The 68,995-nt window shown below is 57.8% G+C and overlaps 3 protein-coding genes across 5 annotated transcripts; all 3 read right to left on the bottom strand.

Moving 5' to 3' along the window:
• Positions 1-605: 605 nt before the first annotated feature.
• On the bottom strand, positions 606-7,398 carry QPCTL (glutaminyl-peptide cyclotransferase like). Its single transcript, XM_050928100.1, has 6 exons — positions 7,177-7,398; positions 3,218-3,505; positions 2,527-2,679; positions 2,241-2,340; positions 1,541-1,657; positions 606-833 (listed from the first exon to the last, which is right to left on the bottom strand). Exons 1-6 carry the CDS (start codon positions 7,396-7,398, stop codon positions 688-690), a joined length of 1,026 nt encoding a protein of 341 aa, XP_050784057.1. The 3' UTR covers positions 606-687.
• A 14,521-nt stretch (positions 7,399-21,919) lies between these two features.
• Positions 21,920-45,006, bottom strand: FBXO46 (F-box protein 46). 3 transcript variants are annotated; one of them, XM_050928091.1, is made up of 2 exons: positions 44,902-45,006; positions 21,920-25,977 (listed from the first exon to the last, which is right to left on the bottom strand). In XM_050928091.1, the coding sequence occupies exon 2, from the start codon at positions 25,891-25,893 to the stop codon at positions 23,914-23,916; it is 1,980 nt and encodes a 659-aa protein (XP_050784048.1). In that variant the 5' UTR covers positions 25,894-25,977; positions 44,902-45,006; the 3' UTR covers positions 21,920-23,913. The 3 variants fall into 3 exon arrangements, with proteins under 3 accessions (XP_050784048.1, XP_050784049.1, XP_050784047.1); XM_050928092.1 differs by lacking the exon at positions 44,902-45,006 and adding an exon at positions 35,653-35,673; XM_050928090.1 differs by lacking the exon at positions 44,902-45,006 and adding an exon at positions 33,949-34,249.
• A 4,995-nt stretch (positions 45,007-50,001) lies between these two features.
• On the bottom strand, positions 50,002-66,231 carry GIPR (gastric inhibitory polypeptide receptor). The gene is made up of 13 exons (XM_050928099.1): positions 65,994-66,231; positions 65,451-65,550; positions 64,464-64,571; positions 63,971-64,092; positions 63,499-63,602; positions 62,687-62,843; positions 61,806-61,965; positions 61,308-61,368; positions 59,311-59,380; positions 58,736-58,824; positions 51,426-51,564; positions 50,961-51,002; positions 50,002-50,481 (listed from the first exon to the last, which is right to left on the bottom strand). Exons 1-13 carry the CDS (start codon positions 66,048-66,050, stop codon positions 50,104-50,106), a joined length of 1,587 nt encoding a protein of 528 aa, XP_050784056.1. The 5' UTR covers positions 66,051-66,231; the 3' UTR covers positions 50,002-50,103.
• Between the last annotated feature and the right edge of the window lie 2,764 nt (positions 66,232-68,995).

The raw sequence follows: 68,995 nt of genomic DNA, 5'->3' as shown, positions 1-68,995 counted from the left end.
GCCCACTAGGCAGTGCTGCCTCTCAGTTCAGAGGGAGGAGATGGACGGAAACAAAGGGGGCGCTGGTTCTTCACGGGTTACACAGACAGGCTTGGCAGCCCTGAGCTGAAGGAAGGGGAGGGGAGCTGGGGTTTGGTCCTGGTGATGGGAGCTGGGGCTGTGGGAGGGGGCCAGAGCAGAGGGAACAGCCATGCCAGCCCCACAGTGCCCAGGGCTGCCTAGCATGAGGGGGAGCGGGCAGCAGCCCTGATGGGGCAGCTCTTTGTTATGAGAGTCGTTGTGGAGCAGCCCCCAAGCTAGGCTGGGAGCCTGGTGGCCTGGGGCTGAACGGGCCCCGGAAACAGGAGCAAACTCTGGTGGGCCGGCAGCTGGAGGCCCCCGGTGTCCTGTCCCCAGCACAGTTATTCCTGCCTCAGGAGGTTCAATCAAGAGGTTTCGCTCCTGGGCCAGCCGCAGCCTCTGAACAGACTCAGCGCAATCTTCGTTCCCGTCCTCTCTGAGGCACCAGAATCGTAACAGCTCCCCCAGCCCCTGTGGGGCTGTAACAGCCCGGGCCCGCCAAGCCGCCTTGCCTGGTCCCTGAGGTGTTTTGTCCGCTGGCCCCATGGAGCTCAGCCCAGGAGGGGCAAAGGATCCCACGAGGCCCAAGGAGAGGTTCGTCCCCTCGCCTGAGGAGGCTCTGGGCATTCACAGCCACAAGTACTCAGCCAGGAAGGCAACCAGGATCTTGCACAGGTTCTCCACGGTCGGGGGATGCAGATTCTGCTCCGTGTCCTCCATTGTGTGCCAGACCCACGGGAAGGGGGTGGCGATGAGGTGCAGCACAGGTACTCCTGCGGCCAGACAGATACACAGACGGTCAGCAGGGATCCAACCTGGGACCTGCAGCGCTGCAAGTACCGGCCTCTACTGCTGGAGCTACAGGAGTAATTCCACTAGTGTCCGCAGTAGTAGACTATTATCCCTATGTGGCCCCGCCACTAGAGGGCAACGTGTGACACAATCTATATCCACACACTGCCTCCGCAGATGGAGCCAGGCCCTCAGGCATCCGGGCACGACCTGACCTTATATCTAGGAGCCCTGTGCTCCCCTGACATAGCAACGAGCAGCTGGCTAGGTGCATTATGGGAACCAGGTTGGCCAGGGACATCAAACAGGTCAGGGCCAAGTGGCGAGATAGCAATGATGTGTTTATAAAGTCTTTCACCCCCAAGGATCCCAGAGCCTATGTTTAAAATGCAGCCACCTCTGGGGTGAAGCTTGCCAGGCATGCAAACAACATCTATAAAGCATTTTACCCCTGTAAATAACAACACTTAGCTCTTGTATAGCCCTTGTCCTCAAGGGATCACAAAGCACTTTACAAAGAGGGTCAAAATGATTCCCCCCACTTAAATGGGGAAACCGAGGAAAACAGCAGCAAAGTCACCCAGCAGGGCAGGGGCGAAGCCATAGCTCCTCCAGGGAGGCTCCCCCAGCTGTCCATCCCACACTGCTCTGCGCCTGGATGCCCGGTAGCCAGGGTCAGGGCAGGTACCTTTACGGAGGAAGGGGACGTGGTCGTCTTCAACAGCTCCATACACAGGCTCTCGCTGGAAGTATGTCTGCTCCCGGGGGTGGGATTGCAGCAGGCCCAGTTGGTGCAGACGCTTCTCTGGGCAACACAGAGCAGAGGGTGAGGAATGGGCTGGTTCCTGGGACCTGCGAGGCTGAGGGCGCGGCAGGACGAGACCCACAGGGGGCCCTGCCTGGCCACTCGCACCAGAGCTCCCGGAGGACATGGAGACGCTGCTGTCTCCGGGAGCAGGCAGGGGAAAACACCGGAGAGACAGTGGGGATTTCAAACCTGACATGTCGTGTTTCAGGGAAATAAAGTGTTGGTGAAAGATGTCAGGTCAACAGCCCCGGGGACTGAATCCCCAACTCCCAGCTCTTTCCCACAGCTGGGGCTAGAACCCAGGAGTCCTGGCTCCCAGCACTCCCTGCTCTAACCACTAGACCCCACTCCCCTGCCACTGCTCAGGATAGAACCCAGGAGTCCTGGCTCCCAGCCCCCCTGCTCTAACCACTAGACCCCACTCCACTCTCAGAGTTGGGGCTAGAACCCAGGCACTTTTATTCATTGTCAGACAGATGCAGGCCCATCAGGACTGTGGGGGAGGGAGATAGCTGTTCCGCTAGGGGTGCCTGGAGGGGCAAGCCCCCTCCCACCCTTGGAAGGAAGGAAGGTTCGGTACCGATGCTGACGAGTCGGTCGAACCAGGAGGCGGTGAGGGGGAAATGGTTCTGGATGGTCGGGTTTCGGGCCCCCAGCAGGTCCAGCAGGACAAACAGGCTCTGCAAGGAGGCAACGAGGGATTAAATCTACAGGGGCCCAACCACCCCGGAAGGATCTGAGGTAGGGACAGGTCCAAGATCCAGTGCACAGAGTGAGCCCCCCTGGCCAGGCAACCCCTCAAACCTCTTCAGCCTAAAAGCTCCCCTGTGCAGAGCTCCCCAGAGGGGCAGACGGGAGGCTCTCACCATAGCCTGGAGCTGGCTGGTGTCCGGCCGGTGCTGAGCCTTGGCCATGTGCTCAGCCAGGTGGCGTGCCCCGTACAGGGAATCACTCTCACTCCACTCCCCAAAGGCCTCCTCGCCGTCCAGGAACAGCAGCTGCAGCGTCACCTCGGAGCCCTGGGGAGAGACACGGGGCTCGCTCAACCCTGGCACTCCCAGACAGGTGAGGGGACTGCACCAGGACAGCAGCAGAGCTGGGCATAGAATCCAGGAGTCCTGGCTCCCAGCCTCCCTTCTCCAACCATTGGACCCCATTCCCCTTCCAGAGATAGAACCCAGGAGTCCTGGCTCCCAGCCCTCCTGCTCTAACCACTAAACACCACTGGTTTGAAGCAAGATTTTTTGCTTTGAGGCAGAAGAAAAGAGATAGTTTAAAAGTTTAGGCTACTGTGTTTCTGAGGCTTTCCCCCCCCCCCCCCCCACTGGCTGCTTGTAAGCTATTAAGGGGGGCCAGCAGTAGCTTTTACACCTCCCAGAGATAGAACCCAGGAATCCTGGCTCCCAGTCCCCCTGCTCTAACCATTAGACCCCACTCCCCTCCCAGGGCCAGAGATAGAACCCAGGAGTCCTGGCTCCCAGCTGCCGCTGGTTTTATCCACTAGACTCATTCCTTTCCCCAGCCAAGAGTAGAACCCCCAACCTGGGAAGCGCTCACCTGCTCCTTGGCCTTCAGCAGCGATGCATCCAAGGCCGTGGCCAGTTCCAGCAGGATGGCGCAGGGCACGGCCGAGTCGGTGGCCCCCAGGAAGATGCGGCCCTGCCGGTCGCGGGGGAAGTACTTGGAGTCATAGTGGCAGGCCAGGACCAAGCGCCGCCTGGCAGCGGGGTCCAGCGTGGCCACTACGTTAGCAAAGCTCACGACACCCCGCGGGGTCCGGTCCTCGAAGGCATCCAGCTCGACCCGCCAGCCCGCAGCCAGCGTGGCCAGGCTATCCACAATAAACTGGGACAAGATGGAGAAGCTGTCAGGGTGCCGGCTAGGGGGAGCCTCAGGGGGCAGCAGTTTTGGGGCTATCAGCAGGCAGGCCCAGGGGGGAATAGGGGGAAAAGTCTCACCCTTCTAAGGCAAGGGGCAGGGGTGGAGAGATGCTCACCATCTCCAAAGGGATCTGCCCAATGCAATGGAGCTAGGATGCTCCGAGACGGACCCCACTCGCTGCCTGACAGGGTCAGAGCGACGGCCCACCTAGCCTGGCATCCTGCCTCCGATGGTGCCCAGCACCAGCTGCTTCAATGGAAGGCAACAGAACCCTGCAGTAGCAGCTGTGGGATGATCTGCCTCCCACGACTGGGCTCATCCTGAGTTAGAGATCGGCTCGAGCCCTGGCGTGGGTTCACTCTCTCTACCAGATTGTTGGTCATGTCCACCCACTGCTCTGCGTATCTTGTTCTCCATACAAATGTCCCGTTCCTTTGTTAATCTTACTAAGTTCTGAGCCCCAGTGAATTCCTGTGGCAGTGAATTCCACTGGCTAATCACACATCACAGGAAGCAGGGTTTCCTTTCACCAGATTTGACTCCCCCACCTTTTAATTCCCTGGAACATCCCCTTCCAGGCACAGGAGAGAAGCATCCTACCTCCCCTATCAAGTAACAACTGGTCTGGAAAGATGGCTGCCATGATCCCTCTCGCTCATCCCACTCCAGAGTAAGGATCCCAGTCAGTCCCAGCTACACCCAAAAGGTTTTCCAGGCTCTGTTCAGTCTTGTCCCCCGTCTCTGGACCCCCTTTGTTCAGTGCTATGCCATGTGAGATGGGGACCATTCCTGAGCGTATCCAGCTGGGTTAGCACCCGGGAAGAGTCGGAGGCGTTTGCATTCAGCGTGCGTTACGCTGCCCGTCACCACTGAATTCCATCGGCATCACGTCACCCACCCCCCAGGCTGCAGGTCTCTCTGAAATTCCTCACGGCCCTCTCTGCTCCTGGCTACCCTCAATAATTTTGCTACTACCCCAACTTCCAGATCATTAACAAAGATATTAAACAACACAGGACCTTTAGCCATGACTGAAACTGACCATGTGAGGTACGGCTTGTGGCCTACAGGTATTTGCTAGGTACAGCACAGGTATACAGCGATGAACATACAAGCCTCTGGCCTGAAAAACAATAGCACTGCCAAACAAGGCACGCGGGCCAAGAAGCTAGTCAGGAGTAACCCCAGGCCAAGATCTCACAGGACAGACCACTGGAATACCTGAACAGCTGACAGCTGGAGATGTTTTAAGACAGGAACACCGGTAGCTGTCCAACCATAGGAAACCAATGCTAACTAATTAACATATATGCTAATAGATTTGAGGTAGAAGGCCTAGTGAACTATGGGAGAAGGGCACCCTGACATTAGATGGGTGAGGAAATACAGATGATGGCCGTCGGCTTAGAGGGAACTTAGGTCACAACTATGCATGTCGGGTCTTAGTCATTCTAACCACTCCTTGGCCTGCTCTTGGGCCAGGAACCCACCAAACCTCAGCACAGTGGTTGGGAAGATAAATAGTCAATCTAATTAATACACAATCAATAGATGAGGGACCCAGGCCAGCTGACACCGGGTCATGAGGCTCAGACTGCAGGGCTAAAAGTTGCCATGTAGATGTTCGCTCTTGGGCTGGAGTCTTGGCTCTGAGACCGTCCCTCTTCATGGGGTCTCGGAGCTGGAACATCTGCATGGCAATTTTATAAATCCACAGCCCAGCCCGTGTCAGCTGAGCCAGGCCCCGAGTCTTTCATTGCAATGTAGACATTCCCTGAATCCCTTTGCTTCCTGTCTCCTGGCCAGTTTTGCATCCAAAACAATATTTTCTCTCTCACGCCTCAGTGACTTAACTTCTTTAGTCCAAAGTGGTGCTTAGAAGTTGAAATAATCTTCTCCATCAAGCAACAAGACTCTGAAGTCCTCTCTGCTTGCCTGGAACCAGTAGCCTCTCCAAGAAAGCTGGTACTGAGGCCTTGACCCCAGCCTCCTTCCTATTTTCCGCACCATTGCTACCAACGTAAACCATGAGCTCCGCCCCAGAAACCCATCTAGTCTTCTCATGACCTTTACATCTGGCTGGTTTCATGTTCACCAGCTCCCTGCTGTCTACATTCCCGACAGCCCACTATCCCACAGCCCATCTTCTCCTCTCTGCTGCAATTTCACCCCCTGGAGCCATCTCCACTGGGCAGGAGAACTTCCAGGCTTCACTAATAGGGAAGCTTGGAGGGTCCCTCACATCCGGCCTCAGGGTCTGTCCATCATGCGATCAGATGATGGGGGAAACCAGCCCAATCCCCAGTATCCTCCTCCTTATTCCTCTACAACCAGTTGGGACATTTCCGACAAATCATTTTTCCGTCAAAAAACACCAATTCATCCAAATTTTGCGAAACAGGGTCAGGTTCAATGATGCTCCCGCCTCGAAAAAATGTTTCAACTGTCCACGTAAAACGTTTCGATTGCTTCAAACAGTCCAATTTTCTGGGTCAAAACAATGATTTGCTCTGAAATTTCAGCTAATCGGACTGAAAAAAGGTCAAAACTGAAATTAAACATGGCAAACTGATCCAAACGAACCATTTCCATTGACCCAAACTGGCAAAGAAAAGGTCTTAGGGGGCTGCAAATACCTGAGATTTTTGTCCTGATTCGAGACAGGAAAATATTTGGAACTTTCAAAAATATTTGCAGAACAGGAAAACCAATTCTCAACGGTTTGAACGGCCGCATGCTGGGTCTGCAATGGACATGTCGTTCGCACAGACGCTTCCAAAACACACTGAGCTTTCAGCACCCACTTCAAACTGGGGGTAGCTTCCCCAAGAGGTCCTGCAGACCCAGCCCCAAAGATCTTCTGCATCTCTAGTTCAGGCCAGGGCTACTCCACAAACCCAGCTTTGTTGTCTGGGGTGAAAGAAAAGAAAAAACAGCCCCTAGCTGCCAAAACCCCCAGTGTAGACGCAGCTGTCTATGGAAGAGAACTTCTGCTGGCACAGCGTCGTTCAGGGAAATTGTTCCTACACGGGCAAAACTCTTCTGTCAGCGCCCACTGTGTCTATACCAGGGGGTGCTGCTGGGACAGCTATACCAGTATGGGGATATCTGTAGAGCTTGTGTAGCGTAGACAAGGCGGCAGACTAATCCTGTCCCCACCGCAGCTGGGGCCCTGTGGCTCCTTGGGGCTGGATTCTCCCTCGTGCAATTATAAACATCAGTGCCCTGCGGATACTGAGTCAGCATCCGAAGAAGTGTGCTGTAGCTCACGAAAGCTCATGCTGAAATAAATTTGTTAGTCTCTAAGATGCCACAAGTACTCCTGTTCTCTTTGAGTTAGCTGGTCTCTCACATTCACTTTGCACCAATGGCAGTGACTGCCCAGGGTCCTGGGTGCAAGGAAACAAATCCTCTGTTTGCACTGGAACCTGAAACAGACAAAGCTGCCCGAGAGCAAATCCTAGCCTCAAGCCACTGGCTGCAGCAGGGCAATGCCCTGGAGTGTGCAGGGCCTGAGCTTACACTGGGGTCCCACATTCTGGGGTGACCTTCGAGTCCAGGATGCGCCCCAGTCTCCAGCACGGCACAAGGACCGCACATCCCCAAGGCTTCGCCGGGCCACAGCCCACACTCACCTGCCGTACCTTCCTGTTCCCCGGGCTGCCCGGGTACCGCTCGATCAGCATGGGCTTCAGGAAGGAGCCCCAGAGACGCCGGAGGTCCACCAAGGAGGCCAGCCGCTTCACCTGGCTGCTGGAGAGGCTCCGGGGCTTGTGGTCGAGCTGTGGAAAGGAACAGCACTGGAATCCAAGGAACCATTCAAAACACCCCCCGCACCAGGAATGGACCCAGACCATCCAGGCGACAGCAGAGGGGTCCCGCGGTCTGAGTCTCGAGCCAGCGGCTGTCTGTTTGTACAGCGCCCAGCACAACGGGGACCTCCTCCGTGACTAGGGCTCCCCAGGCATCCTGTCCCCAATACAGGCAGTGGCTGCAAACGGGGGGTGTCCTCCCGCTGTGTCCCCCTGTGCTGCACGACCCCGCGAGGGTGACGGAGAACAGAGCACAAGAGCCAGTGCGAGTTAAAGGGCCTCTCCCTGCCCCCACCAGAGTCAGTGGAGTGGAGGAGGAGGGGAGATACCAGCACTGGTCGTGCTACTGCCTCTCCGAGGGCTCTGGGCACCCGCAAGTCACACCCAGGGCCTCCTCCAGCCTGCCAGCCCCTGGACTCAAATCACCCAGCCCCCCCTGCAACTTCTATGCCTCACTGCAACACCCCCCACCATCACTGGGCACCCTGACCCCACACCCCCTCCCTCTTGGGCACCTTATCCCATCCATACCTCACTGCAACACCTCCCCGCCCCCATTACCAGGCACCCTGCCCCCACACCCATTCTTCCCAGGCACCTTATCCCATCCTTGCCTCACTGCAACACACCATCACTGGGCACCCTGCCCACACCCTCCCTACCCCCAGGCACCCTGACCCACGCCCCATTCTTCCCAGGCACCCTATCCCATCCATGCCTCACTGCAACACCCCCCCATCACTGGGCACCCTGACCCCACACCCCCTCCCTCCCAGGCACCGTGACCCCACACCCCCTCCCTCTCGGGCACCTTATCCCATCCATACCTCACTGCAACACCCCCCCCCCATTACCAGGCACCCTGACCCCACACCCCCTCCCTCTCCGGCACCCTATCCCATCCATACCTCACTGCAACACTCCCCCCCGACACCATCTCTGGGCACCCTGCCCCACACCCCCTCCCCGTCCGTCCCCCTGCCCCTACGCACATCGTACTCCCTGCTCCCACTCCCCTGCCCCCCACACCCCATGCTCCCTACCCCAACTTTCCTGCCCCTTCCTGGGCAGCCTACCCCTCATGCTCCCTGCTTCCGCGTCCCCCCGGCACCTGCCCCTCACCTGAGCGCCGGGCGGGCCCCGCGGCTGCCCCCCACCGGCCCCGGACCCCCAGCCCAGGTACAGGCCGGCGCCGGCCGCCAGCAGCAGCAGCAGCAGGAGGAGGCGCGGGGGGGCGCGGCGCGGGGGGGCGCTGGGCTCCGGGCCGCCCCCTCCCCGGCCGCGCCGGGACCCCGCACCGGGCCCTTTCCGCATGGTGCCGAGCGAAGCCAGCGAGCCCCGCCCCCGGGGAGGGGCACAGCCAGGCCCCGCCTACGGGGAGGGCCCGAGACGAGCCCACGGCCCGAGGGGCGGGGCGAACGCAAGCCACGCCCCCGCGCGGCGGGTCCCATATAAAGCCCCAGCCGCTTGTGAGCCGGGCGATCCGCAAGGCCCACCCACAGGAGGAGGAGCCATGACGTGTTACGCCCTGTTCGGGCGGGGACACGCCCTTGGGGGAGGAGCTACGTCAGGAGGGGGCGGGGCCAGGTAAGGACAACTCATCACATAGCAGCATATTGAACAGTGTAACCCCTCCTCCCCTCATGCACCCCTGGGTCCCCCCCGGGTCCTACCCCCCACCATCATACCCTTGGGTCTGACCCCCCCTTCCCCTAACGCTCCCCTGGGTCCTACTCCCCCCCTGCACCCCTGCCCTGGCTCTGACCTCCCCTTCCCATAAACCACCTCTGGGTCTGACCCCCCCAACACACCCATGGGTCCGACCCCCCCTTCCCCTAACAAACCCATGGGCACACCCTTGGGTACAATCCCCCCACACTGCACCCCTGAGTCTGATCCCCCTTCCCCTATCACACCCATTGGTACAACCCTGCTGTGCACCCATGGGTCTGACCCTCTTTCCAGTAACACACCCATGGGTCTGACCCTCTTTCCAGTAACACACCCATGGGTCTGACCTCCGTCCCCCATCACACCCATGGAGCTGACCCGTCCCAACACACTTATGGGTCTGACCCCCGCCCAACACACTTATGGGTCTGACTCCCCACCCCAGGGCACCCATGGATCTGAATCTCCCCTCTCCGGTGCACCCAAAGGTCTGACTCCTCCCTTCAATGGGTCCCGATGCAATGGGGATAGATGCACATGGATGACAGGTCCATATGGACAGAGCAAGCACATGGAAGGACAGGCTGACTGTTGTGGCTGGGCCTGGAAAGCTGTGGGCAGGGAAGCGTACGTGAATTGATGGGTGACTAGATAGAGGGTGCCCCTGCCCCCTGAGCCCCTCAGTATACCAGCAAGGAAAACACTGCTTAGAGCCCAGCTGGCAGCAGCTGGATTGACCCCCCTCCCCTTGCTGCTGGCACACTGCCCGTCTGCAGCACTAATGTCGCTGTGTCGATAGCGCTCACGTTCTAACCTCATGGGTCCCAGTCCCACTGAGGGTGGTCCCTGCGTTTTCACCCTCCTGGGCTGTATAACACGGTTTATCACAGGATTTGTCCCTCATTTACATGGCCAAGAGCACAGTGTGTGAGGCTGTGTAGCACACACAGGGTGCTGCCAAGTGGCCAGTGTTTGAGGTTTCATCACAGTTCCCCTGGTATTTGGTGTGTCTCTTAAAGCACCAGCTCCCATGGGATGGGATGGAGTGAACTACCATTTTTTTTAAGATAATGATTTTTAAGCCCGTGGCATAATTTTGGGGACCACCCCACTGCTGCTGTTTGAATGCTTGGGACTGGCAATGCCGTGTTCTGACAACTCCCTGACGCAGCAAAATGTCCCAGGCAGAGCGGCTTGTGGATCCAAAAGTGTCAGAGAACGAGGGGAGAGGACAAGTGGAAAGGAAGGCTGGATATCCTGGAGCTCTCCAGGCCCGGGGCAGGCAGTCCTGGCTAAGGCCTTAGTACCACACAGTTCGCTTCTGAAGCGGAAGAGTGCGCCCTTTGGACAACCAGACGTGGTGCAGTTCAGTTTACACTGCAGACCGGAACCACGCTGCGGCCAACCCAAATGCAACCAGCGGCCTCCTTGAAATCCTTATTTATCATACAGATAATTGTAGTGCCTTAAAGTGCCAGTACCAGACCAGGATCCCTTGCGCTAGGTGCTGTACAGACACAGAGCAGTCCCTGCCCCAAAGAGCTGACGATCTCCAGATAAGACATGAGCTGACGGGTGGATTCAGACTGACCAGGGAGTCCTTGCTGGGCAGCACGACCGTCTATGTGCTTGGAGTCTTTCTTGCTACAGAGGCATCTACCATATGGAGCCCTAGTGCTGCTGGGGGATTTAAACCCAGACTGGATGCTGGGAGAACGGATTTCCCCCCCCCCCCCATAGACACTGGATTCCCCCAACTCAGCCCCGTGGCAGCGTCACCCATCAGCTGGCAGCAAGCAGGGTTCCCTCAGCTTTGTGCATGCTAGGGACCGCTTCCGCGAGGTGCTCAGGGATGGACTCCCACTTTGGGCCTCCACGCTGTTTCTCCATCTTACGCCCACTGTGCCGTCCAGGGCCATGGGGGGCGGGGGGATTAGCAGCTGCCGCATCCTCCTGTCCACAGCAGCAGCTCCCCCACCGCCCACACACACACAGTGGGAAGAAAGCAAACAGGGGTGCCAGGACGGGGCAGAGGAGGAATAATGGAGCAGGGAGAGGCTGGAGCTGGGGGGAAATAGGGGTGCGTGGGTGAGACCCAACGAACTCATCCCAGCCATTTCTAGCTGCTGGCCCCTTGGGCTGGAATCAAACCAGAAGAAAGGAAAGGCCTCCTGGCCTCTTACCCTGCAGGATCCACCACGCCCTTTGGAGGCCTTGGCTCTGGCTTGGTGCCATCTGTCACGGAGCCCCAGGATCAAGGCTACGCCCCAGCTTTGGAACAGCCTCTTGGAGGAATCTGTCAGTGGGCCAGGTCCCTCAGGAGGTTCACTCATTCTCCAGGGCCAGCCATGTGGCCTCCCCACCTCCGAGACTGAACCTCTGGGCTCCAGCCCCCCTACTGCACCCTGCGAGCTCTGCCGAGTGGAGCCAGCCAGGCTCCTGGGAGAGCCTTGTCCCCCCTGCAGGGACTGACGCCCCAGCAGCACTTGCAGGGACACTCGGCAGCACTGGCAGACTGGTCGGGTTTATTGGTCCCTGGAGCCCACCACGGGATGCCCCCAGGTTAGCTCGGAGACACGGAGGTTAAAGTCTCGTCCAGCCTGGACAGCCCAGGCCCAGCCAAGCTGGAATGACTCCCAGAGCCAGACTCTGTGTCTCTCCCCATCTGACCTCCTTGGTCAATTCCCAGGTGTCCCTTTGCCTGCCCTGAGGCAAACAGTCCCTTTCCCTTCCACTAGGTAACCATGAACACGCTAGGGGAAACTGAGGCACGCATCGGCATCATTCCAATATTACAGGAAATCCCCACTTTGTCACACCATCACTGCCCCCCATGCCCGGACGTTGGGAGAATGAGCATCCTGCCCCCTGCTGCCAGTTTTGTATTCCCACTGCCACCTCTCTCTACTTACATGGCCAGCGTTTAAACACCCCTAAGCCACACTGGCTCTGGAGGGGATAGCACCTTCCACCTGCCCTGCTGATACACAGCAACCAGCAGACCTCTGGCTTCCCCGGACTCATCCCACGCAAGGATCATGAGTCTCAGGGAGATTTGGCCACGCACAGCCACGCCTTCGAGTCACGTGTCATTGCATTCTTGTGCTCCACAACATAAGAGTGGCCAGACTGGGTCAGAGCAAAGGGCCAGTTGGCCCAGTATCCTGCCTCTGCCAGTGGCCAGTGCCAGATGCTTCAGAGGAAATGAACAGAATCGGGCCATTATCGAGTGATCCATCCCTGTCGTCCAGTCCCAGCTTCTGGCAGTCAGAGGTTTAGGGATGCCCAGAGTATGAGGCTGCGTCCCTGACCATCTTGGCTAATAGCCACTGATGGACCTGTCCTCCAGGAGCTTATCTCATTCTTTTTTGATCCCCATTATAGTTTTGGCCTTCGCGACATCCCCTGGCAGTGAGTTCCACAGATTGGCTGTGCGCTGGGTGGAGAAGTACGTCCTTGTGTTTGTTTTGAACCTGCTGCCTGTTAATTTCCCCCAGTGAGCCCTGATTCTTGTAGTAAGTGAAGGGGTAAATAACACTTCCTTATTCATGTTCTCCGCACCAGTCATGGTTTTATAGACCACTTCTGGGGTGACTCACAACAGCTATTTATACAGGAATCCTATCCGCCCCCACCAAGCACTGAAATGCAGCCACCTCTGGGGTGGAACACAGCAGCTGTTTATACAGGGCACAGCAATGCTACATTGCAGTTCAGGACACATCTACAATTTGCCAGCCTCTTCCCAAAGTCTGAGGTGCTCCCTCCTCCCAGATCTTGAGGCTCATACCAGACTTCCCCTGAGGCAGTGGGAAAAGTTTTTTTTTGAGTCATCTGGAGGCAGCAAGGTGCGGGTTATGTTTGTGGCTTGGGTGTGTGTGGAACAGGCGGAAAATCATACAAAGCAGAAGAGCCCTGAAATGATGCTCCTGCTCCCAGGAAAAGCCCCTAAATCCCCTTGGCTTTTATAGTCCCAGAAAAGCCTAAAATCAGCCCATGCAGGAAAGAGGAAACCTAGGTGAAGGGCAGACTGGCTCTGACGTACCTAGAGGGAATGGCAGATCGATGGGCCCAGCTGCTGTGGAGGGCTAATTGCCACAAACTCAGCCCCAAAAGGCTTGCGTAGGATGGCTGGATTAGGACCGCTCTGGGTTAGGACAGCTCTGGGTTCTAATCCTTACACTCCGGCATTCTCCTTTTGTGACATTTAGCCACAATTGCTCTGAGCCTCAGTTTACCTAAGGCAGATCATAGGGCTGTTGGGAGGGACCTGACCCTCCCCCCCTCCATGTGTGAGGCTCAGTGACAAAGAGGGGAGCTGAGAGCACTTAGGAGCTTGGCGATGCTCTGGGGTGGGGGTCAGGGCCCTGCAAGGGCTAGAATGTACCATGATAAAGTGTGAGCCAAAGGGTCCCCTGTTCTTTGCAAACAATCCTCACCCCAGGCCGGGCACGTTCATGACATCAAATACATTGCCTGCAGGGTACTTGCCCGTAAAGGGTAACACGGGGGGTCTCTGCTGGAAGCTGGCAATGTATCAACGCTCACAATCCTGGCGTGACGTGTGTAAGTGAGAGTTAAGTAGTGTCACTATATTGGCATTTATGCCCTTCTGGTCTTAAAGTGAAAAGGAGGATGGGGACAGTGAGATCTCTGGGTGACGGCCTGCTGGGGGGAGCTGCTACCTCCCTGCCTCTGCCCTGCCGCAGAACAGTCAACAGAAAGCCACCCAGGACAACCGCAGACAACCCAGACCACGTGGAGGTGGAAGGGAACATTGCGCCAGACAGGGGATCTGCCGGTGAATAGAGACAAACGACTGTTCAGTAGAACACAACCACTGCGTGGGGAGATGTCCTCTGCATCCATTCACTGAGGAGAGGTTTGGGGAGTGGGGTTTTTGTGCAGGTTTGAAGCCAGCCAGCTCTGCAACAGACTGAACGTTGGGATGGGAGGGACCTGGTGTGTTAGCTAGGAAAAGTAAAACGAAGGCCCCGTTGCCTTGAATGATTTTGTTTTGTGTTGCAGCCATTTGTTTCTCTCCCTCTCTTGCTAGTGGAACCTCTGTTCTTTCCTAAATCAACCTTCCTGGGGTTTGTTACAGGTGCTGTGCATCACTGGAGTGCTAGTTTGTTTAAACGGGGGCATACTGCACCTTTTGGGCACAGAGGAGCTGGGATTCCTGGTGCACCCAGAGTTACCCTGCAGGGCGAAGCCAGGGCTGGCATAGCTGGGAGGAGGGGGCTGGAGCAGCTCACACCCCATTACCAGCAGCCAGGCTCTCTCACGCTGGAGGTCGGGGGTGACTCACTGTTCTGGGTCCCCTGAGAACTGCCACATCAAGTGGAGGGTTTTTCATCTCCCAGGGGGCACTAGGTGGCTGGCTGCCTGAGAGAGGAGAGGGGGAGGCAGGCCGCTACAGTTCAACCCCCAGCGTGCGGCAGCCCCCAAGCCCCTTCGTTCCGCTGCTCCGTCACATGTACACCCGGATCCCCGTTTTCCTCGAGGTGGCCAGATGGACACGCAGCTGATGCTGTGATGAATCGGGGTGCCCAGCCCCTCAGGTCGCTTGCTGCCCACCCCACACACAGCATGGCGGAGCCCCCAGGGGCAAGAGCTTTTCCCCATGCCCAGCCTGAGGCACGGCCCGTCAGCCTGGCAAGGGCAGACCCCTCGACTCCATGCAGCCACGTGTGTCCATCCGCCGGTGGGGAGATTAGAAATAGTGCCCCCCACCACTGCCATTCCCCCTCAGCTTTGATTCAGGTTGGTTCTGGAGCCCAGGTGGGGAAGGGGAGTGTGAGATAGACCATGCAGCCCATGGAGCTCGCACGAACCAGCATGGCATGCTGCCCTCTGCTTGGCTGGGTAGTGCCATCTCCAAAGGCCAACCCCCCCCCCTTGGCATGGAAGGTAGGTGGCTGCGTTCTTATGCTGAATGGCCATGCCTGCTCTGCAAGGAGCCCAGAGGTGTTTCCACCCCCTAGGAACCTTGGTAGATCCGTCACGGGGGCCGGGCCCAGCCTGAGGAAACCTTTTCCATCTGTTTCCAGCCACCCGCAGCACATACTCAAGAGTCTGGGGCGTGGCTCAGGGACATGGTTGGCGGCAGCCCACTCCCTTGGACGCAGATGAGCTGCGTGTGGGTGCCAGGGCGGTTACATAAAGTAAGGGGAACTGGAACAGCAACCAGCACCAGCAAGTGCAACCACATTTTCAAACTCAACGCCAGAGGGCGCCAGCGAGCCAGAACTGGCAGAAGCAAAAGACAGCCATACCCAAAAGGCTCAGCCAGAGCCTGAAATACCCTCAGGTGCACCAGCGGAGAGCGGTTCACCAGCAACGGAAACAACCCCATCACCTACATCGCTTCCAGAGGGACCAAGCCCAAGTCCACAGTCTGAGGAAGAACTGGTGACCCCAGCCTCAAGGGAACAGTTCCAGACTGAGCAGGAAGCAGATGACAGCCTTCAGAAAGCTTGGGCGGCGGCACGGAGCACCCCACCGCCTCTCAGCTCTTCTAATCGATCCCGGTTTGTTATAGACCAAGGACTTTTATACAAGGAAATTCTTTCTGGTGGACACCGGGAAGAATGGCAGCCGCAAAAACAGTTGGTGGTTCCAACTAAGTACCGGGGGAAGCTCTTAAGCTTAGCCCATGATCATCCCAGTGGCCATGCTGGGGTGAACAGAACCAAGGACCGGTTGGGGAAGTCCTTTCACTGGGAGGGGATGGGCAAGGACGTTGCCAAGTATGTCCGGTCTTGTGAGGTATGCCAAAGAGTGGGAAAGCCTCAAGACCAGGTCAAGGCCCCTCTCCAGCCACTCCCCATAATTGAGGTCCCATTTCAGCGAGTAGCTGTGGATATTCTGGGCCCTTTCCCAAAAAAGACGCCCAGAGGAAAGCAGTACGTACTGACTTTAGTGGACTTTGCTACCCGATGGCCAGAAGCAGTCGCTCTAGGCAACACCAGGGCTAACACTGTGTGCCTGGCCCTAACAGACATCTTTGCCAGGGTAGGTTGGCCCTCCGACATCCTTACAGATTCAGGGTCTAATTTCCTGGCAGGGACCATGGAAAAACTGTGGGAAACTCATGGGGTGAATCACTTGGTTGCCACCCCGTACCACCATCAAACCAATGGCCTGGTGGAAAGGTTCAATGGAACTTTGGGGGCCATGATACGAAAATTCATCAATGAATTCTCCAATAATTGGGACCTAGTGTTGCAGCAGTTGCTGTTTGCCTACAGGGCTGTACCACATCCCAGTTTAGGGTTTTCACCATTTGAACTTGTGTATGGTCACGAGGTTAAGGGGCCATTACAGTTGGTGAAGCAGCAATGGGAGGGGTTTACGCCTTCTCCAGGAACTAACATTCTGGACTTTGTAAGCAACCTACAAAGCACCCTCCGACACTCTTTAGCCCTTGCTAGAGAGAACCTAAAGAATGCTCAGGAAGAGCAAAAGGCCTGGTATGACAGACATGCCAGAGAACGTTCCTTCAAGGTAGGAGACCAGGTTATGGTCTTGAAGGCGCAACAGGCCCATAAGATGGAAGCATCATGGGAAGGGCCATTCACGGTCCAAGAGCGCCTGGGAGCTGTAAACTACCTCATAGCATTTCCCAATTCCTCACTAAAGCCTAAAGTGTACCATGTTAATTCTCTCAAGCCTTTCTATTCCAGAGACTTACAGGTTTGTCAGTTTACAGTCCAGGGAGATGATGCTGAGTGGCCTGACGGTGTCTACTACGACGGGAAAAAAGACGGTGGCGTGGAAGAGGTGAACCTCTCAACCACCCTGGAACGTCTGCAGCGGCAACAAATCAAGGAGCTGTGCACTAGCTTCGCCCCATTGTTCTCAGCCACCCCAGGACGGACTGAACGGGCATACCACTCCATTGATACAGGTAATGCTCACCCAATCAGAACCCCACCCTACCGGGTGTCTCCTCATGCCCAAGCTGCTATAGAACGGGAGATCCAGAACATGCTACAGATGGGTATAATCCACCCATCTACCAGTGCATGGGCATCTCCGGTGGTTCTGGTACCCAAACCAGATGGGGAAATACGCTTTTGCGTGGACTACCGTAAGCTAAATGCGGTAACTCGTCCGGACAACTATCCAATGCCACGTACCGATGAGCTATTGGAGAAGTTGGGACGTGCCCAGTTCATCTCTACAATAGACTTAACCAAGGGGTACTGGCAAGTACCGCTAGATGAACCTGCCAAGGAGAGGTCAGCATTCGTCACCCATGCGGGGGTGTATGAATTCAATGTCCTTCCTTTCGGCCTTCGAAATGCACCCGCCACCTTCCAGAGGCTGGTAGATGGTCTACTAGCTGGACTGGGAGAATTTGCAGTTGCCTACCTCGATGATGTGGCCATTTTTTCAGACTCCTGGCCCGAACACCTACTACACCTGGAAAAGGTCTTTGAGCGCATCAGGCAGGCAGAACTAACTGTTAAGGCCAAAAAGTGTCAAATAGGCCAAAACAGAGTGACTTACCTGGGGCACCAGGTGGGTCGAGGAACCATAAACCCCCTACAGGCCAAGGTGGATGCTATCCAAAAGTGGCCTGTCCCACGGTCCAAGAAGCAGGTCCAATCCTTCTTAGGCTTGGCCGGATACTACAGGCGATTTTGTACCACACTACAGCCAAATCGCTGCCCCACTGACCGACCTGACCAAAAAGACCCAGCCAAATGCCGTTAAGTGGACTGATGAGTGTCAAAAGGCCTTTACCCAGCTTAAGGCGATGCTCATGTCTGACCCTGTGCTCAGGGCCCCGGACTTTGACAAGCCATTCCTAGTAACCACAGATGCATCTGAGCGTGGTATAGGAGCAGTGCTCATGCAGGAAGCAACAGATCACAACTTCCATCCTGTCGTGTTTCTCAGCAAGAAACTGTCTGAGAGGGAAAGTCACTGGTCAGTCAGTGAAAAGGAATGCTATGCCATTGTGTACGCCCTGGAAAAGCTACGCCCATATGTTTGGGGACGGCGGTTCCAACTACAAACTGACCATGCTGTACTAAAGTGGCTTCATACTGCCAAGGGGAACAACAAGAAACTTCTTCGTTGGAGTTTAGCTCTCCAAGATTTTGATTTTGAAATTCAACACATCACAGGAGCTTCTAATAAAGTTGCTGATGCACTCTCCCGTGAGAGTTTCCCAGAATTCAGTAGTTAAAAAGTGTTCTTAAAATGTAGAAGTCTGTTAGTTATATACTTAGGAGTATATGTAAAGGTGTATGTGTTGTATTAATCTGTTTATTTTCAAGTTCTAGAAGGAAATCGCCGCCAGTGAGCTTCCCCACTGTCTGCAATTTGGGGGGCGTGTCATAAACAGATAGCTAAGGGGTAATGTCTCTTTCACCTGAAGCACCTGACCAGAGGACCAATCAGGAAACCGGATTTTTTCAACTTTGGGTGGAGGGAAGTTTGTGTCTGAGTCTTTTGTCTGTCTGCCTGCTTTCTCTGAGCTTTGGAGAAGCAGTTTCTACTTTCTAGTCTTCTGTTTCTAAGTGTAAGGACAAAGAGATCAGATAGTAAGTTCTATGGTTTCTTTTCTTTGGTATTTGCATGAATATAAGTGCTGGAGTGCTTTGATTTGTATTCTTTTTGAATAAGGCTGTTTATTCAATATTCTTTTAAGCAATCGACCCTGTATTGTATCATCTTAATACAGAGAGACCATTGGTATGTATTTCTCTTTCTTTTTTATATAAAGCTTTCTTTTAAGACCTGTTGAAGTTTTTCTTTACTTCAGGGAAATTGAGTCTGTACTCACCAGGGAATTGGTGGGAGGAAGAAATCAAGGGGAGATCTGTGTGTTGGATTGCTAGCCTGATTTTGCATCCCCTCTGGGGGAATAGGAAAGTACTTTTTGTTTCCAGGATTGAGAACAGAGAGGGGAAGTCACTCTGTGTAGTTTCACAGAGCTTGTGTCTGTGTATCTCTCCAGGAGCACCTGGAGGGGGGAAGGGAAAAAGGATTATTTCCCTTTGTTGTGAGACTCAAGGGATTTGGGTCTTGGGGTCCCCAGGGAAGGTTTTTCAGGGGGACCAGAGTGCCCCAAAACACTCTAATTTTTTGGGTGGTGGCAGCAGGTACCAGGTCCAAGCTGGTAACTAAGCTTGGAGGTTTTCATGCTAACCCTCATATTTTGGATGCTAAGGTCCAAATCTGGGACTAAGGTTATGACAGGCCAATCCCCCCCCCCCCCCCCTTGGCATGGAAGGTAGGTGGCTGCGTTCTTATGCTGAATGGCCATGCCTGCTCTGCAAGGAGCCCAGAGGTGTTTCCACCCCCTAGGAACCTTGGTAGATCCGTCACGGGGGCCGGGCCCAGCCTGAGGAAACCTTTTCCATCTGTTTCCAGCCACCCGCAGCACATACTCAAGAGTCTGGGGCGTGGCTCAGGGACATGGTTGGCGGCAGTCCACTCCCTTGGACGCAGATGAGCTGCGTGTGGGTGCCAGGGCGGTTACATAAAGTAAGGTGGCTCTAAGCCCACTGGTCTGGCTAACGGGCGGGTGGTCCGTGCTCCAGAGAGACCCTGTGCATCCTAATGAAATGGCACCACCCGGTATGACTCCTCAACTCCAAGGCTAGCTGGGACCACGGTGATCTCCTAGCCTGACCCGCTGGAGAGCACAGAACTGGCCCCGAACCATTCCTAGAGCAGATCTGTTAGAAAAACCAGCCAACCGTGATTTAAAAGTGGTTTAGTGAGGGAGCATCCACTGTGCCCCAGGGTAAGTTGTGCAACTGGTTAATTAGGGGCTGTCCACACATTATATAAAACCGGGGGGTGGGGTGTGTCCTTAATTTTGCATGGTTCTTTCCGTGTTACAAGCAGGGCTTGGAAAATCACCCCCCAAATGTTACATGGGTTAAAACTTTCCAGTCTCAGTTCATCTAGCTTCAACTTCCAGCCCTTGGATCTCACCAGACCTTTGCCGACTACACTGAAAAGTGCCCAGGAGCAAGGTTTTGTTCCCCCGGTAGGTAGTTCTAGACTGGGATCAAATCACCCCTTAACTGTCTCTCTCAAACGGAACAGACTGAGCTCCTGGCGTCTCTCCAATCCCTCAAGGCCTCACCCACCCCATCCAGCTTGGTACAGCAACTGCTGGCCATAACAGGACCAGAAAGGGGGTTCGGGAAGCTGGGCCCCAGACCCAGTGAGCCCAGCCAGCCTGGGGCAACCTACCCATAGGTGAGCAGAGCCACCAGGGTGCATCGGACCAGGGGCTGCCCAGCCTGCTGGTGGCCAGTGCCAGAGGGAGGTGCAAAGATCCCTGCGGGGGGGCAGTTAGCGGATAACCTGCCCTCTAGGAATTCCCTCCTGACCCCTAGCAGTGGCTGGGTCCTGCCCAGAAGCAGGCTGGTTCACAGCCCTTCGGGGACTAGTTCAGTATTTGCTGTTCTGATTCAAGATGCTTGTTAGAAGCGCCCAGTTCTTTCCAGCATCTCCCTCAACTCTTGGGTCTCCGTAGCGTCATGTGGCAGGGAGTCCCACTGGCCAATGGAGCCGCGTGGGAAGCAACCTGGCCTAATCAGCTTTGAATTGACAGCTTAAAGTTGCCGCGACCCTCCCCTTGGGCCAAACAGGAGGGCGGGTGGCAGCTTACCCAGCACCGCCACCCCTGTTGTGTGCACACACAATTAAAGGCTCGACTTCACTGCAGCGTCATCCTGAGTTAGAACCTGAGCCCTGCCCCTCAATCACTTACCATCCACAGCGCAGCAGGTCTAGGAACGCCAGCTGGGCTAACATTCGCGTGAGCAAACTCACCCGCCCTCAGTGCCGACACAGGCTAGCTCCGGACGAGTCCTCCAGCACCTTCCCACCATCATCCCACAGGCCCAGCACGGCCAGCCGAGTCCTGCCACAATATACTGCGGACGGGTAGCATCCCCCAAAGCGCAGGGGGAGGGAAAATCTAGCCAGGGTGGGGGCAGGGACAGACCTCGCTGGCTTGGAAAATTTCCCCCAAAACTTGTGTTTCGGATGGATAATTGGGTTAAGTAAATGCAATAGTTCAGGCATCTGCTTCCTGCACACAACTTAGATTTGGTTCATCAAAAAAACCCAGCCCCCCACGCTCCCTTAGCAAATGATTTCAAGTCAGAGAGGCTCATGGGAGCTGTATGCAGCTGTCATTCCCCTTCACGGGCCGGACTTCCCAGCTGGACATCATCTCCCGCATTGCAGCCAGCGGCCGCCCTCCATGAGCAGGGAGCCTGGTGCACCTTGGAAGCAACTGCCCAGCCCCCAGCTCAGATGGACTAGGAGCAGGAAGCACCCAAACTACCACTCCCATGAGGCACTGCAGCAGGCCAGCCACGTTGCAATATTTCTGCTTTCCCCCAGGAGTTCCAAATTTCCCACAGCCAATTTTGGCCAAAATGATTTTTTACATTCTTATCAAAATTTCCCCAGCAATTTGCCTCTTGCGTCTCACTTTAGTTCTTCAAATTGGCACCGCTGCTCCTCCCACATGACCCGAGGGGAAGTGAGGCAGCCACTGCCTGAGTTTGCAGAGAGCCTGAAATAATAGTTCAGACATCCGGACTGCCGGTTTCATTTCAACGGGAGCTGCCTCCGACACAACGCCGAACGCCGCTAACCCTTTCATGCATGAAGACCGGGGCGGGGGAGCGTGCTTTGAAGAGCTATCCTAGGAAAAGGTCAGCATTAAGATGGTGAATGCATTACCAGCCTTTAATGCCACATGGCTGCATGGGTGGGGGGACATGAATCATTTTATTTTGGAGCAGGGAGCAAGCAAAGCAGAGGAGGCAATTTCTCTAACTTCCAAAAGCCCCTTTATGCCAGGGGATGGGACAAGGAGGGGGAAAAAAAATCACTCCCAGAGTCAGTTTTTCTGCTGTTTAATTTGTTTTCCACTCAACAGTCATTTGAAATGTCACACATGCACAGAGACAGGCGTATAAATACCAGGCGGAGCTGTGCCCGTGCTGGGGGATCCAGAACCGGATTGGCACCTGGGGACCAGGGCACCACGGGCCGACGGCCTACTTAGGGCAGGGCTGGGGGGGGGCAAATGGGCCCGACGTGGAGGGCAGGAGATGGCCCCCTCATTTCGGACCACGACACTAGCTGGGAATTGAGGTTCAGCCGTTGGCCACATGAGCCCAGCGACACAAGAACGGGGGCCGGCCCCACCGTACTCGTGCATAAGCCAAGAGACCAGGGCTAGGATTTCAAGGCAACTTGCGGTGGGGGAGCGGGGGTGGGGGAGAGGGGATAAGTTTTGTGGGTTCAAATGAAAAGGCTGCAAAACGGAGGACCGATCAGCAGCTGGGGGAGAAGACCCCCCCCCCGGACTCTGCTGATGGAAGCCCAGCCCCTGGCTGGAGCTGGAACAATAAGGGGATAAGGCCGTGTGTAGGGGGAGGGGATCAGGACCCCAGGGGTGAAAGACCACTCTGGCTGCTAGCCCCAGTTCCAGGCACAGGGGGGAGGCTGAGGGCCAGACCCCCAGCTGGCACGTCAGGCAGCATCAGTGAAGCCAATAGGCCCAGGCCGACTCACTCCAGCTGTGGGGCTGGCCCGAAGGTTACGGAAACGCCCACCCACCCCTGGCACTGGGCTACTCTGGCCTAGAGCCGGGTTCCTTTGCCCATCAGTCCATACAGGGGTTCAAGTTACAGAACTGGACCCCAAAGAGCCAGTGACACCGGCCAGGCTGGGGCTGACCCCCACTGACAATCCCCCCTCCCACAAGCAACGTGGCTAGAAGGAAAGGGGAGGGACCAGCCGATGGCTGGAGGGAGGCCAGCAGCCGCCACCCCCTCTTGCTGAGAACCCAGGCATCTCAGCGGCTCGGCAAAGTCAACTGGTGGCCACCATGCTAAGAAACCCACAGTCATGGCAAACTGCCAATTGCTCTGGAGAGGCTGCTGCATGTAGGCAGGGATGGGGACAAAGGGGGCGCTCTCTCTGGGGGGGTGCCATCAGGGAGGGATGGGGATCCCCCCCACCCCCAGCTCCCTTGCTGCTGTGACCCACTGGCTGGCTCTGAGCCCCAGCAAGCCGCGGATGGAGGTGGCCAGCCTCAACTTGACAGGTTCTACCAAGCAGCAGTGGGACCGCTGCCCCTTTCTCTCTCTCCCCCCGGAGGCTGATTTCTTGCCCCCCGATATGTGTTCGTGTGAACGGCTCGGATTGGAAACGGGACCCCCGGCCGGCATGATGCTCGCTGTGCCAGCCTGCGGGGCCGGGAGCAGACCACCCTCTCTTGGCGGGGCTAATCCCTGATTACACCAGGTGCGGTGCCCCCGAACGAGGGTGTGGCAGGAGCAGGCCCTAGTGGCAGTGGGGGTTTCACAGCTTCAGACGGCAGAACCTGGCTCCGATCTCGTGCTCTCTCGGGTCGCCGGGGGCTGCCACGTGTCCGCTGGCCGGACAGAGCTGGGCTGAGGGGAGCTCTGCTCTGGCAACGGGCTGGGGAAGGAGATTGGGGGTGAATCCACCGATGATAATCTAACAGTGCTCACCAAGCAGCTAGGAGCGGCGGATGAGAGGGGCTGGACACAAGTGTAGGCGGCTAGCAGGAGAATTCACAGCCGCTCCCCCCAGAGCCACCAACGACCTGCATTGCTGGGGCACAGCAAGGACCCCCTGCCCAAGGTAGGCAGGCGGGGCTGGAGGCTGGAGCGGCTGAGGGAGGAGGCAATCTGGCCCCGGCTCTGTATAGTTTTGCAGGTGGGTGAATCAATTTCTTTTGGGATGGGCTGCAGCTGAGATCAGCACCAGACAGCCAGGCAAACAAACCAAACCACACACACACACACACACACGCACGAGACCTCGTGGGCTCCCGCCCCAGCGCCCGTCCGCCCCACCTCACCTCCCATCCTCCCGCCTGGCTGCTCGGTCCCTCAGCATGTCGCAGGGCAGCACCCAGTTGTTGTCGTGCAGCCCCACCCGGCAGCCCGGCGTGTCCTTGTCCGTGCGCCGGCAGCACATCCAGTAGGAGCGTCCGTAAGGCAAGTCGTGGTGGTAGGGCTTGGGGTGCCAGCGGCACAGAGACACGTCCCCCTTCTCGTAGTGCTTCTTGCACTGCTTGCAGGGGTCGTCGCGGTACAGCGGGTCCCTGTTCCAGCGGGAGTCCGTGGCCTGCACGCCGAACGTCTCGATGATGGATTTAAAGTAGTGGCAGGTGCATTTCAAGGCGGCCAGCGACTGGGTGGGGAGGTAACTGAAGATCTTCACCATGATGTGCTCGGGGAGCAGCAGCATGTACTGGCGGGGCTCCAGCAAGCGCTGGATCTTAAAGCGGATCTCCAGGAAGTCGTGGGAGACGTGCCGGTAGAGGCGGCACAGTGAGGTGTCCGAGGCCGCCGGCTCCAGCCCGGGCCCATCCGTGCCCCCCTCGCCGTTGTTCTTGCTGTCCAAGAGGGAGCCGGCAGCCTCCCGGGTGTCCTCGGTCCGGGGGGCCTGGGCATGAAGGAAGAAAAGCTGGCCGGGGGGTGGATCCTCGCAGGCGGAGCACAGCCCGTCCGGGGTGGGGGTCCCCACCGTTAGACACACCGTCTCCTCCTTCATGTTCTTGGTGCTGTCCTTGCCGAAGAAGACGCACTGATCCACCACGCCCGTCACCACCACATCCACATGGAAGCCGGCCATGCAGTCCCGGGGCGTTGCCGCTGGCCCCCCCAGCTTCTCCCCAGCCCTGCCTTCGGGGCCGGCGTCCAGCTTGCCCGGCAAGGCCTGGCTCTCGCCGCAGCTCATCTCCAAATCGGGCGGCTCGCTGGCCCCGTCGCCCTTGGGCGCGGCACTGGACAGCAGGAAGTCCACATTGTTGGGCAGGGAGTCGCGGGAGGGGCTGATCAGCTGGTAGAGGTCGCAGGTGATCTTGTCCTTGGTATGGGTGCCGGAGCCGGTGGCGGAGCCCCCGGTGCTGCAGCTCATGAACATGCAATTGGGGCGGGTGCCGGAGCCCACCTCGGGGGGCGAGCGGGGGTCCCGGCTGCTGGAGATGCGGAAGGCGATGCGCACCTCGCCGGGGCTATGCTGGGAGTTGGCCACGCACTCGGCCGCCTCGGGGCACAGCCCGTTCTGCCGCAGGACGCTTCGCTCCTCCTGCTGCGACTCGAAATGGGCCACCACCTCCGCCACCCGGCTGCAGTCCTGGCCTCCCCCACCCCCAGCCACTTTCTTCTCCCTGTCCACCTGCTCCTGCTCCGCAGAGAGGAACACCACGGGGGAGGCCGGGGCCGGAGGCGCCCCCCCGGGACAAGGCCGCGAGTAGCTCTGCAGAGCCAGCGCCGTCCGCTGCTCCACCAGGGCCACCATCTCGGCCACGGAGAGCAGGTCTGTGTCGCCGCCTGGCTCGGCGTGGGCCTCCGGGCACAGGTACACATCCTCCGCCTCCTTGCTGCCGTCCTTGTCCTTCCCCGGGCACGGTTTGCCCTTGCTGGGGTCATGCGAGCGCCGCCGGCGCTTGGCCTTGGAGCTGTCGCTGCCCCATTTGCCCTTGACCTTCATGGTGCTGGCGCGGCTGCTGCTGCTGCACTGATGGGCCACGAAGAAGGCGATCTTCTCCTTGGTGTTGCCTGGCTTGATGACGTACCAGGTGTCCAGCAGCACCCGGCCCTCCTCCCCCTGGCTGGGGCTGGGGGAGACCAAGGGAGGCGGTGGGGCCGGGGCGGGCGGGGTGTTCTCAGAGCAGGCCTCCCCGCTGTCCTCCCCCTCCTTGGTTCTGCAGGCAAAGTCCCCAAAGGGCTTTTTCACCGGGCTGCCGCCACACGGCTTGTTCTGGGAGTAGGTGCCGAAGGGCCGTGGGCACCACAGCTGGATGTGCGAGAAGGTGTTCTGATCCATCCCGGGCTCATGGCACAAGCGGTGCCCCCCTAGCTCATGGCGCTCTGGTGCCGGACGCCGAGATCTTCACCGGCTCGGAGCCACCTGGGGAAAGGGAGAGACACACACGCATCAGCAAGGCTGGATGGAAATGAATCGGTTTGCCAGCCTGGGAACCAGCCTGGGGGGTCGCCCACCCCAGGCTCCAGGACCTAGGAGTACGAGCCAGCCCACAACTAATGCCACATGGCCCCCACTGCAGCCCACCGGCAAAAAGGGAGACTGACGTGTCCTGGCCCAGCACCAAACCCAGTTGCTGAACGTTCTGCCCACTCCCTGCCCCGGCTGCCCATAGCCCCTGGCTTTCCTCACAGAGCAGGTCTCTATTGTTAGCACAAGTTTCTGTAAGGGGAGGGGTGGCACTGGGGAGCATCCCCTTTCGAGAGGCGGCTATGATGGAACAATCATGTGAGAGAAAGCGGGTGGGGGCTTCCATTCGCCCAATCTCCTGAGACAAGGAGGACTCCAGGACTGTAAGGTCAGAAGGGACCATTATGATCATCTAGTCCGGCCTCCTGCACAACGCAGGCCACAGAATCTCACCCACTCACTCCCGTAACAAACCCCTAACCTATGTCTGAGTTACTGAAGTTCTCAAATCGTGGTTTGAAGAGCTCAAGCTGCAGAGAATCCTCCAGCAAGTGACCTGTGCCCCACGCTGCAGAGGAAGGCGAAACCCCCCCAGGGCCTCTGCCAATCTGCCCTGGAGGAAAATTCCTTCCCGACCCCAAATATGACGATCAGCTAAACCCTGAGCATGTGGGCAAGACTCACCAGCCAGGCACCCAGGAAAGAATTCTCTGTAGTAACTCAGATCCCACCCAATCTAGTGTCCCATCACAGGCCATTGAGCATATTTACCTGCTAATAATCAAAGATCAAATGCCAAAATTAAGCTATCCCATCATACCATCCCTTCCATAAACTTATCAAGCTTAGTCTTAAAGGCAGATATGTCTTTTGCCCCCACTACTCCCCTTGGAAGGCTGTTCCAGAACTTCACTCCTCTGATGGTTAGGGGGCAGTAGGCCAAATGGAAAGGCAGCACGTTCCTATGGGATCAGAGGGAACAGATGTTCTCCCGGTGTGCCGGGAGCCTGCGGAACTCTCTGCCACAGGACAATGCGAAGACCAAAAGCAAAATAGGATTGGTTGCTACCATGGGGAAAAACTAGTGCCCAGAGCTAGAAGAGCGAATCCTAGAACGCTAATCGTTGGGAGCTTGGGAAGGAACCTGACTGCCCTCAAGCCTTGAGGAGAAGAGGGACAGGGAGGGATCTGTGGGGCAGGGAAGCCTGGGCTGCCCCCAATGAGTTTTTTGAACCTTTCTTAGCAGCAGCTTATCCTGGGGGACACATCAGGGGGGTGGGGATGGGACTTATCAGGGGACACATTAAATTTTAGCCCATATGAACATCAATACGATCTTTAAGAGAGCCTTCATGGGAAGCTCCTGACTTCTGTGAACAGACACGATGCCTGGAGGACGGGCACAAGGGCACGCAGGGGGAATGATCCATGCAGCAGGCACATGGAGGAAGCCCAGGTTTCCGGCTGCGGGACCTGCTGCAGGGGCCAGCCTGCCACGCGGGCATGAGAGAGCTGGCAGAGTGCAGGTGGTGGCTGCAGTCTGAGAGCCTGCAGATTCTGCAGTGCGAGCCATGGGTCGCCTGCGCCTCGGCTGGCGGGGTCTTTCTGCAGCAGTGGGGGGGCAGAGCTCAGGGGAGCAGGTGGGAAAACCTGCAGCTGGCTGGCCACACGGGGACGCATCAGCTACTTTCGCTCCCTTCCCCAGCGGGTGAGATTTCTGCCTCTCCCAGGGAAAGAGACCTCAACTCTCGTGGCCCCGAGCCGCCCTGCAGAGTCGGTGAGGCAGGACAGAAACCGATCGTGCCGCAGCGTCTCGGGAAACCTCGCTCCCCTCCATTCCCGGCCTTCTCCGAGCACAACCTGCTGCGGCGTGCAAAAACTAACTCTCCGCCACTCACCCTGGCCCAGCGTGCCAGCCAGGGGGTGCCCCAGACTCGATCCTGCCTTCTCGGTGTCACTCCTGATTCGTACCAAGGCTCCGGACTGCAGCTCGGCGGGCCAGAGTCTGGGGGCCGCCTGGCAGCGCTAAGAGAACGGGTCACATGCACCCCTCTGTCTCAAGCTCTCCCGCCTCCCTCTGCTGACTCTCACCACCGTCCCCCCTCTACCACGGCCACCCTCTCGCTGTCCCAGGCTGGGTGAGGAACAGGACATGCCTCTGCTACGCTCTGCCACTGCTCCAGCACAGGGGGCTGCGGGCGGGCTGCCAGGGCTCCCCATACGCAGCTGGGAGTGGGCGGATCCATTCCATCATCATTTGGGTGGCTCAGTCCGACCCCCAGCAGCCATTGCGAGCTCCCCTGGCAGCACGGTCACTAACCCCTCGTCGCCCGGGCCACCCCCTTCCGGGCACAGAGGGCAGGAAATTCACTAACAAAGACAGGTCTTCGTGCCCCACCGAGCACCAGGGTAGCAGCTGGCATGGCCTGCCCCCTCTCTCGCTGGATCCGGACCCCTGGAGCAGCTGGTCCGTACGAACCAGCGTGGCCCGGGAGCACTCAGACAGGTGATGGGCACAAGCACACAGCACCACGTCGAGATCGCCCACCCCGTGCCCGTTCCACAGCTCCGGAGCAGCAGAGCTTCGGGCCACGGCACACGATGCCCACCCTTCGTCTGCGGGGCTGTCTCCTGGCACTAGGACAAGTAACGTACAAAACAGGACGGGGAGCCAGCAACCCTCGCAGCCCACGTTACCGTAATGACGCTCACCTGCAATGAGCACTTTGCAGGGATTACCAGCTAGGAAGATGCCTTCCTAGCCTACCCCACACATGCTGCCTGCCCCATCTGCCTGCGCTAGGGGGCCTTTCACCCTCCACAAGTCCCTGTGGTGCCTCTCAGGTCAACTCTTGCTCTTGGTTACATGCAGTACCCATCCCCACTGAAATGCAGCCGCCTCTGGGGCAGAACATGGGAGCTGTTTAACAGCACACAGCCACAGCTGGGATAGGAAGTGAAGTATCTCCTATCAAACTGAAATGGCAGGACAAGCTCCCGGAGGAACTAGTCTGAATTTTGCACAGACACTGACTGGGGTTAACCCTTCCACTTCACGCAAAAAGTGCAACGGATTTTTCTTTTAAACAGCCAAAGTCTCAGTTTTAGGTATTATCAGAAAGACGGTGCCTCCGGCGTGCAGCGGTGAGCCCAAACTGCCGGGAGAGAGCCCCCTACCGAGCCCACGTCCTGCTCCTTGCAGCACAGCGCCCCCTAGGGCTGGCACTGGGGTCAGCACCGAGTGCCAGGGGAGAGCCCCCTACTGAGCCCACGTCCTGCTCCTTGCAGCACAGCGCCCCCTAGGGCTGGCACTGGGGTCAGCACCGAGTGCCAGGGGAGAGCCCCCTACTGAGCCCACGTCCTGCTCCTTGCAGCACAGCGCCCCCTAGGGCTGGCATTGGGGTCAGCACCGAGTGCCAGGGGAGAGCCCCCTACTGAGCATGTCCCGCTCCTTGCAGCACAGCGCCCCCTAGGGCTGGCACTGGGGTCAGCACCGAGTGCCAGGGGAGAGCCCCCTACTGAGCATGTCCCGCTCCTTGCAGCACAGCGCCCCCTAGGGCTGGCACTGGGGTCAGCACCGAGTGCCAGGGGAGAGCCCCCTACTGAGCCCACGTCCTGCTCCTTGCAGCACAGCGCCCCCTAGGGCTGGCATTGGGGTCAGCACCGAGTGCCAGGGGAGAGCCCCCTACTGAGCATGTCCTGCTCCTTGCAGCACAGCGCCCCCTAGGGCTGGCACTGGGGTCAGCACCGAGTGCCAGGGGAGAGCCCCCTACTGAGCATGTCCTGCTCCCTTGCAGCACAGCGCCCCCTAGGGCTGGCACTGGGGACAGCACCGAGTGCCAGGGGAGAGCCCCCTACTGAGCATGTCCTGCTCCTTGCAGCACAGCGCCCCCTAGGGCTGGCACTGGGGTCAGCACCGAGTGCCAGGGGAGAGCCCCCTACTGAGCATGTCCTGCTCCTTGCAGCACAGCGCCCCCTAGCACCACGCTGGGGCACTGGGGTCAGCCCTGACTGCTGGGGAGAGCATCAGCCACCATCTCCGACCCACGGACTAACCAGACTAGCTTGTGACCCCAGCTCTGGGGTCAAGAGGCCAGCTGGGCTGAGGCAGGAATTCAGGCCCCCATGAGGGGTACCCCAAATCTCATGCCCACAGTCTGCCCCTGGAGAAGCACCATGGGGCTCAGGTCCAGAGTCTGCCCCCACCGACTCCAAGGCCTGGGGCAGCACCAGGGGCTCATGCCCACAGGCTGCACCCCCCCTACCTGGAGGTATTCAGGTATGGACGGCTGCATCCCTTCCTCTGCAGCCTAAAGCCCCCGGGGAGGCAGGACAGAATCACAGGCCATGCCCTCAAGGGAGGACAGGCTACAGGGCCCCCTCCCTGATGCCACCTCTTCCCCTTTGGCCACGACTGAGCGCAGCACAGCCAGGGACCTCCTGCTAGAGGCGACAGCCTGGCACAGACACGACCCCCCTGCCCCGCCCCCCAGGACTGTGGTTAGGGGCTGGCCACCTGAAAGCGACACCAGACGAGCGCTGGCCCAGCGCCTGCTACATGCCAGTCTGAGGCTGCCCGTGGCTGGGCCGGGTTCTTCTTGGAGTCGATGCTGCTCCCTATACACCCAGAGGAGTAAGTCTCTCGCTCCCAGCAAGCGCAGGCACAGCCCAGCACCCTCCACAAGGGAAGGGAGACAGTGACTTCATGGCAGAGCCGGTAGAACCCAAGAGTCCGGACACCCATCTTCCCCCCCCCCCCCAACACACACACACAACTAACCATTAGACCCCACTCCCCTTCCAGAGCCAAGAACGCAGGAGTCCTGGCTCCCAGACCCCACAGCTCTAACCACTAAGCACCACTCTCCCCATCCCAGAGCCAAAACCAGAACCCTGGAGTCCTGACTCCCAAGTCCCTTGTTCAGCCACAATCTCCCCCCAGCCTCCCACTCGTTTCCAAATGCTGTGGAAAGAACAGGGTGAGTTATCCTCCGACCTGATGGTATCTTCATTTGACAAAGTACAATATGGGGGAGGGGACAAGAAGTTAAGGGCTGGGGGCAGCTTGATCTGTCCATGCATGGTGGGAGGTCTCCAGGCCATAGATGGGGTGAGGTGCTTTGACCCATCAGAACCAACTGGCTCTTTCAGGACCTGTGTGGGAGCCAGAGCAGAGGTGGTTTGGAGACGGATTCTGGTCCAGGAGCTGCATCGAGTCTCACTTATCCCAGACACGATCGCAGAAGAGATTTGCACACTGACCAAATGCCCGCATCCGAGGCAGCTGCCCGTCTGTTGGGACGAGTTCCTGGGAGACAGACTGGACAAAGAACCCACTCCCTGGGCCAGCGGGGCTAGAGACGCACAGAAGAATCCATCAGACCAGGAGCCCATCTACCCTGGTAACCAGGCTCCAAGAGTGGCCAGCACCGGCTGCTTTGCAGGGAGGTGCAAGAAACCCCCAGTGGACAAGTATGGAATAGCTGGCCCCGGAAAGTCTCCTCCTTCCACCAACCCATCAGTTCATTCTCTGAGGCACCGGATCTTAGATCCCTCCGAAACTTACACCTATATCCTACCAAATCTATCTGAAGGCGGCGCCGTTATCCACCTAAACGCCCCCCAATCCTTGTCTGGAGCCATCCGAAGATTTGGCTTCAACAGGATCATGTGGCAATGAGTTCCACAAGCTCATCGGGCATAATCCAAACTCCTTTCATTGAACATTCAGTTTCACTCTCCTGCCCCTGCTGAGGATGGGTGGGAGTGGGGAAAGAAACCTGCATTTGACACTCAGTCTCACTCCACAGGCTGGGGGCACTGCCAGAGCCGGGAGCCAAACCTCTGCTGAGTAGCCGTCTCCACCTCTAAGCTCAGGTGGATCAAGGGGTAGCAGCCAGGAGCCCTGACAGGACAGGAGCCCTGACAGGACAGGAGCCTGGGCCAGTCAAAGGAAGGTGACTAAAAGCCAGGATTTGAGGACACAGATGGGCTTACAAGAAAGGAAACGCAATGCGGAAAAAAAAAAAATTCAGTGTCAACGTGACACTTAAGGTGGCAAATCTGAGCACGCGGGAGCCGGGAAAGGCACCAGCCCACGCTTCCTTGACCACTCAGCCGCATGGTGCGTCCGAAGCACTCGGAGAGGGCCAGTCAAACTCCTCCCTCTGCAGTGGGTTACAGACAGAGACCCAGCCTATCACACGGGGTGGGTGTGTAAATCCACGCAGCATTGACAGTCACGGGCATGGGCCCAAGAGGCAGGCCGGGGGGCAGCAAGGAGCCTGATCTGAGACTGGCATTAAAAGAGGCAGATGTCAGAGGGGCATTTAAATGCAAGAGCTGGGGAGCCAACGGGGCAGCTGGAGCATCCCGCCAACATCCCAGGCCAGGCAGACTGCTCCAGCGGATGAGGCCCAGGACTCCTGGGTTCCATTCCTAGCTTTGCCCTGGCATCATGTGAGACTCTTAGCATGTCGCTGCCCCTCCGTGCCTCAGTTTCTCCATCTGTAAAATGGGGATATCAAGCCTTTGGAGAGGTACGGCACAGTGGTGCTAGGTACTGTTCTGCTGAGGGCCCATAGCCCATGCCCACCCCAGTGATGGGAGTCCATGAGACACACTGGCCAGAGCAGCATGCAAGCCAGCCTTCCACGGGGCCCTGGAGGGAACATAGCCAGCTGCGCCCTCTGGATCACGGACAGGTGCTGCCATAACCAACCAGAGCAGCGGAGAAAGGCACCGAGTCCTGCGCACGGTCACGACCAGCACCAGGCGCTACCAGAAACCGGAGCAGAGAACGTGCAATGACCAGCCCATGGTGGCAATCTCTGTCTAACCCGGGGCAAGGCAGGGCTGGCTTTGGCTGGGGAGTCGGGGGACGAGCTCCTCTAGCTAACCAGGCTGCAGCTATCCCTATGTTCAGCTGAACGGCTGATTGTTTGACTCCTACAGGTGGGACAGGGGCACAAAGTGCCCCACAGAATCCCCAGGTGGGCTCCTCCACCCCTATTCATGCAGCCAGCCAGCCCTGCTGGGGCAGGTTTGACTCCCACCTTCAGGAGTTATTTTAACCATGCACAGAGCAGCATGATCCTGATGGACAGGCCCCAAACCTGACCCCTAAGGGGCTTCTCTGCCGGGCCCTTTCATCCACACCACCCTGAAACTGGGCAGGTGCCATGCTGCCGGCCTGAGAGTGGTTTGGGGGTGGGGGGTGAGGGTACCACTTGGGCCCCCCTCAAACCTTGCCCAAATTCCCCCTTGCCTCTCCCAAGCTGACTTGCTTTTCGAGCTCAGAGGGGCCAGTTCCTGCACCTGTCCGCCCCCGGGGGGGGACCCAGAGTCTCCATTTCGGGCATCCCTCCCCTAAGAGGAGGAAAGCGTTTCCCCTCCACTTTCGCTGGTTCTGGATCAGATCGGGGGCGTTTTTTGGAGGTTCCATTTGAAGTTAAAATTAAACAAACAGCTCTGGTAATCAAAGCCAGAATTTGGGAAGAAACCAACCCCAAGGATCGGGCCCATGCCAGAGATCCAGCTGGGCCTGCCTCGGTTTCCCCCACGGACCCAGCCCCCGGCGCTGGGGGCAGGTGGATAACGCACAGCGCCGGGAGTCCTGGCTGCTCTACCACACAGCCCCCTCCCCGGGGCAAGTCACTTAGTCGCCCCGTGCCTCAGTTTCCCCCCCGACCTGTCGAATGGGGCTAATCCCCCTTCCGGGTGGGGGGGAGCTGCGTCCCCTCGGCACACCGGGCTCAGGCCGGGGGAGGCTCGGCACGGGGCAGGAAGTGGCGAGTTACCAGCCCAGCGTGGGCTCCGCCAGGCGGCCCCCGGGGAGGGTTCAAAGCCCGAGGCTCGCCCCCAACACCCGCCGGGCGGCCGAGCCCCAGCGCCCCCTCCCCGCCCCGCGGGGCCCCGCCGCCTTACCCGAGCCCCAAGGCGGGGTCCGATCCGCCCGCTCCCTGCTGGGGCCCGGCCAGCCACAGGTTGCAGCGCAGCCTCCGGAGGGGCGGGGGGGGGGGATCCGCAGCGGAGCCACCCTGGGCTGGGCGGTCCCGGCATCTGCCCCCCCAGAGCCCCCGAGCTCAGCTGCCAGGGGGCTCCTGGTCCTTAAAGGGGCAGCGCCCCCATTACTCGGGCCCGCCGGTCCCTACAATACAATAGGGGCCTTTGATCCCTCCCCCCGCGCCTGCTCCAGCCATTTGTTGACAGACATATGCATGGGGCTGGCAGCCAATCAGAAGGCCGAGTTTGGGGCATGCCCATATATGGATGACAGCAGAACCTCAGCCTACCCAGGGGCTTCCCGGTTAGGGAGCGTGGAGCTGTTCCCCCGCCTGGCTGCAGGCGCAGGGCAAGGCCGGGCTGCTGGGGGGGGGGCGTGAGAGATTATCCCAATGGCTGAACACATGGAGAACCCAGCGCTAACGCCCCCTCCTTGGCCTCCGTGCCAGCCTGGAGGCACAGACTGCCCTGCAAACACCCGCCCTGCCAGGGAGGGGTCTGCATGCCCCCCTCTGGCTTTGGGCGAAGCCTCACTAGGATGGGGTCAAGCTTCTGCTCACCGCTGAGCTGGGTCCGGTGACCTAGAGGTGAAAGTCTCCGGTATGAACCCCCCACAAGCCATGGCCGCCTCTCAGCCTGTCATTTGCCTCCTCCCATGGGTCAGGACACAGTCTGAAGCAGGAACCCAGTGAACCAGAGGGTTTGGGGTTCCGGGACAGCGGCACAGCCAACACCCCAGATCTGCTCTCTCGGGCTGCAGAGGCAGCATCCCCATTTTAGGGTCATTCCCGTCTTGGTTTCCTGGAGCTCCCTGGTTCATTTTGGCAAGCCGGGGATGCAGCAGGCAAGCCTCCCTTGGAAAGCTGGGGGCCTTCTCTCTTCATCATCCACACGCGACCTGATGCCGCAACGTCTGCCTGACTCTGCAGACAGCCTGGGAGCATGGCAAGGTGTGATCCGCCCACCCAGCACTTGCATCCTGGCCCAGCGCACGTTAATTGTAGATGAGAAGGTTGCTCAGATCACCCAGCCTGACCTCCTGCATAACCAGAGCAGAGAACATACCCAGAGGATAATAATTCCTGGGGAACTAGAAACAGACACATCCCAGCTGCTGGAAAGACTCCAAGCAATGGAGAATCCTCCAGCCCGTTACCCTGACGGCGTGCTGGGGTGTCCGCCTTCCCCTACTAGGCCTTTCTGCAGCAACAGACACACTCCTTGGCCTCAGGGCTGATGCCATCTTCGCATTGCTTATGCTCATGCTACACCCACGTGGAGCTAGATCCACTGCCTTAGCCCCCTGAATCTCGGCTGTACTGCGATACCCGTCAGTGCTGGACTCTACGGCGCACACCTAGCTCCCCTCATCCTGCAACCACCATCCCACTCATGCACAGAGGGAGCCCGGATTAGAACCCTGGCCCTTGCGTTCTATAAACACTTGACCTCCTGGAGCCAGCAGCAGTAATATCTCCTTTTCCCTCTCTGGGGAGGCCTCCAAAGGGCCACGCACAAGCCCCCAGTGGGATTACACAGTCTCTGTCCATCAGACCAATCCCGCCAATGAGGCCGTACAGAAACAGCAGAGCCTATCCGCCGCCCAGCCAATGCCTCTAGAGAAACCTCTGCAATGGCAGCCAGAATTCGTCATCCGAGCCAGGATTAGACCCAGTGCCTTCTCCTCCTGAGATTCTCACTATTCCAGTAGCACCCCGTTGTGGTGGATCAGCTCCCCAGCCTGGTAGGCAAGTAACAAAGAGTCCGTGCCCTGGAGCCTCACTGTGTAGGTGTCACTTGTCCGCCTGTTTGCCAAGAGGGGCTAGTCAGGAAAAAATCTGAACAGGATACAAACAAAGCCATAGGAGACATCTCCACCCGCTCCCACACACGACACTCCCTGGGCCGGCTTCCCCCAGTCCAACATCCCCGTTTCCCTTCACTGGTTTTCTTCCTCTCTCCAAGTTCAATTCAAAGTTACCCTGAATTTTCACTGCTTAGGGGGCTTCCTCCATCCCCAACTCTCCTCCCAGCCAGGTCTGCTCCTGGGCCCTTAGAACGGAAGCCGAGAAGCAGCTAGGGCTGGAGAGAAAAGCAGGTGATGGAGGCAAGATAATCCCAGGTGCGTCTAATGTAGATGCAATATTCTGGCCCCCCAAGCTTCTGAACACCAGGAGTTATGATGAGGAGTGAAATCTCAGCAGGGCAAGGACCGGGCCACTGAATTCTGTGCCACTCCTTTACGCCAAGCTGGTGCCATCTGCTTTCTCCCTTGCCTTTAGACCCTCCTGAGCGTTTCATTTCTGCAAGAGAGTTGCCAATCTGAGACGTTCCCTTGCCTCCCTGCACTGATTGACATGCTGCATTTAAAGAGACAGCAGCCCCTGGTACACAGGCAACCCTACTGCCATCTGCTCAGGGATGGGTGTCCGTGATGCCTGAGAGGAGAAGGCTCCATAGGTCTAAGAATTGAAACACCCTCCCCTCAAAAAGACATTGCAAGGGCAGAGCCGACTCCCTAAGCTTCCGAGTAACAAGGGGGATTTACCAGCCCTGCTCTGCACTCCCGGCTCCTCGCCCACCACTCCGTGGCTGGTCCCAGCATGTCCACAGCTGGCTGCCGCCACCTGTAGCCAGCTGCATAGTTAGATCAGACAGGAAGCTGCCTGAGCATCCCAGGTCTGCTCTCCAACTCAGCCCAAGCTCCAGCAATCAATGAATTTCCAGCGTGCCCATTGCTGCAGCGTCGCACTGCTTCTCCGGAGCTGGGTGCCCAGCGGGAAGTGGGCTCTCGGCTCTAGGAAAGTAGCAGATGCCGCGTGAGAAGGGTAGCGCTTTCTGCTCCAGTCCTAGAACAGTGCTCACGTTTTGCTGGGTTTTCAAAGCCTTGGTCGCGTGGCCACCTCTCCTCAACCCAAATCCAGCCGTTCAGACGACCCACCCCGGGACAAGTCAGATGCTGTGATGAAGAGAGCGTTTTAAGTACCAGATGGAGGGATAGCATCTTGCCCCTTCCAATTAGGCCTGATGCTTCAAAGCAAAAGGATCCTCTCTCTCCCCACGCAGTATCTCAGCCGGCCCGACTGCACAACAGTGACAAAGCAACACCTCATTGCACAAGATCATCTTAACCCAGAGTTTCGATTAGCCTCAATCCCAGCCACACCTACGGGAGCGTCTGACTCTGCTGAACCTGGGCTGGTCTTGTGAGGCTCAGCAGAGGCCTTTCCTCGCCAGGTGACAACTGTTTTATAGCCAGGGCATAGGTAGGAATTTGACATTTACAAACTCCCACCCATTTGACGCAGGCATCCACAGGCCCCATCAGCTCCCCAGGCACCGAGCGCACAAGGGCTGGAGAGCAGAGGGGCGGCGGAAAGCTGGAGATCAAAAATGGTAACCCCAGGGCATATCTCTGAGCATGCTTAACGCATCATGTGTCATTCATCTATGGAACTCACTGCAATAGGGTATTACCGAAGCAAAGAACTCAGAAAGGGATTAGGCATTTAAGGGCAAGGAAAGCATCCATTAGGATGAAAGCCACAAGGGCTTCTGAACCTCGAGTACCAGCGTATTTACCAAACAGTTTGATCGAGCTCAGGTATTTCCAGGGAGCCCTTCAACGCCAGTTTTTTGAGGGCAGGAAGGAGGGTATCCCCATCTTCAGTGGGTGACAGTGGTACAGTGTCAAGTATCAGAGGGTAGCCGTGTTAGTCTGGATCTGTAAAAGCAGCAAAGAATCCTGTGGCACCTTATAGACTAACAGACGTTTTGGAGCATGAGCTTTCGTGGGTGAATACCCACTTCCTCAGATGCATGTAATGGAAATATCCAGGGGCAGGTATATATATGTGTGCTAGCAAGCAAGCTAGAGTAACGAGGTCAGTTCAATCAGGGAGGATGAGGCCCTGTTCTAGCAGTTGAGGTGTGAAAACCAAGAGAGGAGAAACTGGTTCTGTAATTGGCAAGCCATTCACAGTCTTTGTTCAATCCTGAGCTGATGGTGTCAAATTTGCAGATGAACTGAAGCTCAGCAGTTTCTCTTTGAAGTCTGGTCCTGAAGTTTTTTTGCTGCAGGATGGCCACCTTAAGGTCTGCTATAGTGTGGCCAGGGAGGTTGAAGTGCTCTCCTACAGGTTTTTGTATATTGCCATTCCTAATGTCTGATTTGTGTCCATTTATCCTTTTCCGTAGAGACTGTCCAGTTTGGCCGATGTACATAGCAGAGGGGCATTGCTGGCATATGATGGCATATATTACATTGGTGGATGTGCAGGTGAATGAACCAGTGATGGTGTGGCTGACCTGGTTAGGTCCTGTGATGGTGTCGCTGGTGTAGATATGTGGGCAGAGTTGGCATCGAGGTTTGTTGCATGGATTGGTTCCTGAGCTAGAGTTATTATGGTGTGGTGTGCAGTCACTGGTGAGAATATGTTTCAGGTTGGCAGGTTGTCTGTGGGCAAGGATTGGCCTGCCACCCAAGGCCTGTGAAAGTGTGGGATCATTGTCCAGGATGGGTTGTAGATCCTTGATGATGCGTTGGAGGGGTTTTAGCTGGGGGCTGTATGTGATGGCCAGTGGAGTCCTGTTGGTTTCTCTCTTGGGTTTGTCTTGCAGTAGGAGGCTTCTGGGTACACGTCTGGCTCTGTTGATCTGTTTCCTTATTTCCTCGTGCGGGTATTGTAGTTTTGAGAATGCTTGGTGGAGATTTTGTAGGTGTTGGTCTCTGTCTGAAGGGTCAGAGCAGATGCGGTTGTACCTCAGTGCTTGGCTGTAGACAATGGATCGTGTGATGTGCCCGGGATGGAAGCTGGAGGCATGAAGGTAGGCATAGCGGTCGGTGGGTTTTCGATATAGGGTGGTGTTAATGTGACCATCACTTATTTGCACCGTGGTGTCAAGAAAGTGGACCTCCCGTGTAGATTGGTCCAGGCTGAGGTTGATGGTGCGGTGGAAGCTGTTGAAATCATGGTGGAATTTTTCCAGAGTCTCCTTCCCATGGGTCCAGATGATGAAGATGTCATCAACGTAGCGTAGATAGAGAAGGGGTGTGAGTGGACGAGAGCTGAGGAAGCGTTGTTCCAGGTCGGCCATGAAGATATTGGCATATTGTGGGGCCATGCGGGTGCCCATAGCAGTGCCACTGATCTGGAGATATATATTGTCATCAAATTTGAAATAGTTGTGTGTAAGTATAAAGGTACAGAGCTCAGCAGCCAGTTGTGCTGTGGCATCATCAGGGATAGTGTTCCTGACAGCTTGTATTCCATCTGTGTGTGGGATGTTTGTGTAGAGAGCCTCTACATCCATGGTGGCTAGGATGGTGTTTTCTGGGAGGTCACCAATGCATTGTAGTTTCCTCAGGAAATCAGTGGTGTCGCGGAGATAGCTGGGAGTGTTGGTGGCATAGGGTCTGAGTAGAGAGTTCACATATCCAGACAGTCCTTCAGTGAGAGTGCCAATGCCCGAGATGATGGGGCGTCCAGGATTTCCGGGTTTGTGGATCTTGGGTAGTAGATAGAATAACCCTGGTCGGGGCTCTAGGGGTATGTTGATTTCTTCTGGTGTTAGTGTAGGGAGTGTCCTGAGTAGATGCTGTAGTTTCTTAGTGTATTCCTCAGTGGGATCTGAGGGAAGTGGCCTGTAGAATTTGGTATTGGAGAGTTGTCTGGCTGCCTCCTTTTGATAGTCAGACCTGTTCATGATGACAACGGCACCTCCTTTATCAGCCTCTTTGATGATAATGTCAGGGTGGTTTCTGAGGCTGTGGATGGCATTGCGTTCTGCACGACTTAGGTTGTGAGGCAAGCGATGTTGTTGTTCCACGATTTCTGCCTGTGCACGCCGGCGGAAGCATTCAATGTATAGGTCCAGGCTGTCATTTCGACCCTCAGGAGGAGTCCATGTGGAGTTCTTTTTCTTGTGCTGTTGGTGGGAGGGCACCCGTGTATCAGTGCCTGTTCAGTGTTGTCCTGGAAGTATTCTTTGAGTCGGAGACGGCGAAAGTAGGCTTCCAGATCGCCACAGAACTGTATCATGTTGGTGGGGGTGGCAGGGCAGAAAGAGAGTCCCCGAGATAGGACAGACTTTTCTTCTGGGCTGAGTGTGTAGTTGGATAGATTGACGATATTGCTGGGTGGGTTAGGCGTACCACTGTTGTGGCCCCATGTGGCAGGTAGGAGTGGTACAGTGCTATCTGAATGGTCAGCTGAATAGTAGGGGAGCAGGGGTTTACCTCTTCCTGAACCAGTTAGGACAGGCTACTGCTGGACTCAGGACTGAACTGGAACGGACCAAGGGTGCAGCGAGCCCAGTGCCCCACCTGCTGCAGTAGCAGAAGGGGCCAAAAGGACATCTAGGTGCAGAAATATCCCGAGAAACGAACTCCCAAGCTCGACTCTGAGCTCCGGAAGAGCATGCTGGAGTCAGAACTCCTGGGTTCCACTCCCAGCCATGGCATCAACTTGAGCAAGCCCCTTTCCCCCCTCCCTGAACCTCAGTTTCCCCGTCCATAAAAGGGGATAATACCTGCCTTGCAGGAGGCTGGCCAGGGGGGGAGGGATAGCTCAGTGGTTTGAGCATTGGCCTCCTAAATCCAGGGTTGCAAGTTCACTCCTTGAGGGGGTGATCCAGGGCAAAAATCTGTCAAGAAGAGTACGTGGTCCCACTGTGAGGACGGGAGGACTGGCCTGGATGACCCAAAGTCCCTTCCAGTTCTATGAGATAGGAGGCTGGCCATGCCCAGCTGATGAGTATTTGCAGCAAAGGTCCTGAAGCAGAGCAAACACTGGTTGCTATTTGGCCAGGCTCCTTCCTCTAACTGAGGAGCAGGTTCCCCTTTCAGGCCAGAGCTTTTCTGGGCAACACATTCGCACCAGCATGCCTTCCTCCTTCCAGCTAACCTCATGACCCCAGGCCAAACCAGAGCGTCAGCACACGTATGAACCCCACCTCCGGTAAGAGAACCCGCTTCCCACTAGGAAACGCCCTCACATCATCCAGCCTGAGCGCCTCAGGCAGAAGGCAGCACCTTCGCCTAGACTGAAATACAAGCTGGGTTCCAGGAACATTTCAAGATCTTTTGATTTGTTTGGGTAAGGCCTACACAACCCATTCATGCTTCAGGGGCAGCACCCGCCTCTCAAACCCCAGCCCGACTGTGGGGCATGGACAAAGCAGGGACACACACACATACGAGTCGAATTTCCCTGCACGCATGGGGTGGGGTGGAGGAACTGTTTACGGCATTTCTAGCCTGCTGATTCTTGTTTAAGCTCATAGGCTGTGCCATTACCGAGGTATCTGAGCAGCTCAGATGAGTTGACCACCATGTCCCAAGCTGAATGAACTCTAAGGCCAAGATGCAGGTTAGCCTGGCGTAATGCTGTTACTAGGCTCACCTCCCAGTTGTTACACTGGGCTTCTTTCCTTTCGCCTCTTTGCCTGCTGCACTCCCTAGCCCCACCAAACGTGGCTACCCCACTTTGGACCCTGGCGCTCCACTTGATCTCACCCTTGTCAATACACTACTAAGCATTGAGTGGTGTTTTTTCAGACAAAGTGCTTCAGGAGGTAGGACGACGGGGGGGTCTCCGTTATACAGATGAGAGAAATCAATGAGCAGAAATTACATGACATTGCCTCGGCAGCAGAAGACTAGAAAGAACCCAAGAGTCCTGCTCTAACCACTGCACCACACTGCCTCTGCTCCATTTCACACTCCCCACTCCAACAGTTTAAAGACCACTTGTTTGGGGGATGGATTATATGTACTCTCAAGTTAGAGGGGGCGGTGCAGGGCCAAACAAGGGATGACAGAAGCTGGAGGGGCCATGTTTGTTGTGGCCACACGGACAGGAAGCTGAGAGGGAAGGGAGGGAGGGTTGCCAGAAGTGGAGGCGGCCACGTTTGTTATGGGCACATGGCCAGGAAGCTGAGGTCAGTACCCAGACTCGCAGGATTTATATAATCACTGTGCAGTTACTGAGAAACAACCATACAACTGTTATGCAAATCAGACCTCCACAGCCAATCAGTGCTCAGGAAATTGCTCCTCTGGTGTACAGCCCCTCCAATTGGCTGAGAGTACGTCTACACTGAAAACACTGCACCGATGCAGCTTGCTTCATAGAATATCAGGGATGGAAGGGACCTCAGGAGATCATCTAGTCCAGTGGTCCCCAACCTCTTCCGGGTGGTGGGCGCCGGACAACGAGCCAGCGAGGACCGTGGCCAGCAGACAAGCATCCGCCGAAATACGGCAATATCAAGAGGTGTCACCGCCAAAATGCCACCCAAGTAGCGTCATCGCCGAAATACTGCTGATTTTTGGCAGCGACGCCTCTTTTCGGCAGCATTTCAGCAGAGGCTTGTCTGCCAGCCAGTACGCGGGCCCACATAGATGCCCCGGCGGGTACCATGGTGCCTGCGGGCACCGCTGATTTAGTCCAACCCCCTGCTCAAAGGACCAATCCCCAATTAAATCATCCAACCAATTTTTGCCCCTTATCCCTAAATGGCCCCCTTAAGGGTTGAACTCACAACCCTGAGTTTAGCAGGCCAATGCTCAAACCACTGAGCTATCCCTGCCCCTGAAGATGCTCTTAGGCCGACAGGAGCGAGCTCTCCCATCGGCACAGTTAATCCACCTCCCCGAGAGGCAGTAGCTATGTCGGTGGGAGAAGATCTCCCATCAGCATAATGCTGTCTACACAGGGGGTTATGGTCAATATAATTACATGGCTCAAGGGTGTGGGTTTTTCACACCCAGAGTGATACCGTTATACTGACATAGGTCTGTAGTGTAGACCTGGCCTAAGGCAAATTCAGTGCCAGTATCCGGCATAATCCACCCACCACCCCCTTTCCTAGCTACTGTGGGGCAAATGAACACCCTGCCACAGCTTCATTTACAAACAGCAGCTGCCACAGCTCCGCACAGCCCCACGCTCGGTCCTACTCAGATCCCAGCCTCAGAGCGACAGGGCTGCTGACCGCACCATGCTCAGCACAGTCCACAGCTATGACACCCCTTTGGGGAGCCCACCCACCTTTGCAGCCCTATCTTTTGAAGATCCGTTTCAAACTACTTAGGACAGCCTCGGCCTAGGACAAGAAGTGAGTTTGATCACACCTGAGCCATTCCCATTCCGGGCCTGCACCTTGCAATAGCTCCGAGCAGGGCCAGCTCCAGGCACCAGCCCAGCAAGCAGGTGCTTGGAGCGGCCAACGGAGAGGGGCGGCACGTCTGGCTCTTTGGTGGCAGGTCCCTCAGTCCCTCTCGGAGTGAAGGACCTGCCGCCAAATTGCTGCCAAAGACTGAAGAGGCATCTGTGGAGCTGATCGCGATCACTTTTTTTTTTCCCCCCTGCTTCAGGCGGCCAAAACCCTGGAGCCGGCCCTGGCTCCGAGTGCTTTGCCCAGCCCTAGTTTTAAAGGCCCCACGTGGGGAGAGGCTGCCGCAGCCAGATACATCTGATGGGTGAGAAGCTTCCCCTGATACTCAGCCTAAATTTCATTTAACCCCCTTACCACTCATTATACCCATCTGTAACAGCCTAAATTAGTCCTTTCCCTGTTTGGCATTTCAGGGCTTAGTCTGTAATCCCGCTTTGTTATTTAGCACTTTTCGTGAGTAAATCTCAAACTGTTTTACAGAAGACGTCAGAATCATTTGCCCTGTTTTACAGATGGGAAACCAAGGCACCTAGAGGGCAGTGACTTGGCCCAACGTCATCAAGCAGGACAGTGTCAGAACCAGGAAAAGGTATCCTGATTCCCACCCCAGTGCTGTATCCACTAGGCCCCATTGCCCTCCGCCCTCGATCCTGCAAGCAACTTCCTGCCAGTAGACCCCTTCATCTGCATGGAGCTGTAGGCAAGACTGAGTTTTAGTATTGCCTACAGCTGCCCCCTCCCCCTTAGGCTAAATATTTGATTACCAGCGTCGCTTCCCCGTATGTACGTCGATCCTTTCAGCTCCCTGTGGCTGAATTCCCTCCAATCTGTTAATAGCTTTCTGGTAACGAGGTGCCCAAAGCAGAACACAGGATCCCAGACGAGGCCTCCCCAGAGCTGTACAGCGGGGGGCCGCCCTGTAAATGGAGGGCTCCCTGGGTGCCACTTCACAACTGGAACTTTGTTATTAATCATGATGCTTAGTATGGTCCTATCTAAAAACCAACCAAGAACCTGGCCCCATTGGACAAGACCCTTGCCCCAAAATGCTTACAACTGAACCAGAGCAGACAGAGAAACCCCCATCTCATTTGCTGCCCACCAGCAGGAAACCACTTGCCAATGAGCAGGGGCCATGGGAGGTTCAGGTTTCTGGATGCACAAGTCCCCACCACACCATGCGTTACTGATGGAAACCAGTGATCAGGTGATTCGGGGGTGAGAGGGGGCTTGCAGGCCATGAAGGAAGCACCAGCCAGGTGGGGCCTTGCCAGGGGATGCTCAGTGAGCGAGACACACACAAGGGTGAAGTCCTTGCAACACACCACCAAAAGTCAGACCCTCCTCACCCCATTCCCCTCCCCTCCGCCCCAGATCCCCCGCCCAATTCGTCCCTTCAGACACCCCATAGCCCCATGAGCCCCCACCACCCCCAAACCCCCTGCCCTCCCCCTCCAACATCCTATTGACCTTCCCCCACAGCCCCATGAGCCCCCACCCCAACAGCCTATAACCCCTGCCTTGCCTGCCCTCCCCCACCCTCACAGCCCCTCCCCTATATCCACAGCCCCCCCACCCCAACAGCCTATAACCCCTGCCTGCCCTCCCCCACCCTCACAGCCTCATTCCCTGAATGCCCCTCCCCCACAGCCCCATCCCCTATATCCACAGCCCCCCCCGCTCCCCAGCTCTTACCCCTGGACAGGGGCCAGGCGCGCTGCCCCCTCCCACAACAGCAACCCCTCCACCTCCCAACGCTTCCGGGTTGCATTGCGCAGGCGCCCCCAGGGTCTGCACGCACAGGGGTTCCCAGAGCGTCCGCCTCCCCCGCACTGCATTCTGGGGGCTGTAGTCTCTGGTCTGTCCGGGGCAGGGGCATTCTGGGGGCTGTAGTGTCTGGGCTGTTCGGGGCAGGGGCATTCTGGGGGCTGTAGTCTCTGTCTGTCCGGGTCAGGGGCATTCTGGGGGCTGTAGTCTCTGGTCTGTCCAGGTCAGGGGCATTCTGGGAGCTGTAGTCTCTGTCTGTCCGGGACAGGGGCATTCTGGGGGCTGTAGTGTCTGTCTGTCCGGGGCAGGGGCATTCTGGGGGCTGTAGTCTCTGGTCTGTCCGGGACAGGGGCATTCTGGGGGCTGTAGTGTCTGGGCTGTCCGGGGCAGGGGCATTCTGGGGGCTGTAGTCTCTGGTCTGTCCGGGTCAGGGGCATTCTGGGAGCTGTAATCTCTGGCCCTCTCCTCCTGATATGAGCTATCTCAGAACTCATTCACCAGCCATAGTCAGGGGTTTCCTCTCCAAGGTGGGGGCACAGCAGGGCAGATCCCACATCCTGGGGGGGGGGGCATTGTCTCATCGAGGCGGGGGAAGTGGCCAGCATGGGACACCAGAGAGCCACGGTTGGGATCTGTCTGGGCACTGCCGCTGTGAGCCACGCTCGGGGAACAAAGCCCTAGATCTCGCCTCCTCCAGACCCAGCTCCCAGCCCCAGCCGTGCTGCTGGAGCTAAGGATGGAGCTCCCTGAGGTGCCAGGCCTTGTATCCTCCCTCTGTCTGACCAGCCACTGGGTTAAAGCCCATCCTGACCCAGACCTGATGGCCCAGCAGCCGGGGTGTGCCGCCCCTGCCTTGTGGGCAAGCTAGAAGGCATCCCCATGCTTTGTTGCTGCAGTTCTGCTGCCATGGCAATGAGCCGCTGTCGCCATGGTTTCATTTTATTCAGTTAAATACAGGGGGGGCCTGGTGCAATTTCTGGAGGCTCTTCCAAACACCTGCACCCATGTCTGAGGCTCTGGAGTACGGCACACGAATAGAGTGGGGGTTGGTCGCACGATTGCCCATTGCTTGTCTGAGCTACGGCAAGAGGTAGGACACCAGGTCCTGGTCCGGCAGGAGACAGGGATAAACCGGTGACCAGCCCCCAGCACTTTGGTTTGGATCCCCTCTGGACATTGCACCCTGTATGATTGTATGAAAGTATGCTAATGAGCGTGAATATAATGTAACTGGAATATGCTTCATGGAAAAGGTCTCTTCTAAGGTATCGTTACAAAGCTTATAAGCTACTAGTGTGGTCATCCTATTTCTATGAATGTATCATCCTTGTATCTGAAACTAGAAATTTGAAATCTAGCTCTGAGGACCTATTGTAATTATGAAAAGTGTGGGCCATTAGTGGTGGTTTGGAATCTTGATGGCTCCCATTAACCAGGACAATTGACTGTAGATGGCTCTGTTTTACCCGTAAGTCTTCCTGTATATGTATGTGCTGGCAAGTGGGTAATGAAGTCTTAGAGTGACATTCTCATGTGCCCTGAACTGGAATCCATCTTTAACCTTAGAGACTAACAAATTTATTTGGGCATAAGCTTTCGTGGGCTAGAACCCACTTCATCAGATGAATGAAGTGGAAAATACAGGAGCAGGTATAAATACATGAAAGGATGGGAGGTCAGTCTAACGAGACAAGCAGGATAACAAGGGAGGAAAGAGAACTTTTCAAGTGGTAATGAGAGTGGTCCATTTCAGACAGTTGACAAGAAGGTGTGAGTAACAATAGGGAGGAATTAGTAATGGGGAAAATAGGTTTAGGTTTTGTAATGACCCAACCACTCCCAGTCTTTACTCAGGCTTAATCTGATGGTGTCCAGTTTGCAAATTAATTCCAGTTCTGCAGTTTCACGCTGGAGTCTCTCTTTGAAGGTTTTTTGTTGGAGTGCCATTTTTTAGGTGGTTACCCACATGACCCCACAGTATGCCAACATTTTTATGGCTGACTTAGCACAACACTTCCTCAGCTCTCATCCCCTCACACCCCTACTGTACTTGTACTACATTGATGACATCTTCATGGGAAGGAGGCCCTGGAGGAATTCCACCAAGATTTCAACAATTTCCACCCCACCATCAACCTCAGCCTGGACCAATCCACACAAGAGGTCTGCTTCCTAGACAAATACAGTGCTAATTAGCGATGGTCACATAAACAACACCCTATACCGGAAACCTGCTGACCTCTATACTTACGTACAATCCTCCAGCTTCCATCGAGACCACATCACACTATCCATTATCTACAGCCAACCTCTAAGATATAACCGCATTTGCTTCGATCCCTCAGACAGAGACAAACACCTACAGGATCTCTATCAAGCATTCTTAAAACTACAATACTTACCTGGTGAAGTGAAGAAACAGATTGACAGAGCCAGAAGGGTACCCAGAAGTCACCTACTACAAGACAGGCCCAAAAAAGAAAGTGACAGGACGCCACTAGCCGTCACTGACAGCCCCCAACTAAAACCTCTCCAGTGCATCACCAAGGATCTACAACCTATCCTGAGGGACAATCCCTCATTCTCACAGACCTTGGGAGACAGGCCAGTCCTCGCTTACAGACAGCTCCCAAATCTGAAGCAAATACTCACCAGCAACTACACACCACACAACAAAAACACCAACCCAGGAACCAAACCCTGCAATGAATCCCAATGCCAACTCTGTCCACATATCTATTCAAGTATCAGAGGGCTGGCCGTGTTAGTCTGGATCTGTAAAAAGCAACAGAGAGTCCTGTGGCACCTTATAGACTAACAGACGTATTGGAGCATAAGCTTTTGTAGGTGAATACCCACTTTGTCAGATGCATGTGTCGGAAATTTCCAGAGGCAGGTATAAATATGCAGGCAAGAATCAGTCTAGAGATAACGAGGTTAGTTCAGTCAGGGAGGATGAGGCCCTCTTCTAGCAGATGAGGTGTGAACACCCAGGGAGGAGAAACTGCTTTTGTAGGTGGCAAGCCATTCACAGTCTTTGTTTAATCCTGAGCTGATGTGTCAAATTTGCAAATGAACTGAAGTTCAGTAATTTCTCTTTGGAGTCTGGTCCTGAAGTTTTTTTGCTGCAGGATGGCTACCTTTAAATCTGCTATTGTGTGTCCAGGGAGGTTGAAGCGTTCTCCTACCGGTTTTTGTAAATTGCCATTCCTAACATCTGATTTGTGTCCATTTATCCTTTTACGGAGGGATTGTCCAGTTTGGCCGATGTACATAGCAGAGGGGCATTGCTGGCACATGATAGTGTATATTACATTGGTGGATGTGCAGGTGAATGAATTGGCGATGTTGTGGCTGATCTGGTTGGGTCTTGTGATGGTTTCGCTCGTGTAAATACGTGGGCAGAGTTGGCATCGAGGTTTGTTATCTATTCAAGGGACACCATCATAGGACCTAATCACATCAGCCATGCCATCAGGGGCTCGTTCACCTGCATATCTACCAATGTGATCTATGCCATCATGTGCCAGCAATGCCCCTCTGCCATGTACATTGGCCAAACCGGACAGTCTCCACGCAAAAGAATAAATGGACACAAATCTGACGTCAGGAATCATAACATTCAAAAACCAGTTGGAGAACACGTCAACCTCTCTTGTCATTCAATAACAGACCTAAAAGTGGCAATTCTTCATCTGACGGTGAGATTTTATCTGAATGCAGTTTTCTTACTGTATTAGGTTTAGACTTGTGTGTTTTATTTTATTTTGTTTGGTAATTTGTTCTGTCTGTTATTACTTGGAACCACTTCAATCCTACTTTTTTGTATTTAATACAATCACTTTTTACTTTTTAATTAACCCAGAGTAGGTATTACTACCCGAGGAGGGGCAAACAGCTATGCATATCTCTCTATCAGTCTTATAGAGGGCGAACAATTTATGAGTTTACCCTGTATAAGCTTTAGACAGGGTAAAATGGATTTATTTGGGGTTTGGACCCCGTTGGGAGCTGGGCATTTGAGTGTTGGCGACAGGAGTACTTCTTAAGCTGTTTTCAATGGAGCCTGCAGCTTGTGGAGGACACGGTTCAGAGCTGGGTCTGGGTTTCCAGCAGGCAGGTGTGTCTAGCTCAAACAGGAAAGGTTCTGGAGTCCCGAGCTGCCAGGGAAATTGGGTTAGAAGTAGTCTCAGCACATCAGTTGGCAGCCCCAAAGGGGTTTCTGTGATCAAACCCGTCACACCCTCCCACATAAGCCTTGCACTTACACAGGCAGCACCCCACACCTCTGCAGGTTCAAATCCCATCAAATTCAAAGGCAACGCATGCAAGAAAATTAACGCATTTTTAATGCCACATACCGTTAACCTGTGGAACTCGCTGCCACAGGGTGTCACCAGCCATTCAAAAAAGGTGGACACACACCAGAGGCCCGTTTCCCCATCTCTGCACTTGAGGCAAGGATGGCGGGAGGTGGATTTAAGCTCCAATGCAGTCTCTAGGCCCTGCCTTGCTCCTATTCTCTGTCAGGGCAACCTCAGGGGTGATCTAACTGCTGCTCCACGTCCTAAGGGCCTGATACCTACAGCACAGTGGATTCCAGCTCCACTCTCTATCTGCCCCCTATAGACTGGGGGGATGGGGCAGAGAATAGCTACAGCGCAGTGCTCTCTGGCTGCGCCCTGAGTCGCCTCTACACAGGAGGTTGAGAGCAGGCCCCTTATGCCAGCTCCACAGTATTCAGAGAGACCCCTACAAGGGAGGTGGGGGGCTGGATTCCCAAGGGGCTGAGTGTGCCCACCACAGGCCCAAGGAGATGCGCCTCTGCACTGACCCCAGCTGGACGTCCCCCGAGTCTCAGCAACAGCTGACTCATACGCGTCCATGTCATTTGTCCACAGGCACTCCAGGGGGGCACCATGCCTTGCGGAAAGGATACCAGGTAGTGTGGGTATGCTGGTCCTGCAGACCCTGTGTGCCATGCCCCACCCCCAACACCCCCTTCCCTCCATCCCTAGTGGTTCAGTGTCTTCCCCCTGCCCAAGACAGGGAGAGTCTGAAGGAGTTCACAACCTGGCCCCTCTCTCCCAGCCCCTGGGCCAGCAGGCGGGAAGGGCCCCAAGTTCGATTTTAGCAACAGCTCTCTGAGATCTTGTTGTCCCCAGGCTCCCTAGCCCTGGGGAGCAGCTCCTTGCCCCCCAGCCTGCCTGCCGGCTGCGTCTGAACCGGGATGTAGCAGTAGGATTTGCTGCCCGTGGTACTGGCGTAGGGGCGGCGCTGCTGCTGCTGCAGCTGGGAGCCGCCCATGGAGTTCTCCGAGCTGCAGTTGGACTCCACCTCAGCTCCCCTCTTCCCCGGGTGGCTGGAGCGCCGGGGGCAGCCCACCTCAAAGGCCTTGCCCTGCTGGCAGCGGCAGGACGGCCCATGGCTGCAGCTGTGGCCAGGCTTCTCCAGCAGGTTCGCGCCCAGCTGGCACCTCTGCCACTTCCTCCGGATCTCAGACTGGACCTGGAGCAGGGCAGAGAAAAGGAGGCGGGTGGGGGGGTCAAGTAATGCCCAGGGGACAGGATGAGACCCTTGGTGCATGGGGAGCAGGGGGAGGCCATAGCAGTGTAAGAGGCTTCACACAAGTTAAATGATGATGTGATATTGGTATCCCATTGCATCTTGTAAATGGAGAGAGAGCGAGCTGTATGCAAAGAAAGGTGTTCACTATCAATGGGCCAGATCCCAGCTCGTGTCAATGGGCCGTAGCTCCAATGGTGTCAATGGGCTGTAGCTACTGTGCAACGCCTTGCCTCTCCTCCCCAGCCCGACTCTGCTGCCAGCGCCCCGTGGCATGCCTGCACCGTGTGATCTCTCACCCACCACACTCCGGGAAGGGCACTGTCCCCGACCCTTTCGCCCAGGAGCCAGTACTGCAGCGTGTGAACCGTTAAGGAGAATCAGAAACGGCTCAGTTCCTATGGGTCGGGGGGGGGACCTACCTCCTTGTTGACAAAGCAGTAGAGGATGCTCACCAGAAGACCCTGCAAGACAAGAGCAGATAAAGGCAGGGCTGGGCCCAGCTCCCCTGGGACATACCAGGGGTGGAGAGGTGGGGTGAGGCTGTCTTTGGGGAGGCTCCATGCCCAGGCGGGATCCCACGGCTGCTCGGCGTGGAGCTGCCTTCGGCCAGCTCCCTGCTCAGCCGGCGGCACCACACTTGGTGCCAGGGGGCAGAGCTGACCCCACAGCACCCCACATGGCTTGAGTGGGGGATGCTGGGGACACGTCTCTGTCCAACCCAATAGCAGGCACATGCAAACAATCCCCAGAGCTGAAGCCCAACCCCTGGGTGGGGCGGTCCCCGTGCCCTCACCCTCATTCCTCCGGGGCTGGGTGGCCCTGGCACCCCTCTGCCCCAGATCCCATCCCGCCAGCCCTGGGGGGGCCCCGGCTCTGCTCCCTACCTGGAAGGAGCTGAGGAAGAGCTCAAAGAAGAGCTTGACGTAGCGCAGCGTCCCCTGGGCCTGCTCCTCCGTCACCAGGGCAAACACCACCTCGTGGATGCCCAGCAGTGGGATCAGGGTCAGCGTCGACTTGGCCAGCCTGGGAGAGAGTGATAGGGAAGTGGGGGGTGAATTGCCCCCCTGCCAAGCCCCACAGGCGTCCCTCGGGCCAGAGCCCAGCCAGACCACATGGCCCTCCGAGGCAATGTTAAAGGAACCAGCCGCAGGGTCTGGGCCTCCCCCAGCGGGGCTGGGATCCCAGCCTGGTGTCTTCCCAGCCCCCCAGGTGGCAGGGCCAGTTCTTAGACTGCTCAGTTCAGGGCACCCGGATGATGCTCCCAGTTTCCACAGTTTCATGGGATAGTCCCTGGCCTCAGCTGGGGCACGAACCAGGCTTTCTGCGTCTTGGCCGTGAGATCGAACTTCCAGCAGTACAGCGCCCCCTGCCGAGCCCCCGCCCCGCTCCCTGCAGCACAGCACCCCCTACGACCCTGCCCCGCTCCCTACAGCACAGCACCCCCTGCTGAGCCCCCACTGAGCTCCCTGCAGCACAGCGCCCCCTACTGACCCTGCCCCGCTCCCTGCAGCACAGCACCTCCTACGACCCTGCCCCGCTCCCTACAGCACAGCACCCCCTGCTGAGCCCCCACTGAGCTCCCTGCAGCACAGCACCTCCTACGACCCTGCCCCGCTCCCTACAGCACAGCACCCCCTGCTGAGCCCCCACTGAGCTCCCTGCAGCACAGCGCCCCCTACTGACCCTGCCCCGCTCCCTGCAGCACAGCACCCCCTATGACCCTGCCCCGCTCCCTACAGCACAGCACCCCCTGCTGAGCCCCCACTGAGCTCCCTGCAGCACAGCGCCCCCTACTGACCCTGCCCCGCTCCCTGCAGCACAGCACCCCCTATGACCCTGCCCTGCTCCCTGCAGCACAGCACCCCCTGCTGAGCCCCCACTGAGCTCCCTGCAGCACAGCGCCCCCTACTGACCCTGCCCCGCTCCCTGCAGCACAGCGCCCCCTGCTGACCCTGCCCCGCTCCCTGCAGCCCAGTGCCCCCTGCTGAGCCCCCGCTCTGCTCCCTGCAGCCCAGTGCCCCCTACTGACCCTGCCCCGCTCCCTGCAGCATAGCGCCCCCTAATGACCCTGCCCCGCTCCCTACAGCCCAGTGCCCCCTGCTGAGCCCCTGCCCCGCTCCCTGCAGCCCAGTGCCCCCTGCTGAGCCCCTGCCCCGCTCCCTGCAGCACAGCACCCCCTACGACCCTGCCCCGCTCCCTACAGCACAGCGCCCCCTACTGACCCTGCCCCGCTCCCTGCAGCACAGCACCTCCTACGACCCTGCCCCGCTCCCTACAGCACAGCACCCCCTGCTGAGCCCCCACTGAGCTCCCTGCAGCACAGCGCCCCCTACTGACCCTGCCCCGCTCCCTGCAGCACAGCACCCCCTATGACCCTGCCCTGCTCCCTGCAGCACAGCGCCCCCTGCTGAGCCCCCACCCCGCTCCCTGCAGCACAGCGCCCCCTACTAACCCTGCCCCGCTCCCTACAGCACAGCGCCCCCTACTGACCCTGCCCCGCTCCCTGCAGCCCAGTGCCCCCTGCTGAGCCCCCGCTCTGCTCCCTGCAGCCCAGTGCCCCCTACTGACCCTGCCCCGCTCCCTGCAGCATAGCGCCCCCTAATGACCCTGCCCCGCTCCCTGCAGCCCAGAGCCCCCTGCTGAGCCCCTGCCCCGCTCCCTGCAGCACAGCGCCCCCTACTGACCCTGCCCCGCTCCCTGCAGCTCAGAGCCCCCTGCTGAGCCCCCGCCCCGCTCCCTGCAGCCCAGAGCCCCCTACTGACCCTGCCCCGCTCCCTGCAGCACAGAGCCCCCTGCTGAGCCCCCGCCCCGCTCCCTGCAGCCCAGAGCCCCCTGCTGAGCCCCCGTCCTGCTCCCTGCAGCCCAGAGCCCCCTGCTGAGCCCCCGTCCTGCTCCCTGCAGCCCAGAGCCCCCTGCTGAGCCCCCGCCCCGCTCCCTGCAGCCCAGAGCCCCCTGCTGAGCCCCCGTCCTGCTCCCTGCAGCACAGAGCCCCCTACTGACCCTGCCCCGCTCCCTGCAGCGCAGCGCCCCCTACTGACCCTGCCCCACTCCCTGCAGCCCAGAGCCCCCTGCTGAGCCCCCGCCCCGCTCCCTGCAGCCCAGAGCCCCCTGCTGAGCCCCCGCCCCACTCCCTGCAGCACAGAGCCCCCTACTGACCCTGCCCCGCTCCCTGCAGCCCAGCGCCCCCTGCTGAGCCCCCACTGAGCTCCCTGCAGCCCAGTGCCCCCTGCTGAGCCCCCGCCCCGCTCCCTGCAGCCCAGTGCCCCACAGCACCACACTAGGGCATAAGGTCAGCACTGACTGTGAAGGGAGAGCGCCCCGTACTGAGCTCCTGCCCCACTCCCTGCAGCCCAGCGCCCCCTGCAGAGCCCCTGCCCCGCTCCTAGCCACACAGCGCCCCCTGCTGAGCCCCTACCCCGCTCCCTGCAGCCCAGCGCCCCCTGCCGAGCCCCCACCCCACTCCTAGCCACACAGCGCCCCCTGCTGAGCCCCTACCCTGGTCCCTGCAGCCCAGCGCCCCCTGCTGTGCCACCGCTCCCTGCAGCCCAGTGCCCCCTAACACCACCCTAGGGCATAAGGTCAGCGCTGACTGTGAAGGGAGAGCGCCCGGTACTGAGCTCCTGCCCCACTCCCTGCAGCCCAGCGCCCCCTCGTGTCCCTCTGGTGCCAGCACTGACTACCAGGGAAGAGTGCTGTGACACTCTGTACCTCAAAGTAGCACCCTGGGACCCCCATATTCCCCACTGTGAGATGATTATGGTGTGTTTTGTGCAATGCCTTGTGAGGTATCATTTTAAAAGTCTTGATCTGTTGGGTTGTGTGTCCTATCGGTGGGAAGTTATGAAGTTGTGCTATATGTGTTACTGAGATATATTGTGAGGTTGGGAAAGCCCACAGCTGGCCTTTCAGTGACAACAAAGGACCAGCTATCCCTGGCCAGACAGCTGTTAATGGCCCATCACAGAGAATCCACTCGCCCAAAGGCTCCTTACAAAGGGCATGGATGCCAGTCAGGGCCAGATTAATGCCAGGGCTTTAGGGGCTGCAGCCCAGGGCCTCGGGCTAAGGGGGGCCCCCGCAAACATAAATCCATAAATATAGACAATTCAGTGGCCACCAACCCATCGATCGCGATCAACTGGTCGATCCTGGAGCCTCTGCCAGTTGATCACAATGTGCGGGCTGCGAAAAGTCCAGCGGCACAGCAGGGCTCAGGCAGGCAGCCTGAATGCCGTGGCCCCACGCCGCTCTCGGAAGTGGCTGGCTGCTGGCACTTCTCTTGTGGCCCCTGGCAGGGTGGGGGGAAGGCGGTGCTGTGCGCTGCCCCTGCCCCTTGCACCGTCCCCGCAGCTGCCATTGACCGGTTCCTGACCAATGGGAGCTGCGGGGATGGCACTTGTGGGCACGGACAGTGTATAGAAACCTGCTGTCCCCTTCCCCCAAGGGGCACGCAGAGACGTGCCAGCAGCCGGATGCTTTCAGGAGCAGCGTGGGGCCACAGTATGCAGGCAGCCTGCCTGAGCCCTGCTGCACTGCCGGCCAGGAGCCACCCGTGGTAAGCACCTCCCGGACGGAGCCTACACCTCGCACCCCCTCCTGAACCCCAACCCCCTGCCCCAGGTCAGAATCCCTCCCAGAGCCTGCACCCCTCACCCTCTCCTGCACCCCAACACTGCCCCAGCCTGGAGCCCCCTCCTGCACCCAAACTCCCTCCCAGCAAGAAACGAATATATCGGCTGTTCTAAGGTAAGAAGTAGGCTATTTTGAGTTAACGGAACTATGTTCAGCATGTTTTAAGACTGAAATGTAACCACACAACGGCTTTATGTTAATTAAAAGGCAAATTTAGTATAGCGTTAATAGTGTTAATGTCATAATTGTGATCATTTTCTTTTAAATTAGGAAAAATACTTGTACACAGGCAGGACCGGTGCTAGGGTTTTGAGCGCCCTAGGCGGACGGCAATTTCGCCGCCCCGCGCGCTGGTTCCGCGGCTCCGGTGAAGCTGCCGCAGTGGTGTCTGGAGGAGGTCCACCGGTGCCGCGTGAGCAGCCGACCGTCCATGGGAGCTGCCTGCCACCCCCTGCAGACACCCTGGACTGCCGGCTGCCACAGCGGCGCCCTGACCCACGGTCAGTGCGCCTCCGCGGCAGCCGGAAGCCCAGGGTTTCCCTGGGCCAGGGGACCCCTGCCCCTGGGCTGCCAGCTGCCGCGGCGGCGCCCTGACCCAGGGGACCCCCTGAACTGCGGGCTGCCACGGCGGCGCCCTGACCCAAGGGACACCCTGGACTGCGGGCTGCCGCGGTGGTGCCCTGACCCAGGGGACCCCCTGAACTGCCGGCTGCCGGGGCGGCGCCCTGACCCAGGGGACCCCCTGAACTGCCGGCTGCCGAGGCGGTGCCTTGACCCAGGGGACGCCCTGGACTGCAGGCTGCCGCGGCGGCGCTCTGACCCAGGGGACACCCTGGGCTGCTGGCTGCCGGGGCGGCGCCTTGACCCAGGGGACACCCTGGGCTGCTGGCTGCCGGGGCGGCGCCTTGACCCAGGGGACACCCTGGACTGCAGGCTGCCGGGGCGGCGCCCTGACCCAGGGGACGCCCTGGACTGCAGGCTGCCGCGGCGGCGTCCTGACCCAGGGGACCCCCTGAACTGCCGGCTGCCGCGGCGGCGCCCTGACCCAGGGGACCCCCTGAACTGCCGGCTGCCGCGGCGGCGCCCTGACCCAGGGGACCCCCTGAACTGCCGGCTGCCGGGGCGGCGCCCTGACCCAGGGGGCACCCTGGACTGCGGGCTGCCGGGGCGGCGCCCTGACCCAGGGGACACCCTGGGCTGCGGGCTGCCGGGGCGGCGCCCTGACCCAGGGGACACCCTGGACTGCGGGCTGCCGCGGCGGCGCCCTGACCCAGGAGACACCCTGGACTGCGGGCTGCCGCGGCGGCGCCCTGACCCAGGGGACACCCTGGACTGCGGGCTGCCGCGGCGGCGCCCTGACCCAGGGAACACCCTGGGCTGCCGGCTGCCGGGGCGGCGCCCTGACCCAAGGGACACCCTGGGCTGCCGGCTGCCGCCGGCAGCTCAGACTCCCTCTCTGTCCCAGCAGCAGCAGCTGCTCAACCATTTAAAAAAAAATTGGGGGGCGCTTTTTGGTGCCCTCAAATCTCGGCACCCTAGGCAACCGCCTAGTCCGCCTAAATGGTTGCACCGGCCCTGTACACAGGGGTCCCACACAATCTAATAGCCCCAGGCCCACAGGAGAGTTAATCCGGCCCTGACGCCAGTGGTTCTCAACCAGGGACACGTGTACTCCTGGGGGCACACAGAGCTTTCCAGGGGGTACATCAACTCATCTAGATGTTTGCCGGGTTTTACAACAGGCTACGTAAAAAGCACAAGCAAAGTCAGTACCAACTAAAATTTCATCCAGAGGATGGACTTGTTTATACCACTCTATGTGAAATGTAAGTACAATATTTATATTCCAATTGATTTATTTGATAAAAAATGAGAAAGTGAGCGATTTGTCAGTATTAGTGCGCTGTGAGCCTGCTGTATTTTCAGCTCTGAATTTGTAAGCAAGTAGCTTTTCAGTGAGGTGAAACTTGGGGGACGCAAGACCAATCCGACTCCTGGAAGGGGCACAGGCGTCTGGAAAGGTTGAGAACTACTGAGGCATGCCATGGAGACTCTCTGACCCCCATGTCACAGCAAGGATCTTTCTAGCAGCTGGAAGAAAGTCTAAAAGAGGGAGAGTGACATCATCACGTGGCCTCTTCCCCCCTCCCCTGATCTCAGCACCTGGAAGACAAAGACTTTGAACTGGGGAGACTGGTCCCAGGCTGGAAAGGAACCCAGTCTTTGTACTGAGGAGCTGTGAGCCGCCTGTAACATCTGTTAGGACCGACGCAAGAGACGCTGCTTGATTCAAATCCCGCATCGTTTGTTAAAGTTAGAATTTAGACTGTGTTTCTGTTTATTTCTTAGGTAACCAACTTGGCTCTCTCTGCCTGCTACCTAGAATCATTTAAAATCTGTCTTTCTGGCGTTAATAAATCGGTTTTCTATGTTACCTAGAACAGCGTGGTTTCAGCTGAAGTGCTCGGGGAATCTCAGCTCAGATTTCAAAGGCTGGTGCATGGCCACTTCCCTTTGACCAAGTGGCGACCTAATTAATGAGTTTGCACGTTCCAAGGGTGTCTTGAGCAGCGTAGGCTGGTATATTTCTGGGGTGCCAGGCTGGGGGCTGGGGTGACTGGCAGGTGCCTCTCTGTAGGATTTCTGAGTGACTCACGGAGCATTCATGCGGTTTGGCTGGGTGTAGGCTCCACAGCCTGGTGGCTGAGTGATCACGATGCCTGGAGGGGTTTTGCTGTTTGTCACTGGCATAGCTTTGTGTGAGACAGCGCTGGGTGGAGAGTTAAAGGGGCACAGCAGTCCCACAGTCCCAGGTTGTACCCCGGGGATCATAGGCACCGACTTCCCCTCTGCCCCGGGGGTGCTTAACCTCCCTGCCCCTAGCTCCCCCGGCTCCGGCACCACGCTCGCCTCACCCCAATTCCACCCCTTTCCCCCAAGTCCCTCCCCGCCCCGCCTGGCCTCTTTACCAGCTTCTCCCCAGAGTGCACCGCGTCCCCATTCCTCCCTCTCCCTCCTGGAAGTCCTAAGCGCAACCAAACAGCTGTTAGGCTGCGGGTGGGAAGCGCTGGGAGGGGGAGGAGGAGGCAAGGATGGGGTGGGGACAGCGGGAGCTTGGCAGCCGGTGGGTGTGGAGCACCTGCTAATTTTTCCCCGTGGGTGTTGCAGCCCCGCAGCACCCACGGAGCCGGCGCCTATGCTGGGGATCCCATCACAAATGACCCCTTCTGAGCTCCCACCCCACCCTGCAGCACAGCACCTCCTACTGCCCCACTGGGGCCCTGGGGTCAGTACTGACTGTGAGGGGAGAGCGCCCCCTAGGAAGCCTCCACCCCATCTTTCAACACCGCGCTCCCTAGTGCCCCACTGGAACATTGAGGCCCGCACTGAGTGCCGGAGAAGAGCGCCCCTAGTGAGCCCCTGCCCTGTTCCCTGGATTTGTTCCATTGGAAGTGGTACCACCCCACTTCGTTTGCCAGATCTAAGAGCCAGAGTCAATGCTGCTGCAGGGAGCCGGGGCTCCCAGCTGGGGGCGCCGCCGCGAGGGGTAGCCCCTGCCTACCTGAACTTGTAATCCATGTAGCGCATCTGGTGAGCCCGGAGTTTGGAGACCAGTATCTTAATGATACGGACGAATATGACAAAGTTAACCTGGGGGAGAGAGAGTAAGTTACCCATCACTCCCCACTAGTACCCTCTGCCCTGGGGATGGGCTTGGAGCCCCTGCAGTAGGGCTGGTGTTTACATGGGGGAGGGAGAGTGGCGATTTATACATGGGGAGGAGAAAGCATCACCCCCCAGGTGCCAGCGCTCCCATCCTGCTCCCCACAGCACCCCCTGCTGGGCAAGACCAGGACTGACATAGCCGGAAGCACGCTCACAGCCAGAGCCCTCACCTCACTCCCCACAGCGCCCCCTGATGGGTCAGAGTGGGAATGGAGAAGCCAGAAGTTCCCCCTACAGCCAGCGCCTGCCCCTCCGCACAGCGCCCCCTGCTGGGGGAGACCAGACCTGGAGTAGCTGGGAGCTTCCTCCACCACCAGCACCCACTCCCCACAGCGCCCCCTGCTGGGGCAGACCAGGACTGGAGTAGCTGCCTCTTGGCTGTCTGAAGCGCAGTGGGTGTTTGTAACTCACCAGGATGGCGAGCAGGATGGGGCAGCGGATAATCCACCAATAGGCCATGTTGTCATTTCTCTCCCAGCACCTGGAAAACCAACTCACGTCAAACTGGCTGGGAGGGAGGAACCTGCACAGCCGGGTAGGGTGGTGACAGGAGTTAGCAGGTGGCACCAACCTTCTCTCTCCCCCGCGTGAGCACAGTTCTGTCTGTGACCCAGATCAGCCGAGGGCTGGCCTTTGCTTCCCACCACTGCCACAGAATTTGAGGGCAGAAAGGGCCATCAGATCATCCAGCCTGAGTTCCTGTGAGCACCCGCCATTAAACCTCACCCAGCCGCCCCCGCCCTAAGCCCGACAACCTCCATTAGATCAAAGTATTACAGCCCCCAGGAGACTAAACGCTCATGGGCCACAGGCAGAGAACAGCAGGGACCCATGGGCACTGGGGCCCCGCCAATGGCAGGGGATTGATTGGGGGATCCATGCTCCATATCGCAAAGGAAGGGGAAAAAGTCCTCCAAGGCCACAGCCAGTCTGACCTGGGGGCAAATTCCTTCCGCACCCCAAATCCGACCCTGAGCATGGGATCAAGAACCAGCCAGCCAAGCACCAGAGAGAGAATTCTCAAGGGAGCCGTGGCCCACCCAGTCCAGGCTCCCCTCTCCAGCTGTGTACATGACGCTTCAGAGGAGATTAAAAAACCCCAAACCCAGAATACATCAGGGCAGGGGGTGGGGGGGATCCCTTCCTAACCCTTACAGGTGGCTGGAGCTAGTGGTTCTCAAGCAGGTTTCAGGGGGTCTGCCAAGCATGGTCGGCATTAGATTCATTAGGGCCCTGAGCAGAAAGCCAAAGTCCCACCTCTCAGGACTGCAAGGTATATTGCAAAGCCCTGAGCCCTGCCAGACAGGGCTGAAGTTGAAGCCTCTGCAACTTAGCTTTGTGGCATAGGTGCCAACTCCGTGGGTGCTCCGGAGCTGGAGCACCCATGCGGAAAAATTAGTGGGTGCTCTGCACCCACCGGCAGCCAAGCTCCCCTCACCCCCCACCCCACCTCTTCCTCCCCTGAGCGCACCACGTCCTCGCGCCTCCACCTACCTCCCAGCGCTTCCTGCCCGGCCGACGCCAAACAGCTGTTTGGCAGCGTTAGCACGCTCCGGCAGGGACGGGGAGGAATAGGAACATGGCGCACTCAGGGGAGGAGGCAGGGAAGAGTCGAGTCTGGGGCGGGGATTTGGGGAAGGAGTCAGAATAGGGGCAGGGAGGGGGTGGATTTGGGGTGGGGATTTTGGGGCTGGGATTGGAATGGGGGTGGGGAAGGGGTGGGAAGAGGTGAGGCAGGGGCGGGGCCTCATGGAAGGGGTGGAGTGGGGGCAGAAAAACAATTGTGGCACAGGTGGGCCGTGGAGTTTTTATAGCAGAAGGAAAAAGATTGAGATCCCCCAGCTGGAGCACAGAAGAGCCTCGGACCCGTCACTCGCTCTGGCTAGCAGAATTAGCCCGTTAGCTGATACACCAGAGATGGATGGGTCAAGTCCTACAAATGACGCTCATGCGTGGGCCTGGGGTCACAAAGTGCTGTGAATGCAGCGAGCTCACACGCACACGTTTACATGGGTGTGGAACAGGGATGGGGAAAACCGCGTTCGTCTTGGGACGTTTGACTGGACAAGAAGTGACGTTTTCATCAAAATGGAAACGTTCGTTTTTAGCCAATTTCCCCCCTCCTGTTTTTGGCAACTGAAGGCAGAGAAATTTTGGCTGAAATCCTAAAATCATTTACTTTTTAAACCTCAGGGTTTGGATTTTTGACGAAAACCTGGATGTTTTTGAAGAAAACAAAACGGATTTTTAAATTCCCCTCCTCAAAATGTTTCCTGGCACCAAACCCTTGTTTCTCACCCCGCTTCCTAGAGACCCTCTGACAAGGTCACCCCAAAGTTCGAGGATTTCCAAGCACTTTCTTTCTGTGCTGGACCCCAAGCTGGAGAGATTTTGCTGGCCGGACTTACTGGTTGTTTTCATAGAGGTATCTGATGATCACCCAGGGAATGACAAACAGGACGGGGGCTCCTATGGACAGACAGACGCAGCAGTTAGGGTTTTGTTCTCCAGCCCCACCCGTGAGATTCCCCCCTGTGTACATGCCCTCTAGCATTTTCCATCTCCTCTCCGGTGGGTGCATCTCTGCCACTGGTGGGAGTGCTAGTGGTAGTGGAGATAGGACTCCGGCACGTTACCCACCGGGATGCCTAGACGTGCTGTGGAACGCCGCAGGCGTTGTGGGTGGAACCCCGCACTACCCTTCGCGGCAGAGCAGGGCCATGCTGGGGCAAGTATCTAAGGGGGATTCTTTCGGGGGGCTTCTGGATGCAGACGTACCCTGGGGTCCTTTCCAGCTCCCAGCCTGCACTGCCTAGGTCACCAAAGGGGGTCTCCCTATGCCCTGGCCCGCACTGCAGTACCTCCACCATGCCCCTTCCCGGCCATGCCTGCGCGGCCCCACTCACCCCATCCGACAAGCAGGTAGCCCACAAAGCAGCTCTCCTCCGAGACGGCCATCAGCACAAGCAGGTTGTGCAGGTAGAGCCCTTCCACCAGCAGCCAGTAGTAGTTGGCCCCGACGCAGTACTGGGTCAGGACCTGAGCCAGGCGGCAGCCAGCGGCAGCCTGAGGCCCCGGGGAAGCGGGGAGAGGAGCAGAGAGAGGTGGGAATGCTGGAGGGTGACGGATGGAGGAGCCCCATCAGGTCACGGCCAGCCCATCCCCACTCAGGGCAGGGGTGTCCCCTACAGTCGGTCCCCCCATGGCTTGGCCCAGATTCCCACGGGATGGGCTGCCAGCCCTTCCCATGGGGAGGCAACTCCCCTGCCCCATGGATCTTCGAGTCAGGAAGCTTTGCCCGGAATCCAGCCTCAGTTTCCCTATACTGCCTTTTGTCTCATAGCTCTGAGTAATTCCCCTTCCTCTCTGGTGGGGACACCGTACAAATACGCAGCTGGATCCCTCCCACCCCTGGATCAGCTCGCTGATCCCATGCCTAACCCTGCTGCCAACGGCTCCTGTTGGGAGTGGGTCAGCCTGGGGCCAGGTCCCCAGCTGGTGTCAACGGGCCAGAGCTCCACTGGTGCTGGATCACAGCTGACGCGGCTCCATGAATTTTAGTGCTGATTTAAGCCAGCTGGGGTCTGGCCCATACTGCCTCGCTGCTGACCTTGGGGGTCCCCGGGCTTTCACCCCCGATGTACAGGGTGCTCGCTGCAGTGCCCCCCTTGGAGGTAGGGATTCCCCCCCCTCCCCGAGGTCAGAAAGGGGCTCAATCCCTCAGCCCAGCTGGCTGGATCTCCTCCCCCCACCTCCTCCGGGAGTGATGCCCGCGACCGGGCAGTACCTGGTCCCCAAGGAGATGGAAGAGGTCCCCTTCGTGCCGCAGGTCCTTGGAGAAGCGCACACGGAGGAGGGCATCCCGGGTGAGGATGGAGACGGCCCGCAGCATGAACGAGAGGAAGAGGTTCACGTGGATGTAGTTGCGGGTGCATCTCAGCTTCCTGCAGAGGGGGTGGGACCATCAATCAGGGGGATGGGGGGGCAGCCGTACTCCAGCATTTAAACTAAGCAGCTGTGGCCGTCGACACCGAGCGCCTGCGAGCGTCACCGGGCACTGACCCAGTGCCGGGCCCTTACGCTAAGAGTCACGCTGAGCCAGCGGGTGAAGACAGCTGAGCCAGCGCGCTGGGCTCTGTGCTGGGGCCTTGGGCACAACACTGACTAACCAGGGGTGAAATTCACCAATGCCAGCAATGGACAGTGTGGCCGCAGGAACTAAAAATCAAGAGGAGCTGTCCAGGCCCGGTCCCAGTCTCGCTTACTCCGGTTTTACACTGCAGATCCGGCTCCATGCGCCCCATCCATACAGAGCAAACCAACAGCAGGCGGAGCGTCAAACAGGAGTGACTCCTGCAGTAAAGGGCGTGTCAAACTGGGGAGCGGCCCCCCATCAGGCCCAAATCCAGGATCAGGCCCTTAATTACTAAAAGACACTTGCTTTTTAAAGAGGGAGGCGGTACAGATTAAATCCACGGGTCCATACTCTGCCCCTCGACCTGGGTGCAAATCCCGAGTGGCCTCAGTGCACTTCCCCCAGGGCCACTGACATCAGGAGCTGGACCATTAACTCCGCCACGCCCACAGGCTCTGCAGTACCTGAAAGCCAGGAGCAGCAGCAGGGCGAGCAGCAGGGAGACCAGCGAGAGGGAGTAGCCCACGGTGTACATCAGCCGGAACTGTTCCAGGAACCGCACCTGCTTCTGCAAAGGGACGCAGCGGAGGGTCAGGTCGAGCTCCTTGCCCCTTCCTTCCCCACCTCCCTCCGCCCCACCCCTGCCATTCGGAGCATTTACAGGGGAGGGCGCCCCCTGCTGGGACAATCAGGGACCGGCGAGGGCATTGATATGGAAACAGAGCGGGGATTCGGCTGCTGGATCCTTTCCGGGCAGCACCGCATCCAGCCAACAGATCCCTCCAGCGCTGGAGAGGAACGAGCTGCCAGAGCTCAGAGGGACTCTGGCTCAGGACGGAGTCGGAGGCTGGGTGGGAGCGGCTGGAGAGAAAGCCGCGTGGCTTGGGAGCTGGGAGCCAGGCTGGGAAGCAGCCTGTGGCCGGCCGGGACACTGACCTGGAAGGGGTGGTCTGTGCTGAGATCCTCGCACTGCGAGTGGTCCCTCCAGGGCAGCCCCAACTCGTCCGTCACCCACTGGCCAGCCGGGCCGCAGAGCCGCATCACGAACCCACCACGAACTGCCGGGGAGGAGACCAGGGGAGCCAAGTGGCAGGTGTGGGGGGGGGGTATGTGGGTGTGTGTCAGCCACAGCCCCACTGCCACTGCCCACAGATGTCCCCGCCCTGCTCTTAAAGTGACCCCCCTGCAGCCTGAGTCATAGGGGTGTGGGGACACAAGGGTTAACATCACCGTACTCTGCATGGGCCTGAGCTTGCAGGCCTAGTCCTCTGCAGAGCAGCCCCAGGCCTCTACTCTGGATTCCAGCATGTAGCTAAGATCAGAATTGGGCCAGCTTTCACCCGGGGAGCGGGTCCCAGCAGGTGGGCCGAGGGGCCAGGCATGGGAAGGTGGTGTGGCTGGAATGAGCCTCGGAGGAAGGCATATTTACCGTGGTGATGCCAGGGCAGGTACCACGGACAGGGCACCATGGCGGTGGTGTTGGGCAGAGTGTCCTCCCAGCAGGCATACATGTCAAAGGTCCGGTTACACACCAGGCCTGGGAGGGGATGAAGACAAGAGGCATTTAAAACACTTGCATGTCACAGAGACGGGCAAACACCAGTCACGCAGGTCTGGGTGGCCACACGCATACACGTGCAAATCACATTCATACGTGTGTGACCCATGCACGGCAAGCAGGCCTAAGTGACCACAGGCATGGGCAAGTCAGGTGCATGTGTGTAAACCACACACACACACTCATCTATACAAACGCGTGCAAATCACATGCACATGTGCAACTCACACACACAAACTTGCCTCTGCAAACACAGACATATGCAAATCATATGCAAGCGTGAAACACACAAACACAAGCCTATAAACACAGACATGTGCAAATCACACGTGTGCAAATCACACACACTCACCTCTAAATAGATGTGCAAATCACATACGCGTGTGTAACTCACACCCAAACTCACCTCTGTAAACACAGACAAGTGCAAATCACATGCACCCGTGAAAACCACGCACACAGGAACTCACCTCTGTAAATACAGACGTGCAAATCACACACATGTGCAAACCACACACACACACAAACACGCCTCTGCAAACACAGACACACATGCAAATCACGCACACACATAGAAACATGCCTGCACAGCCACCCCCATCCAGGCAGCCCCCTCACGCACATGCCAACCACATGCATGCACATGCAAAAGAAGCTCACACAGACACCACACTCAGGCATGCCCATGGGCCACACCAACACGCTACCCCATGCAAGCACAAACAACATGGGTTTTCAAACATGGCAACACGTGCTGAGAGGAGGGGTTGGGATGCCCAAGTGGACGCTGGGTGCACTTATGAGACCCGCTGGCCCTACCCCAACCCCGGCCCAGGAGGAACAACCCGCTTCCCTCACCTGCGGGATACGGCTCCTCGGCCATTCTGCGCTCACACTCCTGCTGGTACTGCCGCCAGGCCGCAAACATGTCCTTGGCTGACTTCTCTGAGGAGCTCGCCTGCAATGGGATGGGAGTCAGGGCAATGGGCTCTGCGTGCAGCTGTGTTCCTGTCCCCCTGAATAGACTGCAGCCCCAGGGCTCACGTGGAGGGAAATACAACTTCCAGTCCCAGCCTCTCCCAGCAGGGGGCGCTGTGGGGAGCAGGGCAGGAGCTGGCTTGTGGGGAGCGCCCAGCTACTCCAGTCCCAGCATCTCCCAGTAGGGGGCGCTATGGGGAGCAGGACAGGAACTGGCTGTGCAAGAACTCCCAGCTACTCCAGTCCCGGCCTTTCCCAGCAGGGGGCACTGCGGGGAGCGGGGCAGGAGCGCCAGCTGTGGTGCAGTTGCTGCAGGGGATGCTATTGCACCGAGACGGAACAACAGGGGTCTGAGGTGCTGCCTGGGGGCGGTACTGAGCTAAGTGCCAGCCGTGGTGGGGGCGCCCTGGGGTGCAGTCTCACCTCCGCTGTTCCCTGGAGCGACACAAGCAGCAGGAAGAGAATAAAAGGCTCCCACATGCTTCAGCTGCAGTGCAGACATGAGGCCAGTGAGCGGTGTCTGGCTCAGGGATCCTGCAGGCGCCGGCGGTTGTCTCGGTCCCACTCCAACGGAGCTGGGGTGTAGCTGGGGAGAGGCACCCTAGGAGGAAGCAACCCGGATGGATTGGCAATGGGGCTCCCTGCTGGTCTCAACTGCAGAGCAGAGGCCCAAGACACCTGCCTCCCTCTCCAACAGATCCCCCATCAGCAAAGCCATGAGCTCTGCCCACCCGGCCCTCAAGCAGAGGGATCTGATGCCACAGGGATGGGCACAGAGAGATCCCACCCTCAAGCAGGGCTTCGACCCCCTCTGCTTCCCCCCACCCTCCTGAGCAGGACCTGGTTCCCGTGAGAACCCTCAGGCAGCAGCAGCTGGTGGGAAGGGGCTATTTATAGGGCACATTAGACGTGTCGTCCAGCTGCGATCCAGGGCCCTGGCTGAGGGAGCTGGGTTCGAGTGGGTAGAAAGTTCAGCAGGGAGCCCAGGATAAATACAACGCCTGAGACCTGACAGCGGGAGGAAGCTCCTCGGAGGGAAGAGTCTCCGGTACACAGTCCACAGACAAGCCTGGGGGCAGGGGAGCAGGCCGCTTCTATGGGGGGGCTGGCAGCTGGGATAGGATTTTGCGGGACCATCTCAATATTAGGGGCTTTGTCTTATATAGGCAACTATACCACCACCCCCACAAAAAAGTGTCCCAATTTTTCACACTTGCTATCTGGTCCCTCTAATAAGGTTCCTGAGATGCAGCCACCTCTGGGGTGGGGCACAGGAGCTGCTCAACTGCTGTCCTGCAGCCCAGCTGAGGACAGGATGTGAAGACTCTTGTCTCCTGTTGAAGCTGCAGGAGGCAGGAATTTCATCCCCCCCCCCGCCCCCCTCGCCCTTCTAGGAACAGCCGCGTTTCCTGGTGCCAGGGAAGCTCACACCGATTGGGCGGTGTTGATGGGCCATTGACCCCCAGCCCCCAGCGCCACTCTGCTGCCCCCAGTGGCGGCTCCAGGCACCAGCGCTCCAAGCGGGCGCCTGGGGCGGCAAGTCACAGGGGGCGCCCTGCCAGTCCCTGCGAGGGTGGCAGTCAGGCGGCTTTCGGCGGCACGCCTGCGGGAGGTCCGCTGGTCCCACGGCTTCAGCGGCAATTAGGCGGTGGGTACGCCGAAGCTGCGGGACCGAAACTCTCCGGAAGGCAAGCCGCCGAATCCGCGGGCTCAGAGCCCTCCCGCAGGCAAGCCGCCAAAGCCATGGGACTGGGGCCTTCCCGCAGGTGCCCCCCCCCCGAAGCCGCGGGACCGGGGACCTCCCACAGGAATACCGCTGAATCCGCGGGACCGGGGACCTCCCACAGGCAAACCACCAAAGGCTGCCTGCCTACCATGCTTGGGGCAGCAAAAAAGCTAGAGCTGCTCCTGGCTGCCCCAACCAGAGACCAGAGGCTCTTTGCCTCGGAGTGGCGACACTGACGTACCCATGGTTACCACAGCACTCATAGACTCATAGACTCTAGGACTGGAAGGGACCTCGAGAGGTTATCGAGTCCAGTCCCCTGCCCTCATGGCAGGACCAAATACCGTCTAGACCATCCCTAATAGACATTTATCTAACCTAGATAGAGGCCCGAGCACCGCAAGTCCTGGGGCCTCGGAGCGGAAAGCCGCTCTCCCCCCCAAGGGGGCACTGTCGGGGGAAAGGCCCTGTTGAGCCCAGCTCCCTGTGGCCTAAAGAAAGAGCTGGCCCCAGCCTGGCGTCGCTGTCCCCCACCAACTCTCCCTTTGCCCCTCTGCCGCGTGGGCCAGAATCTCCCACAGTCCCCAAGTCGATAAGCCCATCCCAGTTCTGAGTTTGCCAGACCTCAGTTTCCCCATGCAAACCCATCCCTGGCTTCTTCACACTCGTTGTTGTTAGTCTGAGGGGGCTGGCCTGGGGGACATCTCCTAGGCTGCTTGTCTTACGTCTTCGCTAGTACTCAGGGATGAGGCCAGTGGTTGGAGCTGGGAGTCAGGACTCCTGGGTTCTGTCCCTGGCTTTGGGGTCCACTGGTTAAAGCGGGAGGACTGGGAGTCAGGACGCCTGGGTTCTGTCCCTGGCTCTGAGAGGGGAGTGGGGTCCTGCCTTAACTGACTAGCAAACTCCCACTGGTCTTGTCCTGTAACATCCCCACCTCTTGGCAAAGGCCTGGAAATAATGCTAGAAAATGAATCCCAGAGGGAATCCAGACAACATCAGACCCACAAGCGTGTGAGGGAGGCGGGATTTGAACCCGCAGCCAAGGCACAATCCCATACGGCCTGAATGAGGGTTGCTGCCTGGCCAGCTTTGCACAGCCCTTTTTGGAGGTAGCTGGGAAATTTGTATGATGCCCAGCATCAGCTGGACCAGCTCAGAATTGCCCCAGATGTCCTGGGGTTTTGCACCTCAGAGGAGGCGTCCTTGCAGAGCTGACTCCTCCAGCTGTGGGTCAGCGGCAGGTGTTACCCTGGCTGAGGGCTGGGAAGCCAGTATTACACAGGCAGACCCCCCAGAGCAGGTTCTGCCCCACAGTTACCGTGTCCCCACCCGAGGGTGTTCTGCCTGGGGCTAACGCCCCCTGCTGGAGAAAAGCAGCTCTCCAAGTGGTTGGGATGTCGCCCTCTGGTGACTGGGAGCCTGTACAGAGGGTGGACGCTCTAGAGCCGTGGTTTTCAACCTTTTTTCATTTTCAGGCCCCTAAAATATTTCAGATGGAGCTGCAGACTGCTTTGGAAATCTTAGGCACAGGGTCTGCGGACCCCAGGTTGAAAACCACTGCTCTAAAGGGATCAGATGCCCAGGGGGCAGGAACATCAAAGATCCTCTGTGCCCCACACATATGACCACAGTGTCTGGCCCCTGCTAATCTGTCTGGTGCAGATACTAGGATATACCACTACGGCTGGGGAAGGGAGTG

The sequence above is a fragment of the Gopherus flavomarginatus genome, chromosome 18 (genome assembly GCF_025201925.1).
Source record: "Gopherus flavomarginatus isolate rGopFla2 chromosome 18, rGopFla2.mat.asm, whole genome shotgun sequence".
Classification (NCBI taxonomy): Eukaryota; Metazoa; Chordata; order Testudines; family Testudinidae; genus Gopherus; species Gopherus flavomarginatus.
The sequence above is the reverse complement of the archived record's forward strand: the minus strand, read 5'-3'. Positions and strand labels throughout refer to the sequence as shown.

Excerpts from the sequence above, each read along its gene's own strand:
- QPCTL (XM_050928100.1), bottom strand. The coding sequence starts at position 7,398 with ATGGTCTGGGTCCATTCCTGGTGCGGGGGGTGTTTTGAATGGTTCCTT. Across the intron at positions 2,680-3,217 it reads TGCTGAAGGCCAAGGAGCAG|GGCTCCGAGGTGACGCTGCA; the intron begins GTGAGCGCTTCC and ends GTCTCTCCCCAG. Across the intron at positions 2,341-2,526 it reads CCAGCCAGCTCCAGGCTATG|AGCCTGTTTGTCCTGCTGGA; the intron begins GTGAGAGCCTCC and ends GCCTCCTTGCAG.
- FBXO46 (XM_050928091.1), bottom strand. The coding sequence starts at position 25,893 with ATGGATCAGAACACCTTCTCGCACATCCAGCTGTGGTGCCCACGGCCC.
- GIPR (XM_050928099.1), bottom strand. The coding sequence starts at position 66,050 with ATGTGGGAGCCTTTTATTCTCTTCCTGCTGCTTGTGTCGCTCCAGGGA. Across the intron at positions 64,572-65,450 it reads CGAGGAGCCGTATCCCGCAG|GCCTGGTGTGTAACCGGACC; the intron begins GTGAGGGAAGCG and ends ATCCCCTCCCAG. Across the intron at positions 51,003-51,425 it reads TCTTCCTCAGCTCCTTCCAG|GGTCTTCTGGTGAGCATCCT; the intron begins GTAGGGAGCAGA and ends CTTGTCTTGCAG.